The 72,089-nt window shown below is 43.1% G+C and overlaps 1 protein-coding gene across 1 annotated transcript; it reads left to right on the top strand.

Annotated features, from left to right (window-relative positions):
• The first annotated feature begins 39,693 nt into the window (after positions 1-39,693).
• LOC143928286 (ranaspumin-like) lies at positions 39,694-70,656 on the top strand. The gene is made up of 13 exons (XM_077453076.1): positions 39,694-40,713; positions 40,817-40,881; positions 41,897-41,956; positions 46,501-46,557; positions 51,097-51,144; positions 54,171-54,236; positions 60,313-60,360; positions 60,768-60,812; positions 62,286-62,333; positions 63,248-63,298; positions 65,775-65,828; positions 69,852-69,923; positions 70,252-70,656. The coding sequence occupies exons 1-13, from the start codon at positions 40,620-40,622 to the stop codon at positions 70,312-70,314; spliced, it is 771 nt and encodes a 256-aa protein (XP_077309202.1). The 5' UTR covers positions 39,694-40,619; the 3' UTR covers positions 70,315-70,656.
• The last annotated feature ends 1,433 nt before the right edge of the window (positions 70,657-72,089 follow it).

Here is a 72,089-nt window from a genome sequence, read left to right as displayed (position 1 = left end):
GGGCTTTTTTAAAATAGCCGCCTGGCGTCTGCATACTGGAGCGCTGTGCATGCCGCATGTGCACGGCGCCGCAAGCACACCCCCCTCTGTTCTCTGCCTGAAGCTGTAAAGCATGCCCCCCCGCGTGCACGCGTAGGGTTGTCATGGCGGCGGCCGAAGATGAGGAAGTGGGTCTTCATATCGCACCTCGCTGGACCCCAGACTACGTGGGACCCCCTTGTAATTCATCACCTGTGGCAGAGCCTGCAGCGGAGGAGGTGAGCGGTCCGAAAACTGGCTTCACTGAGTGTGTTTCCTGGAAAGGCATGTAAGTAACACCAGGTTGCTCTTTACTTCCTCTAGTGGCGGAAACCAGGTAAGACATACAACTACTCTATGAAGAAATCCACAATATGTAATATATATAGGATTAACTTCTCTTACCTGTCCCTGCTGCAGGAACTGCTGAGAACAGACAGTTTCCAATCTTCACCCATCACGGCAGGTAGCGTTGTGCCAACCTTCAGAGTTTTTTGGGTTCCTACTCAGAGGAACCTCTTACCTGGACCTGTAAAAGACTCTGACAGAACTTTCCTGCCACTGTCTTAATAGTACACACCTGGTTTTCTCATAGGCCCAGTCCTCCAAGGAGAGACTTGCAGGCAAAACCTAATTTCTTCGAATTATGAGGCCCGGGTACCATACCATCTTGGGAATCAAAATACTGTATCAGCCCGAGATATGGATCCGGTCAGTATAGCCCTTTAAGCCCCTGCAGGGACCTGACTAGAGCTTTCTTCACAGCACATGTTTTACATGACCAACCACCTTAGACACTGGCGAAAAAACTGTGGTGCTCCCCATATGGGAGGGCTTATATAGGGGAGGAATTCTCCTTAATTGGGGTTAACCAGTGTCCAATCACCGAAGGTACCTATTTAACGCACTATGTTATGAAGGCTCTGAGTCCCGTGATGTATGATCAACAAAATGTGATAATGACATTGTCAAAAAGGGGCAGAGCATAGGTGAGCTTAAAATGATGCCTGCCCCCCCTGAAAAAAGTTATGCGGACACCCATGGGTGTATGGATGATGCTACAATCTCTATCTCAGCCGATAAAGTCTATTGTAGTATGACTCATACAAGATGAATAGTTTAGAATGATTTTGGGTGACAAGATTACCATAAATACTCAATAGACATATACATGGATAAAACATCAGAGGCAGGCCCAACACCACTGATAATTTAGTTGTCACCTGACGCCAGTAGTCGAAGACATGGGAGCAACCCCAAAGGGCTGAGTTAATATGATTCTCTGGGGAGTGTAATATATTCAATGGAAGATATTCAGCTTGACAAACTGGTTTCTGGCAGAGATCACCAATTTAGTGTATTGTACTAGCCCACCTTCCCAGTCATCCTCAGACTAGGGATATTGCCTTTTCACTTGTGAAATGAAGCAGTAGTCATGGAGCTATGTGTCATGATTAGGGCATAAACAGAAGAGAGAGGTTTTTGAAGACCTTGAGGAATTGGTTACTAAGATATCTTATCATGCTTCTAATTATGGAAATATGCACTTTGCACTTTAAGCATTAGATAAATTTATAGTACACACCATTTATTGATATTTGTGGGGTAGTTACATGGGTTATTGAATGCTGTGGTAAAGGGCGCTCCCAATGCAATCAATAGAATGCAAAAAGTGATTTATACAAATAATATGTATATATCCAAAACCGTGTATAAACATATATTAGTGAATGGCTTCACTTTATACATGTGCACAAATGTCTCAGAAAAAAGAATTAATATATTTATGATTGCCCAAAAAAATATATATCATGAAAAGTTCAAAACAGCTCCAAAATTCTTTCTAGATGATTCTACTCCAACACCATGTGAGAAATAAAAACCTTGTTCCAAATAATATTTGTGACTTTTCACCCAATGTGACAACAATTTGCATTCACCAGATGGCCCTGGCCAGCAAGTGACCATAAGACATGGAGTACCTCCTCAAATCCTGGAAACCATTCAACGATCTTTTTCCAATCGATCGTTCACAAGTATGGTGAACTTGGTCGAATGAGCCCGGGAACAGCCAGATAAAATCTTTATTATCTATCCTACGATCCAATCTCCCACATCTAAAAATAAAGCTCCTCAAATCCTGAAAACCATTCAACGATCTTTTTCCAATCGATCGTTCACAAGTATGGTGAACTTGGTCGAATGAGCCCGGGAACAGCCAGATAAAATCTTTATTATCTATCCTCCGCTCCAATCTCCCACATCTAAAAATAAAGCTCCTCAAATCCTGAAAACCATTCAACGATCTTTTTCCAATCGATCGTTCACATGTATGGTAAATTTGGTTCAATGGGTTATTGCCCAGTTAAATAGCAGTGTATTGAAAACATCATATAGCTGTAATAGCTTTCTTAATCACTTCCATACTGGGCCATTGTCATATGCCATCCTGGGTGGATGTCACATGACGTCCTCTGCTTCCCCCCACCAGGGGCATGCAACGTGGCGATCGGAGTTGAGGCGTGTCTCTCGGACACAGCCCATCCCAGATCCGTGTAAAAAGCCAATTAAAATTGTCTCTTTACCACATGAGCGGCTGTGTCCAATAGCAGCCATTCACATGCACTGTCCTTGTGCACTGCGCTCGTGCGCGCCCCTAGGGGCACACAGGGCGACGATTGGGGCCTAGGCTTGTCACTCTGACACAGCCCATCCCTGATCACGGCATAGAGATAATGAAATTGGTTCTTTACCACATGACTGGCTGTGTCCAATCACAGCCGGTCACAGAATGTAAACAATCCATGGTAACAAGTTGTTACAGGGTTCTCCTCCTCACACAACGCTCGTGTGTGAAAAGGGTATTGCGGTAACAGCTCGTTACCACTTACAGTGCACACCATTCACACAGATTGCCCCCCAATAAAGAGGACCTGTCACCAGCCCACCTGAGTACCTGTCACCAGCCCATCAGAGTACCCAAGTACCTGTCACCAGCACATCAGAGAACCCCAGTACCTGTCCCCAGCACATCAGAGTAGCCAAGTACCTATCTGCAGCCTATCAGAGTACCCGAGTACCTGTCACCAGCCAATCTCAGTACCTGAGTACCTGTTACCAGCCCATCAGAGTACATGAGTACCTGTCACCAGCCCATCAGGGTACCCGAGTACCTGTCACCAGCCCATCAGAGTACCTGAGTACCTGTCACCAGCAAATCAGAGTACCCGAGGACCTGTCACCAGCACATCAGAGTACCTGAATACCTGTCACCAGCACATCAGAGCACCCGAGCACCTTTCACCAGCCCATCAGAGTACCCAAGTACCTGTCACCAGCCCATCAGAGTACCCGAATACCTGTCACCAGCCCATCAGAGTACCTGTCCCCAGCCCATGAGAGTACCTGAGTACCTATCTGCAGCCCATAAGATTACCTGGGTACTTGTCACCAGCCCATCAGAGTACCCAAGTAACTGTTACCAGCCCATCAGAGTAGCTGAGTACCTGTCACCAGCCCTTTAGAGTAACCGAGTACCTATCTGCAGCCCATGCCTCATAAAATACACCGCCCTTCAGAGTACCCAAATACCAGTCACCAAACCATCAGAGTACCTGTCACCAGGCCATCAGAGTACCCGAGTACCTGTCACCAGGCCATCAGAGTACCCGAGTACCTATCACCAGGCCATCAGAGTACCCGAGTACCTGTCACCAGGCCATCAGAGTACCCGAGTACCTGTCACCAGGCCATCAGAGTACCCGAGTACCTGTCACCAAGCCATCAGAGTACCCGAGTACCTGTCACCAGACCATCAGAGTACCCGAGTACCTGTCACCAGGCCATCAGAGTACCCGAGTACCTGTCACCAGGCCATCAGAGTACCCGAGTACCTATCTCCAGCCCATCAGAGTACCCGAGTACCTATTTGCAGCCCATGTCTCATAGAATATACGTTGGGGTGTTTGCTTTCCAAAATTGGGTCATTTTGTGGGTAATTCCACTGTCCTGGTGCTCCAGGACCTTCAAAAGTGTGATAGGAAGGAATTAAATTATATGTGTAATTTATGCTTCTAGAATGCCTAAAGGTACTATTTTAATGTTGGCCCTCTCTATGTGGCCAGGCTGCGTAAAAAAGTCTCACACATGTGATATCGCCATACTGAGGAGGAGTAGCAGAATGTATTTTTGGGTGTCATTTTTGGTATGTACATTCAATTTTTAGAATCTGTGTGAAACTAAACTGAAACTAAATGTGTTAGTTATCTTATAAATTGACCACTTTGTGTAAAAAAAAATGTGTTTCCATTCTCTTTCCACGTTTTCCAAAGACTTGTGGAAAAAAATAAACCGCTCAAAAGACTCATAATGCCTCATAAAATATACGTTGGGGTATTTGCTTTCCAAAATGTTGTAATTTTGTGGGTAATTCCTTTGTGCTGGTGCACCAGGCTCTTCAAAAGTGTGATAGGTCACTAGGAAATTGTATGTGCAATTTATGCTCCTAGAATGCCTGGCAGTGTTCCCTGTTTGTTGGGCCTCTCTATGTGGCCAGGCTGTGAAAAAGTCTCACACATGTGGTATTGCCATACTAGGCAAGAGTAGCAAAATGTATTTTGGGGTGTGATTGGAAGTATGCGTATGCTGTGTTCACAGATATTGCAATCTAGGGGGAGCCCTTGAGCATATGAGTCATAACATACTGATATTCAGTGCAGTATAGCAGAGTACAAGCCCAAATAATTACCAGCAGCTCCTTCGGGGGTAAGTGCTACATATATATATAAAATTACTGTAAAAGAAAAATTTAAAAAGCAAAAAAAAAAAAACACATAGTAAGACCCCCAGGCGCCCCTGCACCCCTAATGGAACGGCCGCTCCTGGTAAGACTCCTTTCACATGAAGCGGACTATGTCAAGCAGATCCGCCTGCTCAGCGGGGGATCTGTCTGCTGATCCCCACTGAGCTGGCGGATGACAGGTCTGTGTCCACTCCGCTGATGCAGAGCAGACACGGACACGGCTTGCTATTATCTATGGGATGGTTGGATGGAAATGGACCATCTGTCCATTTCCATTGAAGGACATCCGAACCGATCTGCTAAATGGATGGGGAATGGAATCCCCATCTGTCAGTTTTTAGTGGACTGAATCAGATGCAGGTGGGTGTAAATGAACGCATGTCCATTTACATCAGTCTCTCCATAGAGAACAATGGATGGTCCGATGGGGCCCACCTGAAAAACGGACAGGCAGAACTGATAGGTGTGCTTGTGTGAAAGGGCCTTGTTTACACAGGATACCTTTACAGGGATGCACAAGTATTCCAATTTTACATCCATGTAGGCCGGGGCGTAACTAGAAATCACAGGGTCCCATAGAAAAATGTTGCATGCCCCCCCCCCCCCCCGCAAACAGCCCCCCCCCCCCAAAAAATGAACTAATGCCATTGAACAACAGATTACCACACTCATGTAGCACAGTACCCAGGCAACAGCCTATATTAATTTCAACCAATAAAGTATGCAGTATACTGCATTCAGCCCCTGAAGGACACACATACATACCGTCATCAGTACAGACACCCTCCTAGTGCAGACCCCCAGCATTACAGACCCCCCCTCAGTGCAGACACCACCCTCAGTGCAGGACCCCCCCAGCAGTACAGACACCCCCCCAGTGCAGACCACCCACCTCATTACAGGCACCCTCCCAGTGCAGACCCCCCCAGCCTTACAGACCCCCCCCTCAGTGCAGGACCCCCCTCAGTGCAGACCCCGACCAAAGCAGTGCAAACCCACCCCTCAGTGCAGACCCCCCTCAGTAGTACAGACCCACCCCAGCAGTGCAGAAACCCCCCTTAGTACATACACCCCACTTAGTGCAGACTCCCCCAGCATTAGAGACCCCCATCAATACAGACACCCCCACCTCAGTGCAGACCCCCCCAGCAGTACAGACACCCCCAGCAGTGCAGACACCCCCCTTAGTACAGACACCCCCATTACAGACCACCCTAAGTGCAGACACCCCCCATCAGTACAGACCACCCACCCAAGTACAGACCCCCCATCAATACAGACACCCCCCACCTCAGTGCAGACCCCCATCAGTACAGATAACCCCCCAGCAATGCAGACACCCCTCTTAGTACATACCATTACAGACCCCCCTCAGTGCAGGACCCCCCAGCAGTGCAAAGACACCCCCAGCATTAAAGTCCCCCCAGCATTGCAGACACCCCCTCAGTGCAGAAACCCCCCAGCAGTGCAGACCCCCCTCAGTACAGACCCTCCCTCAGTAGTGCAGACCCCCCTCAGTGCAGACTCCCCCTCAGTAATGCAGACCCCCAGCATTGCAGACCTCCCCCTCAGTACAGACCCCCCTCAGTAGTGCAGACCCCCCTTCAGTAGTGCAGACTCCCCTTCAGTAGTGCAGACCCCCCTCAGTGCAGATCCCCCTCAGTAGTGCAGACCCCCCAGTAGTGCAGACCCCCCTCAGTGCAGACCCCCTCAGTAATGCAGACCCCCCTCAGTAGTGCAGACCCCCCTCAGTAGTGCAGACCCCCTCAGTAGTGCAGACTCCCCCTCAGTAATGCAGACCCCCCTGAGTCGTACAGACTCCCCCTCAGTAATGCAGACCCCCCCAGTAGTGCAGAACCCCCAGTAGTGCAGACCCCCCTCAGTGCAGACCCCCTTCAGTAGTGCAGATCCCCCTCAGTAGTGCAGACCCCCCCAGCAGTGCAGACCCCCCCTCAGTAGTGCAGACCCCCCTCAGTAATGCAGACCCCCCTCAGTAGTGCAGACCCCCCTCAGCAGTGCAGACCCCCCTCAGTAATGCAGACCCCCCTCAGTGCAGACTCCCCCTCAGTAGTGCAGACCCCCCTCAGTAGTGCAGACCGCCCTCAGTAGTGCAGACTCCCCCTCAGTAATGCAGACTCCCCCTCAGTAATGCAGACCCCCCTCAGTAGTGCAAACTCCCCCTCAGTAATGCAGACCCCCCTCAGTAGTGCACCCCCCCTCAGTAGTGCAGGCCCCCCTCAGTAGTGCAGACTCCCCCTCAGTAATACAGACCCCCCTCAGTAGTGCAGACCTCCCCTCAGTAGTGCAGACCCCCCTCAGTAGTGCAGACTCCCCCTCAGTAATGCAGACCCCCCTCAGCAGTGCAGACCCCCCTCTGTAATGCAGACTTCCCCTCAGTAGTGCAGGCTCCCCCTCAGTAATGCAGACTCCCCTCAGTAGTGCAGACTCCCCCTCAGTAATGCAGACTCCCCTCAGTAGTGCAGACCCCCCTCAGTAGTGCAGACCCCCCTCAGTAGGGCATACTCCCCCTCAGTAATGCAGACCCCCCTCAGTAGTGCAGACCCCCAGTAGTGCAGACCCCCCTCAGTGCAGACCCCCTTCAGTAGTGCAGATCCCCCTCAGTAGTGCAGACCCCCCCAGCAGTGCAGACCCCCCCTCAGTAGTGCAGACCCCCCTCAGTAATGCAGACCCCCCTCATTGCAGACCCCCCTCAGTAGTGCAGACCCCCCCCAGCAGTGCAGACCCCCCTCAGTAATGCATACCCCCCTCAGTGCAGACTCCCCCTCAGTAGTGCAGACCCCCCTCAGTAGTGCAGACCGCCCTCAGTAGTGCAGACTCCCCCTCAGTAATGCAGACTCCCCCTCAGTAATGCAGACCCCCCTCAGTAGTGCAAACTCCCCCTCAGTAATGCAGACCCCCCTCAGTAGTGCAGACCCCCCTCAGTAGTGCAGACCCCCCTCAGTAGGGCATATTCCCCCTCAGTAATGCAGACCCCCCTCAGTAGTGCAGACCCCCAGTAGTGCAGACCCCCCTCAGTGCAGACCCCCTTCAGTAGTGCAGATCCCCCTCAGTAGTGCAGACCCCCCCAGCAGTGCAGACCCCCCCTCAGTAGTGCAGACCCCCCTCAGTAATGCAGACCCCCCTCATTGCAGACCCCCCTCAGTAGTGCAGACCCCCCCCAGCAGTGCAGACCCCCCTCAGTAATGCATACCCCCCTCAGTGCAGACTCCCCCTCAGTAGTGCAGACCCCCCTCAGTAGTGCAGACCGCCCTCAGTAGTGCAGACTCCCCCTCAGTAATGCAGACTCCCCCTCAGTAATGCAGACCCCCCTCAGTAGTGCAAACTCCCCCTCAGTAATGCAGACCCCCCTCAGTAGTGCACCCCCCCTCAGTAGTGCAGGCCCCCCTCAGTAGTGCAGACTCCCCCTCAGTAATACAGACCCCCCTCAGTAGTGCAGACCTCCCCTCAGTAGTGCAGACCCCCCTCAGTAGTGCAGACTCCCCCTCAGTAATGCAGACCCCCCTCAGCAGTGCAGACCCCCCTCTGTAATGCAGACTCCCCCTCAGTAGTGCAGGCTCCCCCTCAGTAATGCAGACTCCCCTCAGTAGTGCAGACTCCCCCTCAGTAATGCAGACTCCCCTCAGTAGTGCAGACCCCCCTCAGTAGTGCAGACCCCCCTCAGTAGGGCATACTCCCCCTCAGTAATGCAGACCCCCCTCAGTAGTGCAGACCCCCCCTCAGTAGTGCAGACCCCCCCTTACATACCTCACAACAGCGCTGACAGTCTCCACAAACACACAGCGGTGTGTGTCCCTCGAGGCTCGAGCACTGGCTCCTCCTCCTCTGTGGATGTAAACAGAGAGGAGGTTAGGCGGCTTCGATCCACGCCTCTGTCCCTCAGCCTGCACTGGAGCACAAAAGAAGGCACAGGTTTTAGTGGTGTGGCTGCCGCTAACCAAGGGTGCCACCCCACTGGCGGGTGTCACCCAGTGCGGCCCGCACCCACCTAGCAATGCCACTCACCGGGCCCTAGATTAGCTGCGGGCCCCATAGCGCCCGTGTGGGTCGATATGGCAGTAGTTCGGCCAGTGCATGTAGGTCCACACCCACACGGATGTCAGATTGGGAACAGCAGCTATGCCTGTGCAGCCGAACGGGACTGCACGGAACACTTGTGCATTCCTCTGTGGGTAAATCCCCCATGGGCGTACACTTTAGTATACCACAAATGAACGATGCTTTAGTACTAATTTAGCAGGAATTTTGTAAGTTACGTTGTGTTTATGTGCAATATGAATGATTTTTGTGTATTTTTTGTGAAAATAGCAATATGATTAATATTTGCGCAATTACTGAAGGGCCCAAAAAATCAGTAGCACTTTTTTTTATTCTACAGGTCATGTGCTTTTTGAAAATGTCTAATTTGAGGGGTATTTTCAAATCTTAAAAGCTGTAAGTAAAAAATGAAAAACTCCAGATATTTTGAGAAATTTTTGACTACGTTCGATTTTCACCATTTTGCAAAAAGGCGCAATTTAAAATTTACAAATATTTGTTATTTATTAACTTAATAGGGTTTTAGTGTATTTTCTGTGAATATAATGGTTTGATAAACATATGCACAAATGCCGCTGGGTCTAAAAAATCAGTAGCACCCTTTTATTCTAGAGGTCATATGCTTTCAGAAAATGTATGGTTTTGGGGGTCTTTGACAAATTGTGAAAGGTGTAAGAGAAAAATTAAAACCTTGAGATTTTTTGAGAAATTTGGATATTTACATTTTTGCGTACATTTGATTTTCACCATTTTCCAAAAGGGCGCAATGTAAAAATTAAAACTTTTTCTTATTTATTAACTCAATACATGTTAAGCTTTTATTTTTAGTAGGGATTTAGCGGGGATTTTGTAAAATTAGCTGTGTTTTTATCTGCTTTTAGGGCTAAATTTTAAATGCTTTTAGTGTATTTTTTGCCAATATATTAATTTGATAAAGATTTGCAAAAATACTGCAGGGTCTAAAAAATCAGCAGCACCTTCTTTTTATTCTAGCGGTCATATGCTTTCAGAAAATGTATGGTTTTGGGGGTCTTTCACAAATTCGGAAAGGTCTAAGGGAAATATAAAAACCTTCAGATTTTTTGAGAAATTTGAATATTTACACCTTTGCATGAGTTCAATTTTCACCATTTTGCAAAAAGGCGCAATTTAAAAGTTAGAAATATTTGTTATTTATTAACACAATACAGGTTAAGCTTTTATATTTAGTAGGAATTTTGTAAAATTTGCTGTGTTTTTATCTGCTAATAATGTGTAATTTTAGTGTCTTTTTTGCGAATATATTGGTTTGATAAACAATTGTGCAAATACCGCGGGGTCCAAAAAATCAGTAGCACCTTCTTTTTATTTTACTGATCATGTGCTTTCAGAAAATATATGGTTTGGGGGGATCTTTCACAAATTCTGAAAGCTATCTGCGAAAAATAAAAAAATCAAAGGAAAAACTGCAAAGTAGGTCTGGCCTTCTGAGTGTACAAAATCGAGCACAGAGCCTGGCAGGAAATGGGTTAATAGGTAATCTTTTTTATAAATTTAGGCCAAAATTGAATCTGCTGCATTTCTACAAGCTACGATGCATGTATCCGAAAACAAATCAATCCTGATGTGCTGGCTGCCTATATCATTACTTTAGGCTCTAAAATGCCAAGACAATAAATATATACCCCCCAAATGCCCACATTTTTGCAGACTCCTCAAGGTATTTCGTAAGAGACATGGTGACATTTTATTTTTCCCCACAGTTCTTTAGAAAATGAAGAAATTAAATTTTTTTCCACAAAATTATTTTAACAAATTAGTTCACACACACATAGCATATTCTCTGGAAAATGTCACTCATTTGGCCTGCTTACTGCATCAGAGCAAATATTTTCTGGTGGAGGGCCTTGCTGGTGGATAAAGGCTGTGACAATATCCTCTTGAAATTTGAGTAGGCGGGTATTACTGTGGACTTGTGAGGGGTGACAGGAATTATAAATTGCCAAATGGAAGAGGTAAATGGAAACTTTTTTGTACCAGTAGCGGGAGCTTCTGTTTGCTAGATAGGACTGTAACATTTGGCCATTGTAATCCATACCTCCCATGAACCTATTGTAATCATATATGCACTCAAGCTTTTGCATTAGACCATGTCTTCCATGTGTAGCGGTACCTCCATAGGGGCTGCTGAAAGTTGTGGTCCACCTGTCACCCTGCCCAGCCCAGCATTCACTTCCCAATCATCTGTGAGACAATCAACAGTCCACGTGCTTGTTTTTGTATTTTTATTGAGGGATTTTAACTTGGATAGGGTTGAGAATAGATGGGATGCCCAGTAGAATTTTAGAATAGTCAATTTGGGACAGAACTATATACACTCTTTGTACATGACAGTGGTGTAACTAGAACCTTCAGGGCCCCGATGCAAGAAACCATGGAGGGCCCCCCTGACCTACATCAAGGGCCCTTCCCACTGATCCCAGGGGCAACAGGACCTGGATAGGAGGGGGAACAAATCCCCTCCATTTTCCTCCTGCAGCCACTGAATGCCAACTAGAGGGAGAGGAGGAGAAGCAGACTTTTAGTGGCTGCAGGAGAAAAATGGAGGGGATTTGTTCCTCTAAATGCCCCCCCCCCCATTTTTTATTTTATCTCTTCTCTCTCTCTTTTGAGTTTTTCTCTTATGGATATACCATTTATTTGTTCCTTGATGACACAAATACTAAATGTTATGTGATCTTGTTTCAATTTTAGATTTCCTGTTTTCTGTTTTATGCGTATTATATGTAACCCTGATGAAGAGAATTTACCTAAGATCTCGAAACGCATTGGGTTGCTGCCTTCGTCCACTGTAGGGTATTGTAATACAGTTGGACTTAGGAAAAATACAGTGTAACAGGATAAATCATGTGTATATGTCATTTATTGTTTGAAAATATATCAAATGTGTACTGAATTTGGTATCATCAATTTTAACCATTATTATTATTAAAAATTATTTTATTTTGACTCATTTTTTGTACATTCTTTATGGCCACCTGCCCGTGATAAAGTCCTTTCCCTAGAGGAAAAAATCTGTTTTTCATATTATCTTGTCAATTAGGATGGGGTTCAGGTGTTGGACTTGTCAGACTTGTGATCTATAGCACCTTGTTCAATTTGTTATTAAGGTTTAATATTTCTTCTGAATGTGATACCACGCATTTATCCTAAATCTCATCTGACTACTATGTTTATATGCAATATCTTTTTTCAAAAGTCAAAACCATTGAAAATGGACTGTATAGCCTAAACATTATCTTTTATGGATATGCAGACAAATAAAAATTAAAGGAAATTGATGTATAAAAACAAACAACTGAAATTCTAACTCTTTAATGAAAGGGGGGGGGGGGTCCCGGGGGGGGGGGGGGGGGTTGGGGCGCTGATACAGATTCTCGCCAAGGGCGCTAGAGACCCTAGGTACGCCTCTGCATAATTGCAGAAGGCATACCCATACCCCATGACCCTGTTACAGAGTTTGTATAACTTTACCCATATCTGTCTCTTTTAATGGGGATATACTGTTTGATTCCCAGCCTGCCGGTAAACTGGACAAGGGACTCGTCAACACAGATTTGTTTGTCAGGAATATACAACTGATCAAATTTCTGGGAAAAAAATAATAATAAGTGTGCGAATTTGTGAAGCTTATAATATCCAGGGTAATTTTGGGGGTGGCAGTGCATTGTCCTTAAAAGGGAAAGAAGCGCATAATCGTTCCATAGCAAGACCTTGTCATAACAGATGTATACAATGGCATGTGATGAATAAGGTTTGTGGATCAGTAGGTGTGTACCTCATTTTTTTTTGTAATCCCATGGTATGTGTGAGGCCCAAAAATATTTAGAATTCTTCTACTGTAACAGAGCTCCATTCAAATGGGTGGGCATAAGATGAATTTGGATTATTTGTGATGTATTTCTGGGAAAAAATATTGTTCTGGTCCACGATTAAATGGAATAAATTGCCTGTGAAAATTACATTTTAAAAATTCAATTTGTGTAACATTTTATGTGTTGGCCTGAACACCTGGCAGTGCGGGGAGCAATAGCTGATCCTGATTTAGAGGGAAACCATTTGCAAGTGCCTCTGGAACATGTATAGGCCCCAATTCTTGGTGGCTGATGTCACACCATTACTAGTAGTGGGCCTTTTATCCAATGGTACCGGACTGATGGTGCTCACCACTTCACTAGGACGATGTTCAGGTGGTTGCCTGCTACTCAGAACGATTCATCCTTTTTACAGGCATCCTTTCATTCATTCCTCCCATTCAATTACTGACCGACTGCTCTCCACGGGTTCATACTCAGAATCTGAATCTGATATTAAGAGCTCCCCGCTGCTCTCAACTGTCATGCTAGGGATTTGAATTGCCTCCTCACTGCTGTTTACTTTTTTGGACATGGCATATGCTGGCCCTGGTGACACTGGGAGAGGTGTGGCTGCAATTAGGGACAGAGTGCATGGATGCACTGGTGTGACAGGTAGACTGGCTGATCAGGGAACTGATGACACCTGCACTGCTGTGACAGGTACACTGACTAAAGATGGCACTCATGATGCCTGCACTGGTGTAGCTAACCAGGGCACTGATGATGGATGCACTGCTGTGACAGGTACACTGGCTGATCAGGTTACTGTTGACAACTGCACTGGTGTGACAGTTACACTGATTGATGAGAGCACTGCCTGCACTGGTGTGGCTGATCAGGGCACTGATGATGCCTCCACTGGTTTGCAAGTACTGTGCAAGAAATGGATGTTGCTTACATTGTGATGGGCTCTGATTGGACACAGTGATCTCATAGTAAAGAGTTTCTGTGATTAGCTATATACCGTGATCTGTGAGGAGCTGTGAAGGGACACATTTCTGTGATGTATAGAAATTGCTGCAGCAGCAATAACATTTTACAAAGAAACTGCATACAGACCCCCAAGGGTCTGATATGTATTTTGGGGTTGCTTTGTGGGGTCTGTGTGATTTTTTTTTTTTTTAAGAAGTTGACTCACAGTCAGTTTCCCGGCCCAAGACATTGTTCTGCCTGGTACCAAGAATGAAACCAAAATGCCCCCACATTCATGACCTGTCATGGCTCTATACATGTATATAGGAGTGTGGGGGGGGGGCTGCAGAGTAGTCAGGGGGGCCGCAGAGTAGTCAGAGGGGCAGTGGGATGGACAGGGGGACAGTGGGATGCACAGGAGAAGAATGGGATGGACAGAGGGACAGTGGGATGGACAGGGGGACAGTGAGATGCACAGGAGAACAGTGGGATGGACAGGGGGACAGTGGGACCGTGGGATGGACAGAGGGACAGTGGGATCGATAGGGGGACCATGAGGTGGACAGGAGGACAGTGGGGCAGTGGGATGGACAGGGGGATAGTGGGATGGACAGAGGGACAGTGGGATGAACAGGGGGACAGTGGGATGGAGACAGGGGGACAGTCGGAAGGACAGAGGGACAGTGGGATGGATAGGGGGACCATGGGATGGACAGGAGGACAGTGGGACAGTGGGATGGACAGGGGAGCAGTGGGATGGACAGAGGGACAGTGGGATGGACAGAGGGACAGTGGGATGGATAGGGGGACAATGGGATGGATAGGGGGATAGTGGGATGGACAGAGGGACAGTGGGATGAACAGAGGGACAGTGGGATGGACAGAGGGACAGTGGGATGGACAGGGGGACATTGGGATGGACAGAGGGACAGTGTGATGGACAGAGGGACAGTGGTGCTCAGTAATGAACTGTACATACCTCTCTCCTGCTGTCCCGTTCTGTAAGCTGTGGGTTGCATTTGCTCCCTGTACATTGGCTGCTCCTTCTGCTGTGCTCCTGCAAGAAGCGCTGCATTAACAGGGGCGAGGGGGTCAGGATGGCTGCTGCTTTGCTCTGCATGCAGAGAGGGACTGAGGGAGCCAAAATTAGGGGGCGGAGCTGAGGTGGACCAAGCATCGGCAAGCGTCATTGGTTGCTAGGACACAGCTGCCAATGACTTCAAAGTAGATAATGTGAGAAGGGTAAGGGCGGCAGGCGCAGGACGGGAGAGAAGAAAGTTGGACACAGAGGCGCTGGAAATATGTTGTGCCTGGGTTTCTTGCCATCCCCCTGAAAGTGCCACCTGGAGCCATCGCTCCATCGGGTCCCATGGTAGGGCCGGCCCTGCTCACAGTGGTGGGGCTTTGAAATCGTCCTACTTTAGCATGATTTCAAAACCACAGATCAGTGATATTTGCATGGCCAATTTCATTGTGGCTTGCGATTTCATTTTTATTTTTTTGGAAAATCCTGTTTATTGCTTTTAACAAGGTATACAGTATACAGTAGTATATACAACAGTTACAACCTTAACCACAAAAACAACATACATTACAGTAGATCAGCACTAGTAGTCCAAAAATAGTGTATACATCACAAAAATTACATCACTGTGGGATATACAAAAAAACATTTATATAACAGTAACCGGTCCCCTGAAAGAGCAAATGGGCTCTGCAGGATATTGGCAGTCATAACCATCAATGAACATAGTACATTATGCTTGCAACTTCATTTAACAGAAGTCTATGCAAGCCACAATGAAATCAGAAAAAAAGTAGTGCAGCAACCTTTTTCATAATTGCTGCGACATGAGTCACAGCGATATGACTGGTTGCATTGCAGGCAATGGGGTGCGACTTGTCATGCGATTTTTAACTGTGAACAAGGGCTTAAACTGTAACATTTTTCTATTTGTAAATTTAATTTTCACTTTAGCACCTCTTACAGCAAGAATTTTTTTTAAAAGCGTAGTTTGGTATGGATTTGAGGGGTACGGCCCATAAAAAAAAAAGTGTGAGGCCTCCCTAAAAAAATCAATACCACATCCTTAATCTGAGCATGCAGCCTGGCTGACCGGGAAATAGGAGAGCGACAAGCATGTGCTCCTCGCCCTCCTGAATCATACAAGGCCACATGCCCTCACCATGTTGCTGAGTACAAGGACCTCTAACCCACAACCATGGCCTGATGATTTTGGGGGTCTAAAGACGGATTATCAGAATCTGTAAGTCACTTTTAACAATAAGAGGGCACCCAGATATTTTTTTCCCCTGTGTAAATAAGTTTGGGCTACATAATACCCCTACTCAGTCACAAAAAAGTTAAAGCCCTATAAATAGACACCCATGTATTTGAGAAGTCCTTAATTAATGGTCCCTTGTAAGTACATTGTCAGTTACGTCATTCAGTGATACAGATCCATGTCAATGCCCGAAAGGCAACGTTCTGGGGAATGACAACTGTTGTATACAAGGTGGAGGGACTTTTCTTTTTCTTTCACAAACTTTTATTTTAAATGTAAGATCTGGTCGTGTCTTTTGTCATCTCTATAATGATGGCATTTTTTCTCAGTTAACAAAGTCTGATGCAACAAAAGTACATTTTGTGATTACCTCTGCCAGCATCTCTCCAGGATGTTTGAATGTCATTGCTGCCAAATGAATCCCGATTGAGGAAGCTTCCATATCTTTCATGTTCCACCAAGACGCCCTAACTCATCTTTCTCATTAACATTTTGTGTACAGAACATTTATTAAAACAAATACTCTAGGCATTTTTAAGTTTATTTGTTTATAATATAAATGTCACGTCTGAAAGACTAATGGGTTTTCTTTGCTACCAGGTCCGGGTTCCTTTATGGCACACCTTATGAGATGTATACCTGCCAGTTAAAGCAACATAGAGAAATGGTTAGCCCCTGCACATTGAGAACATTTTCTCATACCCATTACTGTATGACTTGATGTACGGACAAAACCTTATAGTTTATAAACCACCTCAATACAGGGCAATACAATGGCCTGCCCAGACCATTTTTCAGCTTTCAGCGCTGTCACACTCTGAATGACAATTGCTTGGTCATGCTACACTGTAACTATGTGACATTTTTAACGATTTCTTTTGGCGGTATTTAATCACTGCTGGGTTTTTTATTTTTTACAAAAAAAAAGACTAAACATTTTGAAAAAAATAAAGTTTTTCTTAGTTTCTGTCAGTAAATTTTGTAAATAAGTAATTTTTCTCCTTCACTGATGTGTGCTGATGAGGTGGCACTGATGGGCACTGATGAAGTGGCACTTATGGGCACTGATGAAGTGGCACTTATGGGCACTGATGAGGCGGCGCTTATTGTCACTGATTAGGTGGCACTGATGAGGAGGCACTAATATGCCACACTTATGGGCACTGATAGGTGGCACTGATGAACACTGATAGGTGGCATTGATGGGTACTGATAGGCAGCACTGGTGGACACAGATAGACGGCACGGATAGGCAGCACTGATGGGCAATTATGGGTGGTACTGTTGGGCGACTGTGATGGGCATTGATGGGTAGCAATGATGGGCATTGATGGACAGCACTGATAGGTGGTACTGATAGGCAGCACTGACTGACATCACTAATGGGCACTGATTGGTGGCACGTGTGGGCACTGGTGGGCACCGATTGCTAGCACTGGCGGGCACTGATTTCTGTCACTTCTGGTGCTATATTGTCATCAGGGTACTGATGATCAGTGCCCTAATTACATGTGTAGATGTCCCCCTGTGGGGAGATGCCGCTGATTGTCTCTCGTCGCTACAAACTCTGTCAGTCCCAGAACAAGAGCCAGACTGCTCCTCTATCATTTGATGGTGGGCGGGCAGCAAGTGGTTAAAAAATACAGTATGTAAACCCAAGCACCAAAATCTAATATAAGCTATAACTTCATGTGATGTCCACAGGGAAACCAACACTTTCAGGAGTGTTGAAGTTCCGGGCCCCCCACATTTCTCACTAGTTCCTCCTGCTTACCCACACATTGTTACAGGACACAGTATAAGGGATGGGGTTTGGTACTACCATGGGTTTACGGTGAGTCTTGTGTATTTGAGGTTCACAGGCCTGGAAAAAATATTATAGGAATTAAACGGTTTGTTCACTGCATAGCCTTAGGTCGGGTGACTTAGCCCACGTACACGCGGTCGGAGATTTTGCCAACCAAATCCGTCGGATTTAGTCCGACGGATTGTGTCCGAAACTGTTGCATACACACGGTCGGGCCAAGTTGGCGAAAAATCCCATCTTTCAGAACGTGATGACGTAATTTCGTTATGATGGGACTACATTCAGGCTAGCAGCCAATAGCTTTGATGTAGGAATTTGATCTGAGCATGCGTGGCACTTGGTCCGATGAAAATGCTCTACACATGATCGGATTAGGTCCGTCCGGCCCAGGTGGTCGGGAAATCTTTCCAACATGTTGGAAAATTGGGTAGGACGGAGATTCGGACGGAATCAGTCCGATGCATACCACACACAGTCGGATTATCTGATGACACGGTCCGATAAGACTCATTCCGACAGATTCTCCGACCGTGTGTACAAGGGCTTAGAAGGGCCGTTAATGGGAGCTTTGTTATGTGCCAAGCCCTTCACTATAAAAGGGTGGGTACCCAGCAGCCATTTATCAGTGTGTGTTGGAGTAGTTTAGGGAGATCTGACAGTCTGTGTATAGGGAGAATTAGTTGCTATATAGTAATATAGCATGCTATATTGTGCTAAATACAGTTATATAGATGCTATATTGGGCTAAATTAATATAGGTAGGTAGCAGTAACAGTAAGACCCAATCTTCCCTAGCTATAGCTCTGACTTTGCCTTGCAGGGATCTAACCGTATCCATATGGACCTGAACTTTACCACTGAACTTTACCCACACCACCACTGCCCCCCCCGCAGCCTCTGACCTCCTGCCCCCCCCCCCCCGCAGCCTTTGACCACCTGTTGCCCCCTGAAGCCTCTGACCTCCTGTCGCCCTACTCGCAGCCTCTGAGCTCCTGTCACCCCCACAGCCTCTGACCTCCTGTCATCCCCCACAGCCTCTGACCCCTCCTGTCGCCCCCTGCAGCCTCTGACCTCTCCTGTCGCCCCCCCCGCAGCCTCTGACCTCTCCTGTTGTCCCCTCCGCAGCCTCTGACCTCCCCTGTACCATCTGCAACCTCTGACCTGCCCTGTACTAGCCTCTGATCCCCCCTCCACACAGATGCTGCCACTGATCCCCTTCGGCACCACTGCTGCCACTGATCCCCCCCTCCACACCACTGCTGCCACTGATTCCCCCCTCCACACCACTGTTGCCACTGATCCCCCCTGGTACCACTGCTGCACTGATCCCCCCTCCACACCACTGCTGCCACTGATCCCCCCCACACCACCACTGCTGCCTCTGATCCCCCCCCACACCACCACTACTGCCACTTATACCCCCCCACCACCACTACTTCCACTGATACCCCCCACACTACCACAACTGTCACTAATACCCCCACTACTGCCACTGAAAACCCCCAACACCACCTCAACTGCCACAGATACCCCCAACACCACCACAACTGTCATTGATACCCCCACACCACCACAACTCCCACTCATGTCCCCACACCACCACTACTGCTACTGATACCCCCACACCACCACAACTGCCACTGATACCCCTCTACACACCACCACAACTTCCACTGATACCCCTCCACACACCACCACAACTGCCACTGATACCCCTCCACACACCACTACAACTGCCACTGATACCCCTCCACACACCACCACTACTGCCACTGATACCCCCCATACACCACTACTACTGCCACTGATACCCCCACATACCTCCACTACTGCCACTGATACCCCTGGCAGCACCACTGCTGCCACTGATACCCCTGGCACCACCACTGCTGCCACTGATACCCCTGGCACCACCACTGCTGCCACTGATACCCTCCGGTACCACCACTGCTGCCACTGATACCCCCCACACCACCACTGTCCCCTCGCAGCCTCTGACCTCCTGTCCCCCCCTCGAAGCCTCTGACCTCCTGCCCCCCCGCAGCCTTTGACCACCTGTCGCCCCCCACAGCCTCTGACCTCCTGTCACCCCCCCCGCAGCCTCTGAGCTCCTGTCACCCCCACAGCCTCTGACCTCCTGTCGCCCCCGCAGCCTCTAACCTCTCCTGTCGCCGCCCCGCAGCCTCTGACCTCTCTTGTTGCCCCCCCACAGCCTCTGATCTCTCCTGTTGTCCCCTCTGCAGCCTCTGACCTCCCCTGTACTATCCGCAGCCTCTGACCTCCCCTGTACCATCCGCAGCCTCTGACCTCCCCTGTACCATCCACAGCCTCTGACCTCCCCTGTACCATCCGCAGCCTCTGACCTCCCCTGTACCACCCACAGCCTCTGACCTCCCCTGTACCACCCACAGCATCTGCCCATCTCTTGTCTTATATCACGTCTGGAGAGGAGTGAAAAGTGGGTGTGCCGCCAGGATGGGGTCATGGGAGAAGTCAGGCATGTGTGGACTGTGGAGAGGAAACTATGGGATAAAACCAGAGCCACCAAGCTGACGCCGACTGACTGAGCCCTGCACGGTGCACCTGAGAGGAAGTCAGTGACAGCACCGCCAGGCCAGTCTGAGGGGGAGTCAATACAATGTTGTAAGGGGGCACTGATATAAAGGTTTCCCCCTTATATCAGTAAACCCCCTTATCTTAGTGTTTTCTTTCCCTGGTCACCAGAGTCCTCCCCACATTCCCAGAGTTCCCCTTTACATCATAGTCTGCAGGATTCCACCTCACAGGGCAATACTGCAGACCCTGATGTAAGTAGGGAGGCTATTTGAGGACACTGATGTATGGGGGGGCTCTCTGAGGACACTGAGATCCCTCCATGCACGGCTGCCCAATCTGCTTTACCAGCGCACCCCAGCTGCCCTTAGCAAGTTCAAAAACAGGCATGAGAATTTTAACCGCAAAAGCATGTACTACACATCCATCAATTCACTCAGTGGCAGAATTATCAGGGTCGCACCAGTCGCATCTGCAACTGGGACCTTGAGTTCCGTCACTGTAGGGGGGCCCGCCGCTGCCCGGGAGATAGTCATTTACGCAAAGTCCTGGTAAGCTCCGCCCATCCTCCCCACCCATGCTCTGCTCCCGCACTCACGGGGACAGTCCCCACCCGCTTCGCCCATCCTCTCCGCCCATTCCCTCTGCCCACACAGTCTTCACCCATCTTCTCTGTCCCCACCCGCTCCGCCCATCTTCTCCAGCCACACTTTCACTCACAGGCCCCGCCCAGGATCTCTGCTTGCCCAAGCAAGACCAAGCAAGGAGGGGGAAACAAATGATCTGCAAGTGAGTGGCACCCATTCCTTAATAACAACACTGCCACTGATCCCCCCTCCACACCAATGCTGCCACTGATCCCCTTCGGCACCACTGCTACCACTGATCCCCCCTCCACACCACTGCTGCCATTGATCCCCCCTCCACACCATTGCTGCCACTGATCCCCCCTCCACACCACTGCTGCCACTGATCTCCCCTCCACACCATTGCTGCCACTGATCCCCCCCACACCACCACTACTGCCACCGATACCCCCCCACACCACCACTACTGCCACCGATACCCCCCACACCACCACTACTGCCACCGATACCCCCCACACCACCACTACTGCCACTGATACCCCCCACACCCCCACAACTGCCACTGATACCCCCAACACCACCACTGCTGTCACTGATACCCCCACACCACCACAACTGCCACTGATACCCCCACACCACCACAACTGCCACTGATACCCCACACACCACCACAACTGCCACTGATACCCCTCCACACAACACCACCACTGCCACGGATACCCCTCCACACACCACCACAACTGCCACTGATACCCCTCCACACACCACTACAACTGCCACAGATACCCCACACACACCACCACTACTGCCACTGATACCCCCCACAAACCACCACTACTGCCACTGATATCACCGCACACACCACCACTACTGCCACTGATACCCCCCACAAACCACCACTACTGCCACTGATATCACCGCACACACCACCACTACTGCCACTGATACCCCCACACACCACCACTAATGCCACTGATAGCCCTGGCACCACCACTGCTGCCACTGATACCCCCGGCACCAGCACTGCTGCCACTGATACCCCTGGCAGCACCACTGCATCCACTGATACCCCCGGCACCACCACTGCTGCCACTGATACCCCCGGCACCACCATTGCTTCCACTGATACCCCCGGCACCACCATTGCTTCCACTGATACCCCCCACACCACCACTGTCCCTGCGCAGCCTCTGACCTCTTGTCCCCCCCTCGCAGCCTCTGATCTCCTGCCCCCCCGCAGCCTTTGACCACCTGTCACCCCCTCACAGCCTCTGACCTCCTGTCTCCCCCCTCGCAGCCTCTGAGCTCCTGTCACCCCTACAGCCTCTGACCTCCTGTCACCCCCTGCAGCCTCTGACCTCCCCTGTACTATCCGCAGCCTCTGACCTCCCCTGTACCATCCGCAGCCTCTGACCTCCCCTGTACCATCTGCAGCCTCTGATCTCCCCTGTACCATCCACAGCCTCTGACCTCCCCTGTACCATCCACAGCCTCTGACCTCCCCTGTACCACCCACAGCCTCTGCCCATCTCTTGTCTTATATCACGCCTGGAGAGGAGTGAAAAGTGGGTGTGCCGCCAGGATGGGGGTCATGGGAGAAGTCAGGCATGTGTGGACTGTGGAGAGGAAACTATGGGATAAAACCAGAGCCACCAAGCTGACGCCGACTGACTGAGCCCTGCACAGTGCACCTGAGAGGAAGTCAGTGACAGCACCGCCAGGCCAGTCTGAGGGGGAGTCAATACAATATTGTAAGGGGGCACTGATATAAAGGTTCCCCCCTTATATCAGTAAACCCCCTTATCTTAGTGTTTTCTTTCCCTGGTCACCAGAGTCCTCACCACATTCCCAGAGTTCCCCTTTACATCATAGTCTGCAGGATTCCACCTCACAGGGCAATACTGCAGACCCTGATGTAAGTAGGGAGGCTCTTTGAGGACACTGATGTATGGGGGGGCTCTCTGAGGAAACTGAGATCCCTCCATGCATGGCTGCCCAATCTGCTTTACCAGCGCACCCCAGCTGCCCTTAGCAAGTTCAAAAACATGTACTACACATCCATCAACCCACTCAGTGGCAGAATTATCAGAGTCGCACCAGTCGCATCTGCAACTGGGACCTTGAGTTCCGTCACTGTAGGGGGGCCCGCCGCTGCCCGGGAGATAGTCATTTACGCAAAGTCCCGTAAGCTCCGCCCATCCTCCCCACCCATGCTCTGCTCCCGCACTCACGGGGACAGTCTCCACCTGCTTCGCCCATCCTCTCTGCCCATTCCCTCTGCCCACACAGTCTCCACCCATCTTCTCTGTCCCCACCCGCTCCACCCATCTTCTCCAGCCACACTTTCACTCACAGGCCCCGTCCAGGATCTCTGATTGCCCAAGCAAGACTGAGCAAGGAGGGGGAAACAAATGATCTGCAAGTGAGTGGCACCCATTCCTTAATAACAACACTGCCACCGATTCCCCCTCCACACCAATGCTGCCACTGATCCCCTTCGGCACCACTGCTGCCACTAATCCCCCCTCCACACCACTGCTGCCATTGATCCCCCCTCCACACCATTGCTGCCACTGATCCCCCTCCACACCACTGCTGCCACTGATCCCCCCTCCACACCATTGCTGCCACTGATCCCCCCCCCCACACCACCACTACTGCCACTGATACCCCCCACACCACCACTACTGCCACTGATACCCCCCACACCACCACTACTGCCATTGATACCCCCCACACTACCACAACTGCCACTGATACCCCCAACACCACCACTGCTTTCACTGATACCCCCACACCACCACAACTGCCACTGATACCCCCACACCACCACAACTGCCACTGATACCCCACACACCACCACAACTGCCACTGATACCCCTCCACACAACACCACCACTGCCACTGATACCCCTCCACACACCACCACAACTGCCACTGATACCCCTCCACACACCACTGCAACTGCCACGGATATTACCCCACACACCACCACTGCTGCCACTGATAGCCCCGGCACCATCACTGCTGCCACTGATACCCCCCGCACCAGCACTGCTGCCACTGATACCCCTGGCATCACCACTGCATCCACTGATACCCCCGGCACCACCACTGCTACCCCCGGCACCACCATTGCTTCCACTGATACCCCCCACACCACCACTGTCCCCTCACAGCCTCTGACCTCTTGTCCCCCCTCGCAGCCTCTGATCTTCTGCCCCCCTGCAGCCTTTGACCACCTGTCGCCCCCCCCCCCCCCGCAGCCTCTGACCTCCTGACACCCCCCTCGCAGCCTCTGAACTCCTGTCACCCCCACAGCCTCTGACCTCCTTTCGTCCCCTGCAGGCTCTGACCTCTCCTGTCGCCCCCCCCTCCAGCCTCTGACCTCTCCTGTTGCCCCCCCACAGCCTCTGATCTCTCCTGTTGTCCTCTCCGCAGCCTCTGACCTCCCCTGTACCATCTGCAGCCTCTGACCTCCCCTGTACCATCCGCAGCCTCTGACTTCCCCTGTACCATCCCCAGCCTCTGGCCATCTCTTGTCTTATATCAGGTCTGGAGAGGAGTCAAGAGTGGGAGTGCTGCCAGGATGGGATCATGGGAGAAGTCAGACATGTGTGGACTGTGAAGAGGAAACTATGGGATAAAACCAGAGCCACCAAGCTGGAGCCGACTGACTGAGCCCTGCACGGTGCACCTGAGAGGAAGTCAGTGACAGCACCGCCAGGCCAGTCTGAGGGGGAGTCAATACAATATTGTAAGGGGGTACTGATATAAAGGTTTCCCCTTTATATCAGTAAACCCCCTTATCTTAGTATGGAAGAAAGGGGAATAGATTTGGTGCTATACCTTTAAATTTAAATGCTATGTGGTAAAAAAAATAAAAAAAATAATTGTGAAAAAACTGTAAAATGACTAGTGTATAAATTGTCAGCACGCTGGTAAATAATAATAAACCCAAAAAAGGTTAAATCTTTCCAAATATCCTTGTATCAGGTGTGTCTAGTGTCATTAGAAAAATTCCATATAAAATCACATGCATTTATGTGTAAATACAATAAAAGTGCAAGCCTAACTATGAATTAGACAAATAAAGATGAGTGAACATTCAATTACAAAAGATATTGAAAATGCAAGTGAAAACAGTACAAGTCCCAAGTGAAGTTTAAACATAAAGTATGACAAATAAAAATAAAAATAAAAATTATCACAAACTATTTGAAATTCAAATCAGTGAAAGTCCAACGTTTATAAAAAGTCAATGTGGTAAGTGTCAAAACATACATGACAGGTGAATAATAATGATGAATAGTGAATGGTGAGAATCCTCCGTGATTATCTTCAGAAAATATATGCAACTGCTGCTCCCAGTGCACAGTGAATGATAATGTGATTGCTCTCACCAAAACTCTTACCCCATCCGGGGTGGATCAGCCTCCACAGTATGAGCCACTGTGCTGCTCTCTGGCAAAAATTTGCTGTTATCCTGGGAGACACCTGTTCTTCCACTGGTATTACGTGCCCCAATTTATGTAGTAAGGAAAAAGCATATCCATGCTGCAGTATGTATTGACAAGGAGTTTTATTCATAAAGTAAATAAACTACTCACAAACAACAGGTGATCAATCGCTTTTTGTGACAGAAGGTTTTAAAAGTCCCGCCGGCCATATTGCCGTCTGTGTAAGAAGTGCACGCTGTCTGGCCACGCCCTACGCGTTTCGTCACACCGACATCATCTGGAGCGGCCATCTTCGTGCACCTTTTACCTTATATAGGGTGCAGTGCTCTACTTCGCCTGCGCGGACAACCGCCGCCATTTTTAGTGAGGGAATGCCCTCTGCCTACATTTTGTAATGCTATCTGCGCATGACAGGGGAAATATCCACTGGTTATTCATTTATTGCGCCTGCGCGGCCACTCGCCGCCGTTTTTGTTAAGGGAATATCCCTAATAGGTGACGAAGGAGACTGGGCACTGCTACCCGATATATACACATTTCTTCAGAGGCCGCTGAGGGCCAGTGAATTCTCATTCTCAAGCCGGCGGCCTCGGAACCACATAGGTTACAAATATAAACATAACAATATAGCGAAATATAGCGGTTAAAAAATTATTTAAAATTCCAAAAATGTGAAATTAGGAGATTACAGGAACGTTAAAAAAGCACATCATACCAGGGAACCTAATTCCAAAGAAGGTCAGGGAAAATGAGATCAGAAAAGATGTAAAAATATAAAAATAAATCAATTTTAATGTTAAAATTATTCTGTTTATTAAAAATTAAATTGCTTTTGTTTTAAAATTAATCTGTATGTATTTTACAAAGATTTTTATTGAATTTAAAAGAGAGAGTATTAAGTGGCCTGGATAACTGTACACCTATCTGGTGTTTAAACTTATCCGGTATGTAGGGGTTAATATTGTTAATACGTTAGACCTTTCCATAAGGTGTGTTAATAAATAAGTGCTATAGAAACAGTATCTGATAGAGAGCCCCCTGTATCTTTTTGTGAGGAAGAAAAGAAAAATCTTTTTGAATATATTACATTCGACCCATACCTGCCTACATATTCCTGAAAAGGTAATTCGGATGTTGTTCTCAGAACCATATTCAAGCTCCTTAGGAGGGCGAGCATAACCTATTGGTTCTTAGGGGGCAAGTATTAGTAGTGGGGCCTGACTTTTTTCAGATTTACAGATATTTGATATTTGAAGAAATATGGTCTTACCCCGAACCTGGATCTATCCCTGGGGCTATGTTAAGTATGTATGCACCTACCCTAGGGGTGTAGGATCTTGATTAGGGGTAATGGTAGGGTTATTGTTCTCAAAAATTTGTAAAAATTTGTTAAAAAACAGTTGAGGTCCAAATCTATATTCATTCCTGCCGGTTGTAAAGTGTCCAGATTAAAAATCCATCTAGTTTCATTTTGTGAGACTTTGATAGTCTTATCCTCACCCCTCCAGTGTCCTTTGATCTTATCTATCGCATAGAATGTCATCTGGCTCGAGTCCCGATTATGGAAGTCTCTGAAGTGTCGTGAGACGCTATGTTTGTCGTAACCATTTTTGATGTTAGTGATGTGCTCCCTGATCCTATCATGCAATTCACGTGTAGTTCATCCCACGTATTGTTTACGACAGGGGCACTCAATGACGTATGTAACATGGGTACTGTTACAGGTGATCAATTCCTTGATTGCATATTCCCTCCCATTGGTGGTTGAAGTGAAGGTACTCGTTTTTCTACTGGTTTTGTTACTTTGGCGGCAGGGGAGGCATTTTCCACATTTGAAGAACCCTCTTAGATTCTTAGCTATCTTGATTTCCCGTGGAGGATCAATTGTGTTCCTTACTAGTTTATTTCTCAAAGTGGGGGCCTTCCTATAGATAAAAGAAGCATTGTTTGGCAATATCTTCTTCAGTGTATCATCCGTCTTTAAAATAGGCCAATGTTTCTTTATAATTTTTTCTATTTCTTTGTGTTGTCTGTTAAAACCTGTGAAAAAATCAGTCTCTATATTCTTTGATTTATTGGTGGTTTTTGTACTTTCAAACAGTTTTTTTCTTTCTATCTTGATTACTTTTTCTTTGAGAAGTTGTAGGTGTGTTTCTTTATACCCTTTTGCTATAAATCTTCCAATAATGACTTCTGCCTGTTTTTCAAAATCCACCATATTGCTGCAATTCCTATATAACCGCATGAGTTGTCCCTTGGGTATGTTCCCAATCCATCGTGGATGATGACAACTTGAAGTCGGGATGTACCCATTGCGGTCAGTAGTTTTGAAAAAAGTTCTTGTGCCCAGGGATCCTTCAGATTTAAATATCTGTAAGTCTAAATAGTCGATACTCTGGTTATCCCAGTTTTCTGTAAACGTTATTCCATAAATATTTTGGTTGATTTCATCAAAAAAGGACTGCAGTTCTTCATGCGTGCCCTCCCAGATAATAATAATATCATCTATGTACCTTTTGTACATCTTGAGGTTCTTCCTAGGCACTCCGTATATTTGTTCTTCTTCCCAGTGGTTTAAGAAAAGGTTCGCCACACTGGGTGCATATTTTGCCCCCCATAGCTACCCCTTTGGTTTGAACATAATACTTGCCTTGATACCAAAAATAATTATGGCTCATTGCCAATTCCAATCCTTCTAGTATATATTCAATCTTCTCCTGTTTTAGTTTAGACTGTTTGTGAAGTGCCCACTCGACACTGTTTAATCCATTTTTCTGTTTGATGTTCGTGTATAGGGAATTCACATCAATTGTTACTAATATGTCCTTCTCCCTTACCTTAATGTCTTGGAGTTCTCCTATTAATTGTCTACTATCTTTCAAGTATGATTTTCCTTCAGCCACCAGAGGCTGTAAATATCCGTCCACATAGGCACCTAATCTCGAAAATAAGGAGTCTATGCCACTGACTATTGGTCTTCCTGGAGGGTGGGTTTGGTCCTTGTGGATTTTCGGAACATAATATATTACGGGAGTCTTGGCTGTGTTGGGTGTCAGATATCTTGCTTCCTTTTTGTTAAGGATACCTTTAGTTTGTCCTTTGTTGACATACTTTTTCAATATTTTGTCATATTCTTCTTTCGGATTTCTCTTCAGTTTTTTGTATGTATCTGGTATATTCAGTAGATTTGTCATTTCCTTCTCATAGTCTGTTGTGTTCAGTATAGCCAGTCCACCTCCCTTATCTGCCGGTCTGATAACAATATTTTTCTTCTTTTCAATTTGTTTAATGGTTTTCCATATTCCCTTTCTTTTGGAAGATTTGATTGGCAGATCTCTTATATCTTTTTCTACCATCTTCTTGAAGACTTTTATCCCCTCATTTTGTTGTTGATTGGGGTTGAAAGTGGAATTGTTCTTCAGTTGAGAATGTTTAAAAAATGTCTCTTCACTATCTTTCTTAGTATATCCCTTGGAGGCAAAGAATTTCTTGATGTTTAGTTTTCTCACAAATTTCTGTAAATCAATATAGGCTTCAAATTTGTCCAGGTCTTTATCTGGTGCAAATTTTAGGCCCAAATCCAATACTCTTAACTCTTCTTCACTAAAAGTGGCCTGACTTAAATTATAAATGCCCTTACCTAGTATTCTCTTCTTTTTCTTGAGGCCTCCTCTCTTTCCTCTCTTTCGTTTTCTCTTTCCCATCTTGGAGGTCTGTATTCCCTCCTCTGGTCTTCTCGGTTTTCCTGGTATTTGTATGATCTCTTCTCATATTTTCTGGTCCAGTCCATCTGGGGTTCCAACCCCCATTCCTTCTGGGTTGTCCCTGGTATTGATTTCTTATTGGATACCGGAATGGTCTCCATCCCCTCCTGGGTCCATATGGGGTATTTCCTGGTGGTCTGTGTCCCTGTCCCCTGTGAAAAAAACCTCTACCCTGATGTTGATTTCTGAATGAGGTGTCGCGAGGGTGTTCCCTAAGGGGGGAATATCTCTTCTGGTGTCTCGGAATATTATATGAATTGATCACCTGTAACAGTACCCATGTTACATACGTCATTGAGTGCCCCTGTCGTAAACAATACGTGGGACGAACTACATGTGAATTGCATGATAGGCTCAGGGAGCACATCACTAACATCAAAAATGGTTACGACAAACATAGCGTATCACGACACTTCAGAGACTTCCATAATCGGGACTCGAGCCAGATGACATTCTATGAGATAGATAAGATCAAAGGACACTGTAGGGGTGAGGATAAGACTATCAAAGTCTCACAAAATGAAACTAGATGGATTTTTAATCTGGACACTTTACAACCGGCAGGAATGAATATAGATTTGGACCTCAACTGTTTTTTAACTAATTTTTTTTTAAAAATGTAACGTTTGAGAACAATAACCCTACCATTACCCTTGGACATAGGAGATCTAATCAAAAATCCTACACCCCTAGGGTAGGTTCATACATACTTAACATAGCCCCAGGGATAGATCCAGGTTCGGGGTAAGACCATATTTCTTCAAATATCTGTAAATCTGAAAAAAGTCAGGCCCCACTACTAATACTTGCCCCCTAAGAACCAATAGGTTATGCACGCCCTCCTAAGGAGCTTGAATATGGTTCTGAGAACAACATCCGAATGACCTTTTCAGGAATATGTAGGCAGGTATGGGTCGAATGTAATATATTCAAAAAGATTTTTCTTTTCTTCCTCACAAAAAGATACAGGGGGCTCTCTATCAGATACTGTTTCTATAGTACTTATTTATTAACACACCTTATGGAAAGGTCTAACGTATTAACAATATTAACCCCTACATACCGGATAGGTTTAAACACCAGATAGGTGTACAGTTATCCAGGCCACTTAATACTCTCTCTTTTAAATTCAATAAAAACCTTTTTAAAATATATACAGATTAATTTTAAAACAAAAACAATTACATTTTTAATAAACAGAATAATTTTAACATTAAAATGTATTTATTTTTATATTTTTACATCTTTTCTGATCTCATTTTCCCTGACCTTCTTTGGAATTAGGTTCCCTTATATGATGTGCTTTTTTAACGTTCCTGTAATCTCCTAATTTCACATTTTTGGGTTTTTAATAAATTTTTTAACCACTATATTTCGCTATATTGTTATGTTTATATTTGTAACCTATGTGGTTCCGAGGCCGCCGGCTTGAGAATGAGAATTCACTGGCCCTCAGCAGCCTCTGAAGAAATGTGTATATATCGGGTAGCAGTGCCCAGTCTCCTTCGTCACCTATTAGGGATATTCCCTTAACAAAAACGGCGGCGAGTGGCCGCGCAGGCGCAATAAATGAATAACCAGTGGACATTTCCCCTGTCATGCGCAGATAGCATTACAAAATGTAGGCAGAGGGCATTCCCTCACTAAAAATGGCGGCGGTTGTCTGCGCAGGCGAAGTAGAGCACTGCACCCTATATAAGGTAAAAGGTGCACGAAGATGGCCGCTCCAGATGACGTCGGTGTGACGAAACGTGTAGGGCGTGGCCAGACAGCATGCACTTCTTACACAGACGGCAATATGGCCGGCGGGACTTTTAAAACCTTCTGTCGCAAAAAGCGATTGATCACCTGTTGTTTGTGAGTAGTTTATTTACTTTATGAATAAAACTCCTTGTCAATACATACTGCACCATGGATATGCTTTTTCCTTACTACATATAACAGGGCACGTAATACCAGTGGAAGAACAGGTGTCTCCCAGGATAACAGCAAATTTTTGCCAGAGAGCAGCACAGTGGCTCATACTGTGGAGGCTGATCCACCCCGGATGGGGTAAGAGTTTTGGTGAGAGCAATCACATTATCATTCACTGTGCACTGGGAGCAGCAGTTGCATATATTTTCTGAAGATAATCACGGAGGATTCTCACCATTCACTATTCATCATTATTATTCACCTGTCATTTATGTTTTGACACTTAGCACATTGACTTTTTATAAACGTGGGACTTTCACTGATTGGAATTTCAAATAGTTTGTGATAATTATTTGTCATACTTTATGTTTAAACTTCACTTGGGACTTGTACTGTTTTCACTTGCATTTTTAATATCTTTTGCAATTGAATGTTCACTCATCTAATTCATAGATAGGCTTGCACTTTTATTGTAATTACACATAAATGCATGTGATTTTATATGGAATTTTTCTAATGACACTAGACACCAACACCTGATACAAGGATATTTGGAAAGATTTAACCTTTTTTTTGGGTTTATTATTATTTACCAGCGTGCTGACAATTTATACACTAGTCATTTTACAGTTTTTTCACAATTTTTATTTTTTTCACCACCTAGCATTTAAATTTAAAGGTATAGCGCCAAATCTATTCCCCTTTCTTCCATACAATTATTTCCACCTATACAGGGTGGCAAATTAAATAGAGGCTGCTCATACCACAGACACATTAATTGGTTCCGTAGCGCAACCTTCCCCATCCTTGCTTCTTTACCCCTTTATCTTAGTGTTTTCTTTCTCTGGTCACCAGAGTCCTCCCCACATTCCCAGAGTTCCCCTTTACATCATAGTCTGCAGAATTTTACCTTACAGTGCAAGGGGGACTCTTATGTAAAGGGCAATACTGCAGACTCTGATGTAAGTAGGGAGGCTCTTTGAGGACACTGTTGTATGAGGGGGCTCTCTGAGGACACTGAGATTCCTCCATGCACGTCTGCCCAATCTGCTTTACCAGCGCACCCCAGCTGCCCACAGATACCCAGCAAACAGCATTCGGCAATCAGTGCACCTTTGGGCACCGTGCTCCCTGTCTCACTCCCAGGGGTACGCTGCACTTAGCCACAAGGGGCGCCCTCTCAGCAATCTGGCCTTGCACCAAGGACTTGACATTTTCTTTACTGTTGTACATTTTAAAATGGCGTGGGGACAGTAATCGTCATTCATAATAAACATTGTTCGTTCACAGTAAACATTGTTCGTTCACAGTAAATATCATTTGACCCTTAATACGATGTTTTTTGCAGATGCAGGTTAACTACATTTGTTCAGGCTTATTTGTATGAAAAGAAGTTTAGTACATTGTTGTCTAGATGGGTTTGTAACTAGAATGAAATGCAAACTTGATTCAGTGTAAGGAGAGGACCCTCAGCAGCTGTTTACACATCTGATCACAGGAGCCCTAGTGTGGGACACCCTTTTTAACCACTTTCAGACTAGACCATTTTGCTGGCTTAAGACCAGACCACTTTTTGCGATTCAGCACTGCGTCGCTGTAACTGACAATTGCACGGTTATGCGACGTGGCTCCCAAAAAAAAATTATGTCCTTTTTTTCCCACAAATAGAGCTTTCTTTTGGTGGTATTTGATCACCCCTGCGGTTTTTATTTTTTGTGCTATAAACAAAAATAGAGCGACAATTTTGAAAAAAACGCATTATTTTTTACTTTTTGTTATAATAAATATCCCCCAAAAATATATAAAAAAAAACATTTTTTTCCCTCAGTTTAGGCCGATACGTATTCTTCTACATATTTTTGGTAAAAAAAAAAAAATCGCAATAGGCGATTATTGATTGGTTTGGGCAAAAGTTATAGCGTTTACAAAATAGGGGATAGTTTTATGGCCTTTTTATTAATCTTTTTTTTTTACTAGTAATGACGGTGATCAGCGATTTTTATTGTGACTGCGACATTATGGCGGACACATCGGACATTTTTGACACATTTTTGGGACCATTGTCATTTATACAGCAATCAGTGCTACACAAATGCAGTGATTCCTGTGTAAATGACACTGGCAGTGAAGGGGTTAACCAGGGGGTGGCAGTGTAGGGGTTAAGTGTTCCTAGGGGTGTGTTACTAACTGTGGGGGTCTGGGCTTTGTGTTAGTGAACACTGATCTCTGCTCCATGTGATTAAAGGGGGGTCCCGGATTCCGATAAGCCCCCCGCTCGCAGACCCCGACAACCAACGGCCAAGGTTGTTGGGAAGAGGAGCTTGTCCTCGTCAACATGGAGACAAGGTGCTTTGGGGTTGAGGGCATGTGGCCTGGTACGGTTCGGGCGGGGGGGGGGCGCTTGCTCGTCCCCACCCCCTTTCCTGACAGGCCAGGCTGCCTGCTCGGATAAGGGTCTGGTATGGACTTTGGGGGGACCCCCACACCATTTTTTCGGTGTAGGGGGTTCCTCCTAAAATCCATACCAGACTAATGTGTTTTTCCCTATTGCAGCGCGTGCGAGATGTACAGTATCCTGCAGCCGAGAACCAGCGTGATAGGATCACGCTGGAAACATTCTAGCTGGAAGGTGCTGTAGCTTCCCTTGCATCGTATTTGGTCTGTCAGACCAGCATACAGACGAACGGGCTTCCCGATGGGAACTAGGTCCGGCGGACTGCTGGCAGGAAGATTTAAAACATGTTTTATTTCTAGGTCCGTCTGACTTTTGGGAAGAAACACAATCAAATTGTCCACCGGACCAAGTCTGCCGGAAAGTCCAATCGTGTGTACGGGGCATAAAAGCTTCCAGCATGCATGAGGACAAAGAGGACATTCACAGCATATTACAACAATCATGGTAATTATGGCATGATGAAATAAATACAATATATTAGCAAACATTAAAGAGGAAGTAAACCCTGATGAGTTTACTTCCTCTTTCATTCCCTGCAAAGGGAAAGCATAATGGACTACTATGCATCGCATAGTAGCCCATTATGTGTCACTTACCTGACACAGGAGCCAGCGAAGTCGCCGCTGTCCCCTGTAGTCCGCCGCATCCATCTTGTTGGTGGGGTCTCACAGCTCCGCCGCTGTCATTCGGCGAAGCCGCGATGACGTCACTCCCGCGCATGCGCACGGGAGCCGACACGGGAGCCGACACCCGCGCTCAGTGCGCCTGCGCACCGCTGTCTACGGTGCATGCACCATAGACAGCGGTGCCCGTTTTCGGGCAAATATCTCCTAAACCATATAGGTTTAGGAGATATTGCTTGGACCTACAGGTAAGCCTTAATCTAGGCTTACCTGTAGGTCAAAGTGGTTTGTAAGGGTTTACAACCACTTTAAATACATAGAATGTGATGTTAAAGGATAAAACTTACCTTAATATAGTCCTTCTGCAGGACCTGTATGTTGGCAGAACAGGTATCTGGAATAAAGATTCCCAGAGCCTGGGGGGAGATGCCAGTTGAGAACTTGATGTCCTACAGACTTCTCCCCGTCGCCAAATACCGCAAGGGAGTGATGGCTTGCCACATGCAGGTGTCCTGCTTAGTAATATAAGGGGTTAGCAAAGCCAACCGACGGTAAAAAAACGGGTCCGTCATCTGGAGAATATTCCTAAAATCATCAGGATTATTCTCCTGGATCTCCCACACTAAAGGCATGTGAGAGAATTGGTCATGCTGGAGCAACCAATTCTTTGTCCATAAACTCCTCCTCGCCCTGTTCATGGACTGGACTTGGGTCAAAGAAAGAACTCCAACACCAAGCCCCTGCACAGCACTAACTCTACAACGAGCACGTACCCGCAACATGGCTAGAAAATGATCAGCTGGTCAGAACGCACTGAAAATCAGAAAGAACCTGAGAAGAACGATCTGAAAATCAGAAACGAGCGTACAAGAATGCACTGAGAAACAAATACGAACTGACGACATGCACTGAAAGACAGAAACAAACCCACAAGCACAAACTGAAGAACAGACATGAACTGAAAAGCATGAGGCTGAAAAGGACGAATCGTCTCTCTCCAAACTTCTACTAACACAAGATTATCAGAAGGAGCCCAAAGGGTGGTGCACTGGCTATTGAACTTCCTTTTTATAGTGCGTTCTTGCCGATTGGAATTTCCAACAACATTTGTGTGACCGTGTGTATGCAAGACAAGTTTGACCCAACAGCCGTCGGAAAAAAATCCATGGTTTTGTTGCCAGAAAATCCTATCGTGTGTACGTAGCTGTACAGTGTTGTCAAATGACCCCATGGTTAAGTTTGCTGATAACCAGTGGTATCCCAGAGTTGCTGTACCAGCTGTTTTGAGAGACTTGAAGTATCACATTTTGTAACTCCCTGAGAATCTGTTGCTGTTGCTGTACCCAATCAGTTGTCAGACCCTGGCAGAGGAACATCTAGCCTTTTATTTGATCCTGGCAGCAGAACCTCTCCTTGGGAATCTGGCACTTTTTTGAGAAACTTTCCCTTTGGACTGATTCGGCAGGTTGATATCTCTTATGAACCTGTATAACTAAGGATGGTTGGAATGTCCAGAGGTCGCTTCGTAAAGGATGGGAACTGTCAGAAATTGGATCACCTGCTGGTTGTACTATGGCTCTCAGACCCATTGGTTGTAGTTCCAGTGCCCACCAGCTGATGTCTCTCAGCAACCAGCAGTTCCTAGCAATTAGTCATCACCAGACTCCCCCCTCAGGATAACCCCCATCAGTGCAGACCACCCTCAGGATAAACCCCCTCAATAAGTGTAGACCCCCTCAGGATAAACTACCACCCCCAATAAGTGCAGACCCCCTCAGGATAAACCCCCCAATGAATGCAGACCCCCCTCAGGATAAACCCACTAATGAGTGCATACCCCCTCAGGATAAACCCCCTCCATCAGTGCAGACCCCCCTCAGGATAACCCCCAGGATAGACCCACTCCATCAGTACACACTCCCCTGAAAACAAACCACCCCCTCCATCAGTACAGACCCCCTTCAGGACAAATCATCCCCTCCATCAGTACAAACCCCCCTCAGGATAAACCCCGCTCCATTGGTACAGATGCTCCCTCAGGATAACCCCCTCCATCAGTGCAGACCTCCCTCAGGATTACCCCCTCCATCAGTGCAGACCCCCTCAGGATAACCCCCTCCATCAGTGTACAACCCCCTCAGGATAAATCACCAACCCCCCAATAAGTGCAGACCCCCCTCAGGATGATCCCCCCTCCATTAGTGCAGACCCCCTCAGGATAAACCACCACCCCCAATACATGCAGACCCCCTCAGATAAACCCCCCTCCATCAGTGCAGACCCCCTCAGGATAAACCCTCCTCCATCAGTGCAGACCCCCTCAGGATTACACCATCAATAAGTGCAGACCCCCTCAGGATAAACCCACTCCATCAGTGCAGATCCCCCTCAGGATAAACCGCCCAATAAGAGCAGACCCCCCTCAGGATGAACCCCCCAATAAGTGCAGACCCCCTCAAGAAAACCCCCAACAAATGCAGACACCCTTCAGTATAACCCCATCAGTGCAGATCTCCCCTCAGGACAAACCACCCCCTCCATCAGTACAGACCCCCCCTCCGAACAAACATCCCCCTCCATCAGGACAGACCCCCCTCAGGACAAACCACCCCCCTCCATAAGTACAGACACCCCTCATGATGAACTCCTCCTCCATTAGTACAGACGCCCCCTCAGGATAAACTCCCCCTCCATCAGTGCAGACCCCCCTCAGGATAACCCCCCTCCATCAATGAAGACCTCCTCAGGATAAGCCCCCTTTAATCAGTACAGACCCCCTCAGTATAACCCCCCTATCAGTGCAGACCCCCACTCCAGGATAACCCCCCTCCGTCAGTGCAGACTTCCCCTCAGAATAACCCTCCCCTGGTCAGTGCAGACCCCCCTCAGGATAACCCCCCTCGGTCAGTGCACATCCCCCCTCAGGACAAACCACCCCTCCATCAGTACAGACCCCCCTCACGACAAAACACCCCCTCCATCAGTACAGACCCCCCTCAGGATAAACCTCCCTGCATTAGTACAGATGTCCCCTCAGGATAACACTCCTCCTTCAGTGCAGACCCCTCTCAGGATAACGCCCCTTCAATCAGTACAGACCCCCCAGGCTACCCCCTCCATCAGTGTAGAGCCCCCTTAGGATAAACCAGCACCCCCAATAAGTGCAGACCCCCCTCAGGATAACCCCCTAATAAGTGCAGCTCCCCTCAGGATAATCCCTCAATATCAGTGCAGAACAGGCCCCCCTCAGGATAACCCCCAACAAGTGCAGCCCCCTCAGAATACACCCCCTCCATCAGTGCAGACCCCCCTCAAGATAACCTCCCAATAAGTGCAGACCCCCCTCAGAATAACCCCCCATGCAGACCCCCTCAGGATAAACCCCCCAATAAGTGCAGATCCCCCTCAGGATAAACCACCACCCCCAATAAATGCAGACCCCCCAGGATAACCTCCAATAAGTGCAGAACCCCCTTCAGGATAGCCCCCCTTCTGTCAGTGCAGACCTCCACTCAGGATAACCCCACTTGGTTAGTGCAGAGCCCCTCAGGATAAACCCCCCTCCGTTAGTGCAGAACCCACCTCAGGATAACCCCTCTTGGTCATTGCAGATCCCCCTTAGTGCAGATCCCCCTCAGGATAAACCCCCCTCCATCAGTACAGACCCCCCTCAGAATAAACCCCCCATTAGTACAGATGCCCCCTCAGGATAAAACCCCCTTCATCAGCACAGAGTCCCTAAGGATAACTCCAACACCATCTGTGCAGACCCCCCTCAGGATAACCCCCCTTTAATCAGTACAGACCCCTCTCAGGATAACTCCTCCTCCATCAGTGTAGACCCCCCTCAGGATAAACCACCACCCAATAAATGCAGACTCCCTTCAGGATAAACCTCCTCACATCAGTGCAGACCCTCCCCTCAGGATAACCCCCCCAATAAGTGCAGACCGTCCTCAGGATAAACCCCCCTACATCAGTGCAGACCGCCCTCCAACAGTGCAGACCCCCTCAGGTTCACCCCCCAATAAGTGAGGACTGCCCCTCAGGATAAATCCCCCTCCATAAGTGCAGACCCCCCTCAGGATAAACCCCCCAATAAGTGCAGACCCCCTCAGTATAAACCACCACCCCCCAATAAGTGCAGACCCCCCTCAGGATAAACTCCCCAATCAGTGCAGACCCCCCTCAGGTTAACCCCCTAAAAAGTGCAGACCTCCCCTCAGGATACCCCCCGGTCAGTGCAGACCCCCCTCAGGATAACCCCCCTGGTCAGTGCAGACCCCCTTAAAGGATAAATCCCCCTCCATCAGTGCAGACCCCCCTCATGCACCTGGGTGGTGGAAGATTCGGTGTTCAGCCGCTCAGAGAGTTGCTCAGACTGTCACTCTCTGGGTGGCCGCAGCACACTTGTATGTAATGAAAGGAGGCAACCGCAGCAGGAGTGAGCAGTCTCACTCAGGACGAATATGGCGCCTGCACGTTCTGGCTGAAGAGCCCTTCCTCCAGGACCTCCACCTCCCTCAGGATGGTGTCACCCCCCCAGCGACGCCACTGACCATGCTGGATGCTGGGAGGCTATTTAGTCCCTCCTCCGGCACTCATCTTGCTTGGTGTTCTGCCTGTGTGACCTTGACTTGTGTGCCTCATGACCTCTTACTGTTACCTGTTACTGTTTCTGATCCTGATAATTTGCCCACCTGTATAAACTGGCTATTGTATATGGCTCTGGCTCTGATACTGACGACAGCTCTTTATTCTTACCCTGCCATCTGTATATAGTTAGTTAGCTTAGTTAGTTGGTTTTGGTTGTTTGCTTACCATTCTCACTCTCACCTATTAGGTTAACTGGCTTTGGTTTACAGGGTTTTGGTTTTCTTCATGTATTGGATGTGTGTTTATATTTTTGTTTATCATTGTCTTTTAATAAGTCACATTATTTTATATCATATTCGTTTAAAAATGTAGATGCTCTAAATCCAACAGTACAAACAAATGTCCACTGCCCCACCTATAACTGGCCTTTGCAGCAAGGAGCACATGGAAGGGCAACACATGTAAAACAAAATAAAAATAAAAATTCCCAGCTCAACTCGCCAGCCAGCCTGCTACCAACCACATTAATCTGTCTAACAGTTTGCTTTAAAAACAAGGGTTTAGTTAGCACACTTTTGCAAATACACCCCATTATTATCTGCAGTCCTAACTCTTTTTAGAGCCTCCATAGTAGAAGCACATGCATTATAATGTATAGGCAGGGGGCAGGTGAACCTGGAAAGGGGCCCACCTGTCCTTAAAGGCACAGGGGTGCATTGGACACCCAGCATATAGCACAATGGCAGCAAAGGTGTCAAGTGCATTCCCTCACCAGTATTTCAACAGTACACACAAATGGCCACTGCCCCCACCTATATCTGGCCTTCACAGCAAGGAGCACATGGAAGGGTAACACATGTATAACAAAACCAAAGAAAAATTCACAGCTCAACTCACCAGCCAGCCTGCTAGCAACCGATTTGAGTTGACCAGTTTGAGTTAAAAACAGGGGTTCAGTTAGAACACATTTGCAAATACACGCGTAAGCTGCGGAGGCCGCAACAAGGCACCCCATAATTATCCGCAGTCCTAACTCTATACATTTTTGAGAGCCTCCATAGTGGAAGCACCAACTGTATTAACTTGTCTAACAGTTTGCGTTAAAAACAGGGGTTTAGTTAGAACACATTTGCAAATACACGCGTAAGCTGCGGAGGCCGCAACAAGGCACCCCATAATTATCCGCAGTCCTAACTCTATACATTTTTGAGAGCCTCCATAGTGGAAGCACCAACTGTATTAACTTGTCTAACAGTTTGCGTTAAAAACAGGGGTTTAGTTAGCACACATTTGCAAATACAAGTTTACGCTGGTGAGAATGGTGAGAATGGTGAGGTGCATTGCCGATCATGAATATGTAAAGACTGCAGAGTACTAGGATGTCGCTAACAACTGTCCATATCATATCATTTTCTAAAATATACACTTTATAATATTCAGTACAAAAATGAATCTCAGTATTTACTCTGCAACCCTCTGTTGGTGATTACCTTATGGTAAGGCCCAAATATATTTTCCCCATAAAATATAGAAATTAAGTTTAGTTGCATCACAAAGAAAGTGCCAAGACAAATGGTTTAGCCTGGTATAGAAAACTCTTAACACTTAATAATATTACCATACAATAAAAAAAAATAGTAAAAACGCCATGATATGCCAGAAGATGAGATAGTAGGAAACAGAATTAAAACAAAAATATAATTTCGTCTTCAATGTTTACATTTAGTCTTAACAAGCACTGCCTGTTTTCTTAACTGCTGCCAAGAAATCTGATTGGATGTTTCATCAGCATGAAAGTTTTTTGATGTCTAGGACACTTGCCAGTGTGCGTGGCTCTAGGTCATGTGTTTAATGACGTCACTGACTTTAACAAGTATAAAAGAGGAGCTGAGATGTACAGACAATCACCCACTGAGTTGAAATCAGCAATCAGTACAATGAAGGTCATCCTGCTTTTTGCACTGTTTGGTCTGAGCTTCTGCCAAGGTGAGCATTATTAATCGTTAAATATGATTTGTATTATATTGCTAGAAAAATGTGGTCTTTTGCTAGTATTAAACGATGTCTGTGTTTTGTCATTGAATTCTAGATGCCTGTCCAGTAAAACCTGTTTCTGACCCAGATGCCGATAATTGTCTGATAAAAGCATTAAAGGTAAAGTGGTAATTAACATGAAAATAAACAACTGTTTTTAGTTTTTTTTTTATTTGTTGAATTAGTCATCAAGACAAGGTAGAGCCCACTATTTTTTATTTAGTTCAATCGGAACCTGGGTAATACATTGTATGGGTAAGTGGTATCCAGTGCAACTGCTCCAATACTAAATAATAATGTTATGTCACCTCTAATTTTATTCTAAGATTGGAATGTAGAATGGATTATAGGCCCCATATATCCTATGATATAGAAGTGTTCTTAGTTACACCTGCATTTTGTTTGATTTTGTTAAACAATAATACATCTTGTATTACATTTTTGTCTGATACATAAAGCGCTGCGCAAACAGTTGGCGCTATATAAATCCTGAATAATAATATTGCATATTTAATTGTAACTTGTCATGCTGAGTTTGTTTTATAAAAAAAAAGTCCTAATTTTTACAAGGTCATTGAACTAAAGGAATAGAGAAGATGTTCACTTAGTAAAGTGAATAAGGAAAATTTTTGTTCACATTTAATACACACAATATTTAATGAAGTGTGATTGCATGATTGAAGTGAACACAGTGGAGTTGATTAACTAAAGGCAAATCCACTTTGGACTACAAGTGCACTGAAAGTGCAGTTGCTGTAGTTCGCTGTAGATCTGAGGGAAAGCTCTTAAATGAGCTGAAGCTCTGCTGATTTTATCATCCAATCATGTGCAAGCTAAAATGCTGTTTTTTATTTTCCTTGCATGTCCCCCTCAGATCTACAGCAATTTTACTTTCAAGTGCACTTGCAGTGCAAAGTGGATTTGCCTTTAGCAAATAACCCCCATTGGCACTGTTTTACTAAGCTTCACTTTACTAAGTAAACGGTCTCTATTCTTTTTCTAAATCTAAATTCTATTCATTTCACAGTTTCCTCTTGCAAATCAAACTGTTTATACCCTACTGTACTATTACAATGCATTGCTCTATTACTTGTGTTGGATGTATTCATCTCTAACATATGTTATTCATTTTCAGGATGTTTCAGGTTTTTTGCCTGCTCTTGGAGAATTTGTTTGTGCATACAATCAGTTTCAGGTACATTTTATTGTGACTATAACAAAGTGTTACAAAATAACCCTATCTTGAAAGCACTATTTATCAAGAGCCACTAAACAAAAATAATGTCTGTGGAGCGTCTCAATTATCCAGGTCATGGTATACCTAGTCATAGTTAGTCACATTCAGCTCTAGTTTACTAGTACTAGGTATAAAAAAAATTGATTATTTTTCTCTTTAAGCAGTTTATGTAAAACATTGGAGAGATAATAACAAGTGAGACTGAAATGTGAGTAATGTGAAGGAGATGTTATTCTTGGTAAACTGGATATGACTAATTCTAAGAAATAATAATTTCACCATCATCCGCTCACTTGAGATTATTCTATTAAAAGCAAGACAGTAAACAAAATCATTAAAGAAATAAAAAAAATATAAATAAAGATATATCTAAATAATCACAAAATGTTTCAAGATATCTCATATGCCACGTACACATGATCGAATTGTCTGGCGAAATTGGTCCGGCAAACAATCCGACGGACTTTATAACGAACGGACTTGGCCACACGCGGACGCTCTGAAAGTCCAGTGATTTCTAATGCGATGACGTACAACACGTACGACGGGACTAGAAAAAGGAAGTTCAATAGCCAGTAGCCAATAGCTTCCTTCTCGTACTTGCTTCAGAGCATGTGTCATTCTTAGTCTGCCGGACTAGCACACTGATGAACGGATTGTCCGCTGAAAGCCAAGTCCGGCGGACAAATTTTGAGTCAAAACCACTTTCTACTACTAAGTCCGCCGGACGTTACGATGAAAAAGTCTGCTGGAGCCCACACACGATCAAATTTTCCAGTGTACTATGGTCTGGCGGACCTAGTCCGCCAGACAATTCGATCGTGTGTACGTGGCAATAGTTTATAATTACCCATTATACTTTGTGTACCAATGGGGAGATTTCCATTTAATTTCTGTCCTGGAGGTGCAACAAGTAGTGAGAGGAAATCTCTATAAAATGGGGGAATTTTCTTCTTAGACAGCTCTTATAGAAACAAGTGTCCTCAAATTGCAAGATTTCCTCTCAACTCCTGTCCTGGCGCCAGCTGTAACATTTTACATCATTTTATGTGCTGCGAGAATGGTCATCCGGATAAACAGGGAAGATCAAACTTCTTAGCAAGGACACAGACAATAATACAAACATATAGAGTATATATAGAGTATATAGTCCAATGAGAACGCCAAACGAACAGCCAAAGCTAAAAAAAAACTGGTTCATAGCAGAAAAAGCCAATGCATTTTAATGGTCACACAGACTCCCCCTTCACTAGGTCCTTTGCTGCACTTTTTAACACTGGGATAACTTACCTTTTAAAACAGTTTCAAGCAGAAAACCACAGATTTGTCTAATATCTGCTATTATAGTCCATTAACCACTTGACCTCTGGGAGGTTTTAACACCTTAATGACCAGGGAACTTGCTCTTTTCTAATTTGCTAATTTAATTGCCGATTGCTCATCATGCGCAACTGTACCCATTTTTTTCACACATATAGAGCATTCTTTTGGTGGTACTGAATCATAACTAGTTTTTTTTTATTTTTTGCTATATAAACAAAAAATTATTATTATTGAAAATTTTGAAGAAAAACGCACGATTTTGTTAGACTGTGTTATGAAAATTTGCAAACACATAATCTTTCTTCATAAATTTAGGCCAACATGTAGTCTGCTAAAATGCCAAGACAGTAGAGTGTCATCATATGACTGATGTGGAGGTAATCAGGAATACTGACTAGTAACAGTATGTAAAAATAAATACATAAAGTAAATTTTTTTTGTATTTTTTTTTTTTTTTTCATATTTTGTAATTATTTTACATACTGTTGTTAGAGTAGTTCAGTGTCACCATAGTGACACTACTACACTGGAAGGGGGGCGATCAGGAAATTTGTTTTTGCACTGTGATTGCTTGTAACAGTGAAGATCACTATAACAGCAATCATTTGAACTGTCATGAATGGTTTTCATATAGGACTCATTGTTTACTACTGTAATGCTGTGATTGATCCACAACTATCGCATTGTACAGGGTGCTGTGATTGGCCCAGGTGCCATGTGATAGCTGTGGGCCAATCACAGCCTCACAGTAGTAAGCAACCTGTCATGAATGAAAGCCATTCATGGCAGTTTTGCTTATATGTTATCATATGATTGCTATGATTGGAAAAAGCAATCAAAAGGTACCCAAGCTCCTCACAGTGGGCAGGTGCAAGCACTGTGTGGACACATCGGTCACAGGATTGTGCTGCTGCTTACCCCAGGGTGTGCACCAGTGCGCATGGGCACCGTGACATACCAGTACCGGTAAATTTACTGTTGGCGGTCAGCAAGTGTCAAAAGTCTTGATGAATGGGGATCTGTTAGGACCCCAGAAACACATTTGCTTTTACTGCTATTAACTGATTTTACCAATAAAAACGTTGAACTATTGGATGTTCATTTGGGTTCTCATTGGACTGTATGTCGATTCTCAACTCTGGGTTTTCCCCCATTTCTTGCTCAAGTGCCACGGAACTGGACCTATTGTGTCCAGAAATAATTCCATTGAAAATCTGTATCCAGAGCCCCAGCTCTTACTTGTTTTTTAGTTATAGAAATAGCAGGGGAACTAATCATTCTCTACTAAATCCAAAATGAACAATGTGGATATACATATACTTTAAGTATTCTTTGTCTTTCTTTATATTTATCACCACCATCCCCCTGACTGTGTATATATGTTTTTTTGAACATAGCTTATGATGCTAAACCAAAAAGTTCCCTCAAATATCCTAATTTAATACTACAAAATCTAGAATTTTTTACCTGATAAAATGTTGTACTATTATGGTGTGTTAGCTTAACAAGCAAAAGTACTCCTGGACCCATTTGAGAACTTGTGTTTTGGCCCTATCCAGAAAATTATTAACCTTTAATAACACTTACAAAATAAAGAAAATAATAATAAAAAAAGCCAAGATGATAGGGAATAGATTTAAAAATAAAGGTCATGATGGTTTTAATGTTTGCAATTAATATTGCAAGCACTGCTTTTTTGCTTAGGTGTCCATTTAACAAGATGCAATCTGTCCTTTACTTATCATGGCTATATGGCTATAGCATGACTATATTTTTATATATAAATCTCTCAGAGGAGACCATGTTTATTAATGATTGTACTTCTTTTCTCTGACTGAGAATAAAAGAATGGAATATGCAATGAATAGCCACAATGTGCATTGGAAGTGAAAAGTAAAATTCTCTTCAAATAAAATAAGCAGGGAAAACAGGAAAAATAACAGTTAAAAATAAAACAAATTGTTAATTAAAGACATACTGCTCAGGGAATATACATGAATAATGTGTTTTTATTCATATCAAGCCATTCCTGTGATACTTGTGACCAAATTTATTTATGACTTTACAAATACAATTGTCACAAGAATGTCCTGATATAAATAAAAACACAATTTATTCATGCATGGTCCTTCTCCGATAGGACTTTTATTATCGTTATTTTTACTTCCCACATAAAGGACGGGAATATACTGAGGTCTAGTGTAAGGATATATCCACACTATATCAAAGGGAATATAAAGGGAATAATCCCCTAAACACTAGGAGTTTTTTAGGGGACAAAAGTCCCCAAACTTTATAAGCCATAACGGGCACGGTTATATATTGTTCCCTTTAACTACCATATATATATATATATACATATATATACATACAAGGGTTCTGCAAAAAGTTTCCACGCTTTTTTAAACAAAGTTATATATATATTGTGCGGAAGTGTGGAAACTTTTTGAAGACCCCCTGTATATACTACATATACTGTATATTTATATTTGTATATATACACACATGCACACACATACCGTATGTGTATATATACATATAACCTGAATGAGTCGGGTGATTTTACTGCCAAACAGTAACATTCATCTGCTCCCTCATCACATTGTGACTGTTTCTCTTCTCTTTCTCTGCTATTACCATCTCTGAGGTGGAGAAGTGAGGAGGGAGATCATTTCCTCTGATTTTGCTGCAGTGAGACACAGAATAACATCTCCACTCCTCATCACAGCCACATAAACCGCTGTACAGCGGAGATAAGTGATAGTCACTATTGTGGTATATATCAGTTCATAAATGGGCACTTTAAAAACTGACAACAGATCGGATTAGATGTTCTGAAAGCATTTTGGTGTCTAGGTCACTTTCTTTTTAAAATTTCATTTGCCATGACACTTTAGGCCAATGGCCTTACTATAGACTATTCCGGCAGACAGGAGCACGGAAACCAGCTGGCACCCAGCCAAAGACTTTCATTAAAGTGTTATTGGTTTTCTGAGATTGCTTCTAGAGATCTACTTTTATTAGGGCAGTTATAATAACAGTAACCATCCCTAAGACAATCTTACTATCTAACAAAATTAATTTTATACAAACCATTTGCTGTGTATTATATGATTATTGACAATAAATGCATTCACTTTCTTTTTAGTAAATTCAACTTGTTTGTGTTATTTTTTTAGGTGGATAATAACAAAGTCAATTATGAAGCTGCAGTGAAAGAACTTGCTCATTTACTGGTATGGAATACTAATTTTAAAATATTATGTACAGATTAGCTGTTCAATCAGAGATTTTCTTTTTCTTTCAATGGTGGCCACCATGAACATAGGAAATTATTTTCTAAAACCTATTCAGTAAAATACATTTTGAAAATCTATTTAAAAATGAATTAGTGTATATATCTGAATTTGACTTTCTATAAACCTCTTGTCATTCCCTGGTAACTCATCTAGGAGAGAGGGGGTCAGCGGTGGAGGGTTTGGATGCTGATACGTTGACTATGTCATTTTGTGGGTGGGAGCCTACACACCTGGGCACCAAGGGGAACCTTTGCCAGATGGGCACTCATCAATACCCAGGACAAGGTGGGAACTGCCATGATGTGGAAAGTCAAACCCTAAGTAGGTCTGCCGACACAGAGATGAACTGACACTGCAAGTAGTATAAAGCCATATTTCTCTCTTCCAAGGGCTGTCCCAATGCTTTACTCTCAGTGCATTACATTTATTGCATAACGGGTGGCATTCCGAACTACAGCACTCCACCAGTCTGCATACTTCTTATACCTCACTCCCAGTAAGGAAATCCCGATGGACACATAGTGCAGGTCTCATGTGTGTTCTGTATTAACTCCTTCTGTATCATTCCTACTGGTCAGGCTAGGGTCCCCTGTCTGCTCCTGGTTGCTATGGGAGATGGACTGCTAGGGGGAGAGCCAGACTTGTACGCCCTCTCTACCAGAGGAAGCCCCCCCTTACCAAGGTGCCATGCCTTGACTGGTTGCTTGTGACTCTGTAAAGGGACTTGGTTACCCTTAGTAATGACCTTGTTCCTCATTAGAGTGCAGCTTTCTTGTCATTGTAGTACTGTGAACTTCATACCCCATAGTGATATTATATGCCCAGGTTCTGTATATCACCTTTATGCCATTATGCACCCTTTTAGGAATAACTTAAGATCAGGCGTAAGGAAAATGTTATCTGTCTTTACTGATTTTCTTGATGTAAAGCATGATACCAGGATAAAACACAAATCATTCCTATATAACACTGACTAACTAGAATGGCCTAGGCATACCTTGAGAGTATTTGACCTGGTATGGTTGATATTAAATGTTAATATTAAAGCCTAAATGCAGCCAAAATCAATCATAGCAAAATCAGCACAAGGGACATAGCTGACAGTTAGTGTGACTGATTCCTCTACTGTTAGTAGAAATCCTCCTCTGTCCTGCCCTCCCACTCCTGTTACAGTAATCCTCTGTTGCAGTGGGTATACCTGAACTTTCTGACCAGATCCTCCATTCATAGAAGCCGCTACTACAGCCTCTATGAATGGAGGGGCAGACCTTTCAATCATCTGCCCGTCCTCCATTCGTAGATCCTGTTTCATTCATAGCATGATCTGTGCATTTCGCTTTGTTCCCGAAATGAAGATAATTTTTTTGTTTTTCGGAAATTCTGATGTATCCGAATTTCTGAATTACAATAGTAACAAATCCGAAATAAAAAAATAAATAAATAAATTGGACAAAATTTGAATTCAAAACTATTTGAATAGTTTTCTAATCAATTTTGAATAGTTTTTAGAATTTGAAAGGTTCTTAAATTTGAATACTTTTCGATTTGTTTTCCAATTTGTAAAGATAATAAAATGAAATAGAAAATAAAGGAATAGAATAGAAAAAAATATAATAGAATAGAAAAGAATATAACAGAAAATAAAATAATGGAATATAATCGAGTTAAAAACAACAAAATAGAATAGAAAATAAAAGAAAGAATGGAATAGATTGGAAACAAATAGAACAGAATAAAAAAGAATGGAATAAAATAGAAAGAATATAACCATCTTCTGAAATTGAAATTTCAAATGGAATACATTCGAATTTGAATGCATAAGAAACAAATACAATAGAAAATAATAGAATTTAAAAAACAATAGAATATAACAGAATATAATTGAAGAAATATAAGCAAAAAGAATAGACTAGAATAGAATAGAAAATAACAGCATAGTATATAAAAAATAGAATAGAATAGAATAGAAAGAATATAACCATCTTCCGAAATTAAAAATTTGAATAGAATACATTTGAATTTGAATATAATAAAATAGAAAATAAAATAATAGAAAAGAACAAAATAGAATAGAATAAATAAACAGTAAAGAATAGAATACAAAGTATATAACAATATAAACATTTGAAATTCTAATTTAGAATAGAATAGATTCTAATTTGAATAGAATAGAATATAACAGAAAAGAAATACATAGAATAGAAATGAAAAAATGTGAATATAAAAAAAACCCAATAGAATAGAAAGAATATAACCATCATCCAATATTCAAATTTCGAATCAATTAGAATTTGGAAAATTAAAATTGTTTGGAATTTGGAAAATTTGAATCAATTTGAATATGAATAAACAAAACAAATTCTGAAAATGAATTAAACAAATTTAACTAAAAAAATGTATATAAATAATGAATCAAAACAAAAAAAAAGCAATGTTTCCATTCTGCGCATGTCTAGTTGTATTAACCCCCACTGCACTGGAAGATAACAGGGGTAGGGTTGAGGGGAAGATGGAGGAAGTTTTCACCAGAAAAGAAATGAGCACAAAGGACACATCCTGCTGACTGTAAATTATGTCTCTTGTGCTGATTTTTCTGTCTTTTTTTATGTTGGCTGCCCTTAGGCTTTAATGCTACAGCTTATAGACATGAAAAACAGATACCCAAATCACAAACAGGAATGGAATTCCCTCGTCTACCATTTACATTTAAGTATTTTATTATTACTAATATTATTATTAGGGATGAGCCCGATGTTCAAGTCAAACGTAAGTTTGACTCAAACATCGGGTGGTCGTCTGTTTGCTGAACAACGAACATTATACGGTGTTTGCGGCAAATTCGAAAGCTGCAGAACACTGTTTATAAGGCTATAGGACAATAACATGAAAAAACAAAAGTGCTAATTTTAAAGGCTTATCTGCAAGTTATTGCTATAAAAAGTGCTTGGGGACCCGGGTCCTGCCCCAGGGGACCTGTACCAATGCAAAAAAAAAGTTTTAAAAACTACAGTTTTTTCAGGAGCAGTGATTTTAATCATGCTTAAGGTGAAACAATAAAAATGAAATATTTCTTTAAATATTGTGCCCTGGGGGGGTGTCTATAGTTTTCCTGTGTTTAGAACAGTCCTGCAGCAAAATTACATTTCTAAAGAACAGTCATTTAAAACTGATTGTGGCTCTAATTAATTGTCGGGTCTTGGCAATATGGATAAAAATCATTGAAAAAAAAAACAGAATACTCCCCCCCCCCTCAGTCCATTGCAGGCCTTTTGGGCCTGGTATGAATATTAACCACTTCCAGCCCAAGGCCGTCATATGAAATCCTTGACTTTCAGTGGGAATATCTGAATGATGCCTACAGCTACAGGCATCATTGAGATATCCTCATTTTCCACCAGCGATTCTGTGCACCATAAGAATGATCATAACGGCAGTTTCGCCGCTTGATCGTTCTTACAGGCGATGGGTCTCCTGTCTTTTTTATTATTTTTATTTTTTATTATTTTTGACACTTTTTGTGTGAAATGGTAGAGGTACAATGTACCCCTTTCCAATTTATAAAGGGAGACCTGGATCTGGGTAAGCCCCCTGCCCGCAGACCCCCACAACCACTAGACAAGGGTTTTGGGGATGAGGCCCTTGTCCCCATCAACATGGGGACAAGGTGTTTTGGGGGGCAACTCCAAAGCACCCTCCCCATGTTGAGGGCATGTGGCCTGGTACAGTTCAGAAAGGGGGGGGGGGGCGCTGTCTCGTCCCCTCCTCTTTTCCTGTGGCCTTCCACGTTGCATGCTCGGATAAGGGTGTTATGGATTTCCTAGACCTGAAGGGCCTGATATTGATTTTGGTGGGATCCCCACGCAATTCTTTTTTTTAATTTTGGTTCGGGGTTCCCCTTAATATTAATACCAGACCCAAAGGGCCTGGTAATCGACTGGGGGGGGAGGCGGACCCATGCCGTTTTATTCAATGAGTTTTATCTATATTGCCGAGACTCGACAATTCATTACAGCCGCAATCAGTTTTATTTTATTTAATTACTTTTTTTCCTTTATAAATGTTATTATGCTGCGGGACTGTTTTAAACATGAGAAAAATGTGCCACCTTACAGACGTACTAAAGACACCCCCCAGGCATGACATTTAAAGGAATATTTCATTTTAATTGTTTCACTTTAAGCATTATTAAAATCACTTCTCCCAAAAAACTGCATTTTTAAAAAAAAAAATTGCATTGATACCTGTCCCCTGGGGCAGGGCCCAGGTCCCCAAACACTCTTTATGACAATAACTTGCATATAAGCCTTTAAAATTAGCACTTTTGATTTTTCATGTCCCATAGACTTTAACAGTGTTTGCATGTTTGAATAAATTTTTTGCCTGTTTGCAAGTTCTGGTGCGAACCGAACCAGGGGGTGTTCGGTTCATCTTTAATTATTATTATGTCTAATAATGTACTTTATACTTTCTTTGCAGGAGTGTGTAGGCTGCCATCTTGGTGACGTTCTAGGTGATCCTTATTTGGTAAGGCTCTCTTCATCTATATATGTTGTTAAATCTAATTTGTATTGTATTATATTAAATCTAATATTGTATGCAACGCATTTCCTGCTCATGAGCCAATTTAAATTTGACAAGTGTCAGAAAACCAAATGATTTTGGTAATTCAAATTCAATAACACATTAAAGAATCATGTAGTCATGCACAAGACACAATCTTCATTTTATTTTCAAATGCTTCTTCCCATGATTTTGTATTTAAATGTGATCGTTTTTTGCTCCACAAGAAAAATCAACCCCTGTAAACCGGTTCAATGAGCAATGAAGATGCACAAAGTGCAGTAATTATGCAAACCAATCACAATTTGGCTTTCATTGAATTACATCATTCAGAGCAAACAAATGTGACTACTGGGCAACACGTTTGATAAATGACAGAAATTAAATAACTTGTGATTATCTCCATTATTTGACATAAAATATACAAACACAGTGCTACATATATGTATGTGTAACTATCAATCTATATAGAAAATATCTCATGATATCTGTTCTGCAACACCTTGGGTGATTTATTAAAATGTATTTAAATATTTGCAAAATCCACAAACGTCATATGTGATTAATCCATGCAATCTCTTGAACCGTCACGGTCTTTGCTCAGGTAAAGTATATATAAAACTGAAACAGATCATTTCCTTTTTAAATGTTAATTGCAATCAGAAACATGTAACACCTGTGCACACGTCTCGCCACTATGTATCAAAGAACCGCCCTTACAGAGCAACGAGAATTACGTGTTTTACGGGTGATAATAAGGAAATATCTCACCTCCTCACCACCTGATTTACCTTTCTAAATGCCACACCACTGTGCTACAACCATGTGCATTGCATGTAGTTGTTGGGCGATTGCATCACATTCAGTAGGCAGTAGTGCCCACCAGATATGACAGTGGGTATAATTCCCACCGTATCCATGAAGCAAAGCATTGCAGCTGTAGAATGTATAAACCAGTTGCTGTCTTTTTAGATAAAGGGGAAGCAGTTGGGGCAGTAAGGCCGGGGCTCAAATGTGTGTTGTTTTTTTACTGTCCCACAACCGCCAGTGTGTATGAGCACAAAAACATAACATTTATGTAATATGTACAATAAACTGGAAAAAAAATGATCTTGGTGTTTATTCTCTATTCTCCATTCATATTACAATCTGTAAAAAAATATAAATATAAATACTAATGAATCTCACAAGAAAATCCAAGATGAATAAATCCAAGTCAGCATTTAACCCTTTGTGTTGTTTAGTGTCCAGTTCAGCTATCCATGTAACTTCTCTGCATTTCAGCTGCAGTTCCCTGTTGCCACCCCTCGGGATCTAGGAACATGATTATAAATCTAAGCTGGGAGATGAAATATCTGTGCATAGAAACATGTTTGAGAACAGGGAGCTCTGTCTGATCTGCCCCCCTTTAAGGATTTATGTTGTAATAATCTATATTTCATCCTCCGTGTCATCTCCCCAATATAGTGCAAACCCCAGGGGCATTTTACTGCATAAACTACAAAAGAGCTCTGACATGCGTTGTACCCTTTGATGTTGTTTTTTGCCTGAGTATGAGTGTGTAAAAGATGAACCCTCAATCATGTTAGAACAATGTAAACAGGACATACATGGAAAATATCCAGTCTGTTTAGGTCCTAAAAAGGTCAATGCCTGTATTTTATGGAGAAACAGATCCACCACAACTATACTGTCCATATGGACTTCTCTTTTCTATATGATTTTTTAATTCATTCTCTGTGAGATCTTTCATACAAAGTAGAGGGTGGAAGTGTGCACAGGTGTTACATGTTTCCAGTTGCAATTAACATATACGATGGAGATGATCTGTTTCAGTTTTTTATATACTATACCCAGGGGTGGACTGACAACTCATGGGGCCCCCAGGCAATAGAAGATTATGGGGCCCCCGGTCAATAGGGAAGATTATGGGGCCACCAGGCAATAGGAGATTATGGGGCCCCCAAGCAATAGGAGATTATGGGGCACCCAGGCAATAAATTATGGGGTCACACAGACACACAATATACACACACAGTATACACACACAGAATATACATACAAACATTGAAAAGGTATTGGAGAGGCGGGGCAGCTATAATCTTTGGATTTTTTTAAAAACACAGATTTTTACATACTGTCCCTGGTTTTATTGAAGCTGGCAACCCTGATGGGGCGCCTTAGTGGCATGGGGCCCTTGGGCAGTGCCCGAGAGCCCGAATGGTGAGTCCGCCACTGACTAAACCTGAGGAAGGACTGTGAGCGGCTCACAACTGTTATACACATTACATGGATTTATCACATGTGAAGTCTGTATATTTTGCAAATATTTGGATTAGTTACCTGAGGTGATGCAGAACAAGTATCGTAAAATATTTCCTACATATGGGGGCAGATGGTATACCTCATGTAATGTGTGCATCCATCAGGACTGGATTGGAGGGGAGAGATCCCAGCACTATATAACTATATGTACAGAAAATATAAATATTCTATAGTTATATAAGATATAAACTATTCCATTCTCACACACATATACAGTATATTAGAAGTTACAAGCTTTCATAAACAGTAAATGCCCACATGACAAAAATATAAAGACATAAGAAGTATGTGTCCATGATCATCAAACATCAAAGCTCTTAATGCTGCAAAGATATCTCCATGTTTTGGGTCCTTTTACTATAAATATTGTAGATGTTGTGGTCACTTTCTATTCTCATAATGTAAGTATTCAATAATTTAATTTTAATTTTAATTTAATTTAAGCAAAAAAAAAAAAAAAAAATGCCAACATTTGAAACATGAATGAGTACTGACCACACACACAATTACAATGCCCAAAATGTTTTCATGTATTTTATAAAATATGGGTTCATTTTTCAGATAGTTTAGCTTGTTTGTCATTTGTAATCTGTAAAGCTACACCTTATATGTATTATGTGAAATATTTAACATGCATACACAATCCTGTTGTATTTTGTTTTTAGGTTGCACTTTTTAAGGGGATTGGAGAAGCTGGAAGCGAATCCAGTCAGGCTGTTGTAGACCTTCTGGTAAGTTTGCTTGTTTACTTGCTTCAATTCTGTTTGTTCATATCCACTGGTCAGAGAGATACTGAGGGTGATTTAAAGTGATTGTAAAGATTTTTTTTTTAAAACAACAAACATGTCTATGCTTACCTCCTCTGTGCCGTGATTTTGCACAGAGTGGCCCCAATCCTCCTCCTCCCGCGGCATTCATGGTTCCTCCTCTTCTCCCCCACGGAGAACAGCCCTCCCTGGGGCACTCGTACGGACGCGCTATTGAGTCCTGCTGCTGCGTCTATTGACACAGACAGCAGGACTCAGCCTCACCCCCTGGCTCCCGTGTAACTGGATTTGATAGACAGCAGCGGGAGCCAATGACTCCTGCTGCTATCTATCTATCCAATGAGGACCAGAGACAGTGGCTGGAGGGGCTGTGCTCGTCCCAGTCGCTGGCTCAGGTAAGTAAAAGGGGGGCTCTGGGGGGCTGCTGCAGCACAAAAGGTTTTTCACCTTCATGCAAAGAATGCAAGAAGGTGAAAAACCATTAGGATTCATAACACCTTTAAGTATGTTCACCCAATAAATGGTTGAATATTCATTTCAATGACCAGATCATGTGTGTAGTATGAAATACATGAACAGGGAGTTGCTTTTCTCATAATTAGATCATTGAAGTGAATATTCATACAAATTATAGTGTGAGTATTCTCAATTTCTAAAAATAGAAAAAAAAATAGAATTGAAATAGACATAATTGAAAAAAACAACAACAACAGAGACATTGGTTCTTTGGTTGACTTAAGCCTAATAAACACTTTGAGTTTTTGTTTTTTTCGTTTAACTCAATGGGCTGAACGAAAAAAAGACAAAAAACTGAAGAGCTTGGGAGGAGATCCTGTACTAACAATCCGATATTAGTACACTGAGCTATTGTGTAATGACAGGGAACACATACCGATCAAGAGCCCTGATCAGGTGCCAATCTGCAGCCCTTTTTCAAACATGCACCTTTGACAGAAGCCAAACATTTGCCTTGGCTTCTGTCAGACTGGCTGCTGTACACACGGGCTGAATGTCGGCCGTGTGTATGGGCCTTAAGGGAGTAAAATTACAAAACCCCAAAAAGTACAAAAAGAAAAAGGGCAAAACCCCCAAAAGTATGTATCATATGCTTATAAATGACATCTGAACACATTTAGTGGCATTTTTATAAAATATGGCATTCACTGAACATTCACTGGTGGTGAATGTCAATGTCATATTCACTCTGTTAAAAATATATCCTTTAGTATATGTGCTGTTACTCCAATAATGACAAAACTCTGCAAAATATCACTTGCCAAAGACAGCTTGCTCTCCGGACCTGCAAGGAAGCAACAAGTGGAGTAATGAATTTATCAATAGGTCAGGAATTCTAGAGCGCCTAGACATGGGCAGTGCATCTGAAATTGGGACAAATTTTAATTTTTCAGAAACGCAGAAGTATTTGAATTTATTAATTACAATAGCACCGAATTGAAACGAATCCAAAATAACGAAAAAAAACAAAAACATTTGGATAAAATTTGAATTTCAAATCAACTTGAATAGTTGTCTAATAGTTTTCAAATAGCTTTCGAATTTGAATAGTTTCAAATTTGAATGTGAATAGTTTCAAATGTTTTTGAATTCAAATAGTTTTCCAGTTTCCAAAGAGAATAAAATAGAATGGAAAATAAAGGAATAGAATAGAAAAAAGAATTGAATAGAATAGAAAAGAATATAACAAAAATAAAATAATTGAATAGAATAGAGTAAAACAGAACAAAATAGAAAATAAAAAAACACAGAATAAAATAGAATAGAATAAAAAAAGAATAAAATAGGAATAATATAACCATCTTTTCAATTTCAAATAGAATACATTTGAATTCAAATACATAAGAAAAAAAAAGAATAGAAAATAAAGAATTACATAGCTATATTATAGGTGAGGTTGAAAAAAAGTCCATCAAGTCCAATCTATGTGTGTGATTGATTATAAGTCAGTATTACCTTGTATATCCCTGTATGTTTTGGTTGTTCAGGTGCTTATCTAATAGTTTTTTTTTACATTACACATCCTGAGCCTATCATCTACTAGGACCCCCAGGTCCTTTTCCATCCTAGATTACCTCAGAGGTTCTCTCCCCGGTGTATAGATTGCATTCATATTTTTGCCACCCAAATGCATTATTTTACATTTTTCTACATTAAACCTCATTTGCCATGTAGTTGCCCACCCCATTAATTTGTTCAGATCTTCTTGCAAGGTTTCCACATCCCACAGAGAAGTTATTGCCCTGCTTAGCTTAGTATTGTCCGCAAATACAGAGATTGAACAGTTTACCCCATCCTCCAGGTCGTTTATAAATAATTTAAATAGGATTGGTCCCAGCACAGAACCCTGTGGGACCCCACTACCCACACCTGACCATTTTGAGTATTCCCCATTTATCACCACCCCCTGAACTCACCCTAAAGAATAGAATAGAAAAGAATAGAATAGAATAAACAAATAAAAAAAAATAATAGAATTAAAAAATAATAGAAAAGAATAAAAAGAATATAACCATTTCTCAAAAGATTTCTCAGAAGATGGTTATATTCTTTCTATTTTATTCTCTTCTTTTTTATCCTAGTCTATTCATTTCTATTCTATTCTGTTCTTTTATTTTCTATTCTTTTTTGTTCTGTTTTACTCTATTATATTATATTATTTTATTTTCTGTTATATTATTTTCTATTCTATTATATTTTTTTCTGTTCTATTCCTTTATTTTCTATTCTATCTTATTCTCTTTGGAAATTAAAAAACTATTTGAATTTGATAACCTTTTGCATTCTAAAAGTTTTCGAATGCGAAAACTATTCAAATCGATATGACTCTGAATTCTGAAAATTCTAATCGATTTGAATATGGATAAATAAAACAAATTTCTGAAAATGAAATAAAAGTATCAAACAAATTGAACTAAATTAATTTATGTAAATAACCAATCGAAACAAAACACGATTTCTGGTAAGATTTGTTTCTACTACAGTAAAAGCTAATCGTTTATTTACTAAAGGAATTAAGATTATTCACTTAGCTTAGTGAATAAGGTGAAGTTGTTTTTACTTTACCCACGTGCCAACCGCCCGCTGCCAAAATGGCTACCCTGCGCGAATCGCCGTAGCTGTACGGCGGGCGCTTTAAGGGATATAGAGGCGCGCGCACCTGCCGCGTCACTGAAGAGCCGATGCTTGTACCCGGCGGCAACGATGTCCAATGTGCACCCGTGATCGCTCATGAAAGAGCAGGAACGTGGATCTGTGTGTGTAAACGCACAAATTCACATACTGTCAGGGGCGAGGAGACAGAGCTTGTGTTCCTAGTATATAGGAACACCAATTGGTCTCCTCCCCAGTCAGTCCCATCCCCCCACAGTTAGAACACACAGTGAGGGAACACATTTAACCCCTTGATCACCCCTAGTGTTAACCCTTTCCTTGCCACTGCCATTTATACAGTAATCAGTGGCCATTGATATAAATATCAATGGTTTAAAAAAAAAAAAAAAAAAGTTAAGTGTCCGATTTGTCCACCACAATGTCCACCAATCAAAATCGCAGATTTTAAAATAAATAAAAATAAATATAATAAAATCCATAAATCAATAACCTATATTGTGGGTGCTATAACTTTTGCGCAAACCAATCAATATATGATTATTGCGATTTTTTTTTACCAAAAATATGTAGAAGAATACATATCGGCCTAAACTGAGGAAAAAATGTGTTGTTTTTTTTTCAAAATTGTGGCTCTTTTTTTGTTAATAGCGCAAAAAATTAAAAACGCAGAGGTAATCAAATACCACCAAAAGAAAATTGGTGGTAAAAAAAACAACATCAATTTTGTTTGAGTACAACGTCGCACAACCACTCAATTGTCAGTTAGTTCAGTGTCGCAAAAAATGGCCTGGTCAGGAAGGGGGTAAATTCTTTTGGGGCTGAAGTGGTTAATCATCCAATCACATGCAGGCAAAAATTTTGTTTGTTTATTTCCATTGCACATGATTGGGCATGTAAGGCTGTAATAAAGAAATCAATCTATTGCTCCAAGGAATCTCCATTGCTGGCTATTGTATTCAGCAGTCATGCGGCTACCTGAATACCCAAACAGTGACTGCATCTAGGAGGATGCAAAGACTGCTGGGCTGATAATTTTCTACTTGACTCAGTTGAATTTTACATTTACTTTTTTTTTATCTGGGTTGTACTTGCAAGGCCACATATGGCTTGAATTTTGGAAAATTTGTCAGGAATCATTTGGGGCCAGAAGCACCATTGGGGGGGCCTGAGAAGAGGAGGATTGGGAATGTTTCTGGGCAAAACCACTGCACAGAGCAGGTAAGTATTTTTTGTTATTTTAATCTAAAAAAAAGTAACCTTTACAACCACTTTAACCTCCCTGGCGGTACGATTATTTCGGATTTTAGGTGCTAAAAGCGGTACCATTATTTTGCATGAAAATTTGGCGTTTTATATTGTAGTCCTGCAATTCTTAGGAATAACTCGCTTAAATCTGTCCAAACCAGAGTCTAGCAGATATCCCGGGTATAATAAAGTTTGAAAAATGAAATCATAAATTATAATATAATAAATAATTATAAATAATTGTACCAAATAATAATATAACAATAATAAAAATTATTCAATAATGTAATCAAATCAAAAACACTGAAATTTGCTCAGTTGCAGAATTGTCACTGTCATTACTTTTCAGTATTTAATGACGGATCTTCCCACAAATCGCTATCCCTCAATTCTACGAGTGATTCTAATTTATTATCGCTGTTTTCTAGCTGGTCTAAAATCATTTTGGATGTAAAGGGACAGTTTTGGTTGCTATGGACAATCTCCAGTTTCCAGGCATAAAGAACAGTTTTTATAATATAAAACTGCATGCAGGACACTGGGCAGACCACTAGGGACAAAGGGGGTGTGAAATATTTACATACAGCAATGTAATCTGTAAGATTACATTATACTGTATGTATACTGTGCGTCGCAACGCTCACATGGAACGGAGATCGGCGATGTGATAGATCGAGCGAGACACGGCTCGCTCGTACAGCGGGGAGACAACGCTGGATCCGAGGGAGAAGGTAAGTAAACCTCCTCCTGGATCCAGCGATGCAGTCCCGAGTCTGGCTCGGGGTTACCGCTTTTGGTATAAAAATTCCACCCCGAGCCAGACTCGGGAATACCGTCAGGGGGGTTAAGCTGAGGCAACATTTAATTTGCTATGTAAACCGTCTCTATTCCATTAGTAAATCCAATATAAAGACAACCTGTCTGAAGAAAGTAAGATAACAAATCTGAGACTGATGAGAAAGAGCCACGTAGCTGACATACTCTTGCAAAGGGGGACAAATCGATGATCGGGGTACAAAGCCAACTGTAATATTATTGTCCCCGGGAAAGAATATTTTTTTCTGTTTTAAAGAGGAGTCCCACCCAAAAATGGAATTTCCGCTTTAAGTGACGGTGACTCCCTGACATGCCACATTTGGCATCTCAAGTTTTGGGGAGGGGGGAGTGGATACCCTCTTTTTAGAGGCATCCTGCTCTTCCTCCCGGGGCTCCACGGCACGGGAAGTCACCTCTCCCCCCTCCTTCCCTGCAATCTTCTGGGACAGGTCCCAGAAGATTGCCTGGCCAATCACAGTGTGCAGCGCGGCTCCTGCCCACAGTAGTGATGCTGGTACCGCGCAGAGAAGGGGGGAGGAGCGGGGCTTTGTACGTACGCATCGCTAGACCGTGGGGCAGGTGAGTGTCCGATTATTAAAAGTCAGTAGTTACACTTCTTGTAGCTGCTGACTTTAATTTTTTTTTTTTTTTCGATGGAACTCCGCTTTAAGTCTCATTCACATGGCATTTAGACCAGCAGTCTCTGAATGGGATGTGTGTTGATGCAGATTGAGCCACTAGGGGGAGCATGCAGACAGCCCATTGAAGCCTATGAGGACAGAGTACAAGCCTCACTATAATGTTTGTAAAGAAATATACTAATGATCTTTTTTGGTCTTTTGTTTTTTAGGCATCACTCAAACTAGATCAAACCACGTTTACGGCTGTTTGTACAGTGGTAAGATCAAAACATTTTATTTTGTTTACTATGTTAAGCAAAATTTACCAGTGTATTGCTGAGTAAATTAAGATTAATTAATTAGGCAAGTAACAAGAACCATTTATAAAATGTAGTATATTATCTCACTGAAATATGTGTGACTATAACAAAAATTAGCCTTTTATCTATGAGACCATCACAACCCTTTGAAGAAGAAATCAGTCACGCTGCTCATGTAAAACATATATCATTTATTAAACACAACAATATGAGGAAGCACTATGTTTTCTCATATTATATTAAATAAATGGTGTTTTACCTATGCTTTTCTCTGTTTCCTGTATTATATGAAAATGTACATGATTTATTTATGTATAAACTTTAATTAGCCATATATACTAATTAGAAATAATATTCTTCAACAGGGAGGGAAACTTTTAAAATCGAAATGCCTGGAGGAAGCCCTTAGGGTATGTATATATAATATCATCTGTAAATTAGAAATGGCAGACATAATAGATTGTATAATGACACTTAGGCCGCGTACACACGGGCGGATTGTCTGGCCAACTAAGTTCGTCAGACAATCCGACAGACAGTCCGTCCAACTTTTGAATGAACGGACTTGACCACACACGATGAACAGACAGTCCGCTGAAAGCTTGCGCGATGACGTGTACAGCACGTACGACGGGACTAGAAATACGACGTCCAATACACTGCAATGCAACCTTCGGCCGTGTAAATCCTTTCTGAGCATGCGCCATACTTAGTCTGTCCAACTTGCCTACACACGAGCGGACTGTCCGCTGAAACCAAGTTTGGACGGACAAAATTACGGAAATTCCGAAAGACTTAGTCCGCCAGACTGTCCGCTGAAAAAGTCCGCTGAAGCCCACACACGAGCGGATTGTCCGCTGAAACACGTTTCAGCGGACTAAGTTGGACGGACAATCCTCTTGTGTGTACGCGGCCTTAGACTTATTGCTTGCTACGGGACCAGAATCTGAACTTTTATACCATTTGGATATTTGTTTAATACTAAACACAGCCTAAGATTTTTACTGAAGAGACTTTTATGCCGCGTACACACGACCAGACTTATGTCCGACAGACTTTCGAAGGAGTTCTGATGGAGTTCTGGCAGAGTTTTGACGGACTTTCCGAATGAGCGGACTTGGCCACACACAATCACACCAAACTCCGACGGATTCGAACGTGATGACGTACGACTCGACTCGAATAAGGAAGTTCATAGCCAGTAGCCAATAGCTGCACTAGCGTCGGTTTTAGTCCGTCGGAATAGCATACACACGAGCAAATTTCTCGGTAGGAACTGGGTCCGGCAGAGTTCTGGCCGAAAAATTTGAAGCATGTTCCATTTCTAAAGTCTGTCAGACTTTTGCGAATCAAAAGTCCGTTGCAGCCCAGACACGATCAAATAGTCTGCCGGAATCATTCCGTCAGACTTCGGATGTTGAAAAGTCCGGTCGTGTGTACGGGGCTTTACAGGTTTATCACAGAGGGTAATGAACATTATAATACATCTTCATGATATTTTAATCAAGATGAATCCCATGCAGATATAACAAACACTTTTTGATCCAGGTATTCAGTCAATACAATTCATAAATATTTTCTTGACAGAGAGAGCTGCAGAATAGTAGAAAGTTAGTGACCAACAGATGAGAAAAGTCAGGTCTGCTAAGGTTGCCTTCATCTCAAAACTTCATGAACACAATGACAAACTTCTTGACAGATGAAAACGTATATAGATTTATCTGGAGCTTAGCTCTAAAGCATGCCATAAAATATTCAGAGAAGTACAGTATATGAATACAGTATATGAAGGTATAAACAGTTTTGCTATTGTTTGTGATTTGTCAATAAATGTTTGTCATGTGGATATGAGTTGTTATGTGAACTGCTGTATTTCATTTCAGACTGATGCTACGGGCGCAGTAAAGGATCTGACAGCACTTTATTGTCAGGTAATATTGAAAACTATCTGAAACTGCAATTTTTTTTATTTACATTTTTTTTTTTTAATCCAAACTCATTCTATCCCATTGTGTTTCCAAATCCCTTGTGTGTCCCTAAAACCCCTACTGCATTTCATATATATAAAAAAAGAAAAATTGTAATTCAATAGCTAAGGGAGTTGTTTTCAAACCAGCTCACAACGGCCACAGCATATGTAAAGCCCTGCAACATCAGCTTAGAAATCTTTCCAATGAAATCCTCAGAGAATTAGGGATTCTGGCTGTTAAATGCTAATTCATAAAGTACAGCGCTGCTATAAATAACAAAAAAAAAAATCGAATTCAAATATATGCAATAACATACAATTGTCCCATATGCTGTCATTTTTTTTCTGTCTACCAATATTAATAAATATCACTAAAAAATGAGTGTATGCAGAACAAACATTAAAAAAATTATAAAAATACAATAGATCAGTCCGGCTCTGGTGCTCCTCATCAAGTAAAAGTACTCTCATGCTTCAAGTATAAACGTGTATCACCTTCTGTGCTCACACCACGCTCGCCTCTATTTTTGACCCATAAAATCTCATTTGTAGGTCTTATTGTTCATCTGCCCCTTTAACGGGTCTCGACACCACTGGTCTCCTTTCAGAATCCTTCTTTTCCTCTTTCCCTTTAAATAGGTAGCAGCTACAGTATCCACCAGAAAAGGATGTGCCAGACTTGGCTCAAAATAAAGACATAGAGATCATAGTGCCACTGGTGCTTAAAGGCATGTGTTGGTTAGGGTTAGATTTAACATCGATTTGCTTTGTAAATCCAGCAAACAAAATAGAAATCTTATAATTAAGTTTTTTGAATGTTATTAGCACTGTGTTGGATAAAATATTAATTTGCAGTCATTATTTTCTGTTTTATAGTTAAACAAAGATGGTGCAACTGGTGCTGCTGCTAACATAGTAAACATAGTGGTAAGAACATTTTGTAATGTAAATGCAAAGTATTGTAAAGAATGGAAACCAATTAACAATCATTTCTTAACTGATGGGAATAAGTTGAAATCTGATTGCTAGGTGTAGATACATTTTGTATATACAGTTTGCTCTACTTGAAATGTCTCTTTTAAGTTTAACAACCTCCTTCCCAGGTCTTTTCTGACACTTTGCTCCTACATGTAAAAATATACTTTTTGTGCTAGAAAATTACTTAGAACCCCCAAGCATTAGATATTTTTTTTAGCAGAGACTATAGAATAAAATGGTGGGTGTTGCAATATTTTATGTCACACAATATTTGTGCAGCGTTTTTTCAAACACATTTTTTTGGGGGGGGAAAAAACAAAACAGTAAAGTTAGCCTAATTTTTTTGTATAATGTGAAAGATGATCTTATGTCAAATAAATAGATACCTAACATGTCACGCTTTAAAATAGCGTCTGCCTATGGAATGGCAGCAGACTACGGTACTTAAAAATCTCCATAGGTGACACTTTAAACGCCTTTACAGGTTACCAATTTAGAGTTGCACAGGAGGTCTGGTGCTAGAATTATTGCTCTCACTTTGATGTTTGCGACAATACCTCTCATGTGTGGTGCAATCACCATTTACATATGCATGTGGGAGTAATGTATGCATTCACATTTGCACATAAGCATGGTGGGATGTTTTTTTAAAATTAATTTTATACAATTTGTTTTTACACTTTTTCTTTTTCATACTAACTTTATTGCTATCAATCCCTTCGGGTCTGGTATGGATTTTAAGGGTACCTCAACACTAAAATGTAAAAAAAAAATGGCGTGGGGTCCCCCCCAAAATCCATACCAGACCCTTATCCGAACACACCAGGCAGCTTGAGGACAAGGGCCTCATTCCCACAACCCTTACCCGGTGGTTGTGGGGGTCTGCGAGTGGGGGCTTATCGGAATCTGGAAGCTCCCTTTAACAAGGGAGTCCCCAGATCCCGCTCCCCCATGTGAATTTGTATGGGGTACATTGTACCCCTAGCCATTCACCAAAAAAAAGTGTCAAAACGTAAAAAAACACAAAATACAGTTTTTGACAATTGCCTTATTAAAAAAGAAAAAAAAAGGTGTCCCATGATGCCCATCCATCTTCAATCACGCCACCCAACAGACACAAAAAAGAAAAAATAGGAAACAAAAAAAATGAAAAAACTCTGCCTCAATGAGAGGGCTCCCGCCAACTGGTGTCTTTTTCACTGTGACAGCTGTTACATAGGCAAGGGCGGGGCCACCCGATGACTTAAACGGTTACATCACCGGCTTATGGTCAAGAGACAGAAGTCAGCGGACACCTCCCATCGAAGAGAAGCTTTTTTTTCTTCCATTTTTTCGGATAAGTCGGGCAGCGTGATTGAAGATAGGTGGACATTGTGGGACACTTTTTTTTTTTGTTAATAAAGGAGTTGTTAAAAAACTGTCTTTTGTGTTTTTTACATTTTTGACACTTTTTTTGGTGAATGTTTCGGGGTACCCCTACCCATTCACATAGCGAGGTGGGATCTGGGGGCCCCCTTGTTTAAGGGGGCTTTCAGATTCTGATAAGCCCCCCATCCGCAGATCCCCACAACCACCAGGCCAGGGTTGTTGGGATGAGGCCCTTGACCCCCTCCCCATGTTGAGGGCAAGTGACCTTGTAAGGTTCAGGAGGAGGGAGGCACTCGCTCATTCCCCCTTTCCTGGCCTGCCAGGCTTCTTGCTCGGATAAGGGTCTGGTATGGATATTGAAGGGGGGGACAATTTTTTTTTAAATTGGTGTGAAGTTCCCCTTAAAATATATACCAGACCCAAAGGGCCTGGTAGGGATTTTGAGGGGGATCCCATGCCATTTATTTTCTTAATTCTGTCATAGGGTTCTCTTTAACCACTTCAATACACTGTATTATATACTGTACACTTTACAGCCTTACTGTATATAGTGCAGGGTGTGGACTTAGCCCCCTGAGCCATGATTGGCCAAAGGCACCCTGCCTTTGACCAATTATGGCTCTCACAGCAGAGCGTGCTGTGATTGGCCAAAGCATGCAGGTCAAGTGCATGCTTTGGCCAATCATCAGATGTCAATTCACTGTAAACTCGCAGTACATTATGGGGCATTCTGCGACGCTCAAATTTGCCACGAACGCCCCATATGTTTGGTTCTGTTTAGAACAAACAGACACCCATCTGTTCGATTCGAGCATCGGGCTCATCCCTAGTCATGAGATTGAATTGTGACTGTTTACCAGATAGGGTCCAGAGACCATATATTATAGCAACATGTATACTTTTCTGCAAGTTGCTATAATATTTTTTTTTTATATATTTTACTGTTTTTCTGTTTTACCATACTTCCTTTGGACTGTGTCACATTTGAGCTTAATTTATATTTATAATATAATACAAAATACATGTATGAAACCCCTTTTTACCTATTTTAAAACAGAAACGCCTTCCATGTGTCTTGAATGAGCTTGGACTGACAGATTTGGAATCTCTGGTAAGAGTGTTCTCCAAAATGTATTTAAATGAATGTTCATTCTTACAATTTAATTATTGAAACCTCTCCAGCAGGTTCTGTTGGAATTAAACTATAGATTAAAAAATCATAAGCATATAAGCAATGAACATTTTCTCTGGCTTTATAGGAACTGCACTAACAAAATTCAGCTTAAAGTGACAAAGTATATAATGACGCAACTTTTTTTTTGTTTTGTCAGGATTTTATTGCTGTGTGTACCCCCATCAGGGATATCCCCCTTTCTCTATTTGCCCTTTTTATCATTATCATCGAAAGCGAAAGTAAAAGAAATCTTAAAATTTTGGCTTGACATCAGAACAGAAAAATATGGGTACTCTTCCAATGAGGACACTAGTTCTGCTGACATTCTGGGATTCCTTCACTTTGGAGGGATTTCTGCTCACTTCCTGTTCTGGCTATGGGACAGGAATTGAAGGGAAATCCCCCAAATGGGACACATATGGCAAAAAACTGGCAGGGTTTATAATCCTCACTCAGTCTATCCAAAATGCAAAAAAATGTTGCCTTTAGTTCTACTTTAAGAAAAAGCTGCTTAAAGAGATCTGTGCTTGCAAAGAAGAAAACAAAATACTTACCTATCCTGCTTCCCGTGAACACTGTATCCTGTACTGCACCCCTTGACAAGTATACATTGATCATTAGTACCCTTTGTGTATAAATGTTTACAAACAATAACTTGTGTTTTTAGAAAATACAAGGTAAGGTCTGTTTTATATCTGACTTGATTTGCTAAATATTGCACTGTTGAAGTGGAGTTCTGGTGAAAAAAAAATAATTAAAAGTCAGCAGCTACAAAAAGTGTAGCTGCTGACTTTTAATAATCGGAAACTCACCTGTCCCATGGTCCAGAGATGCAAGTGCAAGAAGACCCTCTGTGATGTGTCCCAGATGATTGCAGGAAGGGAGGGGGGAGAGGTGAACTTCCTTCCAGTGCTGCGGAGCCCCCGGAGAAAGTGTGAGTTGGATGCCTCTAAAAAGACGGTATCCGCCCTCCCCCCCAAAAAAATGTGGCATGTCAGGGAGTCACCTGCACTTAAAGTGGAAGTTCCATTTTTGGGTGGAACTCCGCTTTATTAATGGATTATTTTTTCCAATCGGGTGCATCTCCTTAAAAATGCTTGAAGTACATATTGGAGTACATATGGAACTGGTTCATAAGCTGTGCCCTAAACTGAGGAAATTATATCTTTTTAAATTATTCTAAGTGCTCATGCACACGGACGTTTTAAAAAAACTGGCTGCAAAGCTAGCTCCGACTCCTGGAAAAATCGTCGTTAAAAACTTGATTTTTACAGCGTTTTGCATTGGCGTTTTTGCGCGTTTTTGCGCGTTTTTTAGCGTTAGCGTTAAGTAGCTGTTTTTAAGAAACACATCTCTTGGCTATAGGACTCAGAAAACAAAGAAAATATGTTGCGCGTTTATGCGCGTTTTTGCGCGTTTGTGCGCGTTTTTGCGCGTTTTCCCGCGATTCGCGTTTTTACAGCTCTAGCTCCACGCCACGGAACGCACTGGTCCTGGGTTTTTTTTACAGCTTAAAAACGCCTATGCCATTTGCAGCTCAAAAACGCCTAGGTGGGCATGAAGCCATAGACTAACATGGACAGGCCTTTTTAAGCTGCAAAAAAAGCTCAAAAAAGCGGCTGTAAAAACGTCCGTGTGCATGAGGCCTAAGAGCCAGAGTGAGATTTATACTTCCTGCCACCCTAAGCCAACTACCTTGTGCCCACTTACTGCAAATGACTGATTAACCTTAGTATTATGCCAACAAGACCTGACCTCATAGCCATACAAGTCATACTGAGGGTAGGAGTGGAGAAGATGAACAAGACAGATCCTCAGACAGTACACCTAACACTGATGATTAGAGGATAAGGCAAATTCTCACCCTGCTCTGCTAGCAGTTCAGTTTTAGGTGTACAGACCCAATGTGGATGAATTGTAAGCACACAGTATGAAATGTGGCACTAAAATTCCCAAAAATTCCCATGGCTTGTTCTGACATGATCTAACTTGCACTCACCTGGGTTTTAGACCAGTTCACTCAGAGTAGTAGAAGAAATAATACCATATATACTCGAGTATAAGCCAAGTTTTTCAGCACATTTTTTATGCTGAAACCCATCCCCCAGCGTATACTCGAGTGAGGGTCCCACCTAGGAAAAAAAAAGTCCTGAATATGGAGCCGAAAAAGGGACTGGCCCGTCCCGCTGGGTGCCACACATGTATCATCCAGACGTGCCCCTGTCAGTTTCCTCTCCCTCCTGCTCTTCTCACAAGTGTCATGTGCAGCCTCTGCAGTGCCTGGTAGTGTGATGTCATGCTGTGTGTCAGAGATCTGAATCGCCATGCAGCCACTGATGTCCTGCCTCCTAGACAGCCTCTTGTGATGGACGGCACACTGATCCAATGCTAAGAATCCTTGTGCCATGTGTCATAGGAGGCGGGACATCCTTACATCAGTAGCACGGCAATTCAGATCCAGCTCTAACACACACAGCATGACATCACACCTACCAGGCACTGGAAGGCTGTACCTCATGGGCACTGGTAAGCTGTACCTGATGGGGACTGGTAGACTGTACATGATAGGCACTGGCAGGCTGTACCTCATGAACACTGGCAGGTTGTACATGATGGGCACTGGTAGGCTATACATGATGGGAACTGGTAGGCTGTACATGATGGGCACTGGTAGGCTGTACATGATGGCCACTGGTAGACTGTACATGATGGGCACTGGCAGGCTGCATGTCATGGGCACTGGTAGAATGTATATTATGAGCCACCCTAGGCTTATACTCGAGTCAATAAATTTTCCCAGTTTTTTGTGGTAAAAGTAGGTGCCCCAGCTTATATTCGGGTCAGCCTATACGTGAATATATACGGTACTTGTGTGCATTGCGCTGTTGGTAGAAAATGAGTTGCAGGAATCTGGAGCAGTGGATTAAAGAGGGATTCCACCAAAAAAAAAAAATATTAAAAGCCAGCAGCTATAAATACTACAGCTGCTGACTTTTAATAAATGGACACTCACCTGTCCCGGGTTCCAGCGATGCCGGCAGCCGAGGCCGATCGATCGCTCGGCCCTCGGCTGCTGCTGCCACCATTCTAGGTGAGGGAATCAGGAAGTGAAGCGAATCGGCTTCACTTCCCGGTTCCCTACTGCGCATGCGCGAGTTGTGCCGCGCAATAGGAAATCTCTGCGCTGTCACTGGGTCCCGTGTGTGTCCCAGCAGACAGCGCGGCAGGGCAGGAAATGGCGTAGACTCCCACGGGAGTCTATGCCCGGAAGTGGGTGTAAATACCTGTCTTTGACAGGTATCTCCACCCCCCTCCCCCCTGAAAGGTGTCAATTGTGACACCGGAGGGGGGGAGGGTTCCGATCAGCGGAGGTTCCACTTTAGGGTGGAATCCCGCTTTAACATCAAATTTTGCATGGAAATTGGCAAAAGTGCAAATAAAAATTTAGCTTTGTTACAACAAGCTTATGGTGATAATTCCATGAAAAAAAACTATTGTTTTTGAATGGCATGGGCAGTTTAAGGAGGAAAATTTAGCAAATTGCTTATGGCAAGAAAGCTTTGAAAAAGACTTAACTGCTCCCTCCAGCAGATTGTTAAAATTACAGTTTTCGGATGTCTCTGTAAATTACATAACTGTCTTTTTCATTCCCCCTTGGTACTTTTCAGTAGAGTAAAGGGAAATATCTTTACCTTCATTAGTCATTCTTTAACAACCTTTTTCCTACTGTCACAACAAGAATTAGTAAAAGCTCCAAGACAGAGCACCACTGCACTAACAATGCCAAAGTTAATGCCGTAAATAATTCTCCAAAAAATCATAGCAATTATAATTAAATATTAAAAAAAAATTTTAAATATACAGCAAAGATGTAAAGCTGTAAACATGTTAAAATATTATACTTTGTATTAACCTCTAAAACAGTTTTAGGATTTCACTAATTTATTTGTTTTATTTAAGGAACTATCCCTGGGAGCACTCAGTCAGGAACATCTTCAGGGACTGGTTGGAGAGCTACTCCTTCTTACTGGGGTAAAATGTTTTGTTGGTTTGTGATTTATACTGTATATTCATTCCTCATTCTGCTATATACAGCTAATTACATTGGGTGAACTGTATAGTGGGATTGAGAAAAGCAGCCAGGAATCGAAGAACACTTTTTAAGTTATATTTTCCTGAATAAAAATTCCACCTTCCTGAATAAAAATTAAACTACTTTACAGCTAAAGGAAAAAGAAACTTGTAACCTCTTTATTATGTTGTTTACAGCTGCAAAAATGTAACAGTATAAATACAATATTTCTCTTATTAAATAGCTTTACCACAGTGTATTAATTATCTTGTTTGATATTTATTATAGAAAGTCCCAGTGGTTAGCAGTGCATTATGTCTCCTGGTAAGTTTGGAATGCATTCCTTTGTAAATACGGGTTTTCAATATGCTGTCTTTCAAATAGTATTTCCAGTATTTTGAGATTCTTTTGGGTTTGGCTATATCATATACATATACAAAGTATAATCATTTCTTTAAGTGCAAATTATCTACAGCAACAGTAAGTAGTGATCAAAGATAAAGTTCACTCTAACAATAACAATTGCGTTATAAGTGAGGGTGAAAAATGTATTTTGTTCAACCTTTATGTTAACTATTACATTCCACTACACCTACACAGAACTACTCTGGTCTAAACCAAATCTTCTCCATAACTCTGTAGAAATCTCTAAATCTAATCTGTCAATAATTCTAATTTCTAAAGATACACTAGCTACTAATACACAAATATGCTGATCTCCTAAATCAGACCCCTCACAAGGGTTTATTGTCTGTGTCTGCCCTGCTTAAGGCTGCATTCACACTACAGCATTTTGAATCGCGGGCGCATTTGCCACGAATCTGCCCGCGATTTAAAAGGGCCGATTTGTGGATGACAAATTGTGGGACTCGCATTTGAGTTGCCATTCATTTGAATGACACCTCAAATCGTGGTGCGACTCTGCAAATTTGTCATTCACACATCAGCACTTTCAAATCCCAGGCAGATTCATGGCAAATCTGCCCGTCATTCAAAACTTTTTAGTGTGAATGCAGCCTTAGGGTCATGAAAAGAATACTGTCATGAAAATGACTTATATTGAAACCAGCAAAGTGTTAAAGCCTAACCCCAGCTTTCTCTCACTTTACAATAATTAGTTTGGATCAAGCAGGCCTAAGCAAACCATTATCTTAACTAACAGATCCACACACTGTCAGCGCTGTATAAACTGTATGAAGCATCAGTTATATACAGTATACAGCGCTGTGTTCCAGCAGCAGTGCTAGGACTTCCTATCCCACTCCCGGGACAAAATTGAGTTTGGATGAGTGCTGCTCAGCTATTCACATGAAACTTTGTATTTTCTGAATGAATAGAAGGCTTCCTCTGATTGCCAGTGGTGGAGAGGCAGGCTGATGATGTCATGATCTTCACCCCAACCAATCTCAGGGAGCTTTGTACTCAGAAAATACAAAGCAATGCTCAGCTAAATTCAATTTTGTTCCAGGAGCCTGATGGAAAGTCCCTTTTGCACTACCCGAACACAACGCTATATACTATATGAATCTGATGCCACATACAGTTTATACAGGACTTCCAGCTGGCCCATCTCTTAGTGAAGGTGATAGTTTGTTTGGACCATCCTGATTTAAAGTGACAGAAGGCTAACATTTGGCTTTATTATACATAATGACAGCATTCAATATATAAATTCAGATTCATTTTACATTCATGTTTAACCCCTTTACTGCCAACAACATGTGGCATATGTTGGTATCAGCAGGGGGTTTTGTATACACACACACACACACATACACACATCAAATCTTTTATATTTTACCAGAAGATTGGGTAATATATTGCATTTGTGTGAACTAAAATAAAACGGGGTTCATTTTTTCCTTGAAATAAAAAAGTTGTTATACTTACCTTCTCTGTGCAATGGTTTTGCACATAGAGGCCACAGCCTCCTCTTCTGGGGTCCCCCTCCAGTGCTCTCAGAAACTAGCTGGGCTGTGTACATCTATAGACACATACAACACAGCTTGGTCCACTCCCCGCTCCCTCACAGTGTTTATCTGATAACAGCAGGAGCCAAAGGCTCTCCTGTGAGGAGATAGAGAGAGAGAGAGAGCAGTGCTGGATCAAGATAGAATTCAGGTATT

This window comes from Lithobates pipiens, unplaced genomic scaffold, assembly GCF_037356315.1.
Source record: "Lithobates pipiens isolate NorthernLeopardFrog02 unplaced genomic scaffold, aLitPip1_a1.2 Scaffold_23, whole genome shotgun sequence".
NCBI lineage: Eukaryota > Metazoa > Chordata > Amphibia > Anura > Ranidae > Lithobates > Lithobates pipiens.
Note: the sequence above shows the minus strand (reverse complement) of the source record. Positions and strands in the feature narration are given on the sequence as shown.

Bases quoted from the DNA above. Each gene is read 5' to 3' on its own strand.
- LOC143928286 (XM_077453076.1), top strand. From the start codon at position 40,620: ATGTACAGACAATCACCCACTGAGTTGAAATCAGCAATCAGTACAATG. The intron at 40,882-41,896 runs GTAAAGTGGTAA...ATTCATTTTCAG, and splicing joins GTCTGATAAAAGCATTAAAG to GATGTTTCAGGTTTTTTGCC. The intron at 60,361-60,767 runs GTAAGATCAAAA...ATTCTTCAACAG, and splicing joins TTACGGCTGTTTGTACAGTG to GGAGGGAAACTTTTAAAATC.